The 70,815-nt window shown below is 48.6% G+C and overlaps 1 protein-coding gene across 2 annotated transcripts; it reads left to right on the top strand.

Moving 5' to 3' along the window:
* Window positions 1-22,046: 22,046 nt before the first annotated feature.
* Window positions 22,047-64,773, top strand: SFRP1 (secreted frizzled related protein 1). 2 transcript variants are annotated; one of them, XM_036299944.1, is made up of 3 exons: window positions 22,047-22,868; window positions 27,896-27,973; window positions 43,207-43,495. In XM_036299944.1, the coding sequence occupies exons 1-3, from the start codon at window positions 22,325-22,327 to the stop codon at window positions 43,383-43,385; spliced, it is 801 nt and encodes a 266-aa protein (XP_036155837.1). In that variant the 5' UTR covers window positions 22,047-22,324; the 3' UTR covers window positions 43,386-43,495. The 2 variants fall into 2 exon arrangements, with proteins under 2 accessions (XP_036155837.1, XP_036155836.1); XM_036299943.1 differs by lacking the exon at window positions 43,207-43,495 and adding an exon at window positions 61,233-64,773 and having other exon boundaries at window positions 22,051-22,868.
* The last annotated feature ends 6,042 nt before the right edge of the window (window positions 64,774-70,815 follow it).

Below are 70,815 nucleotides of genomic sequence, written 5' to 3'. Positions count from 1 at the left end.
TGCAGCACATGGCATTCTGGTTAACGGCAGCGTCATTGTCGAATGTGGCTTTTCTTGTCGTTCGGCTTTGGCTTTTGTGTGTCTGTGCGTCATGGAGAATTTGTCACCGAGAGTGACAACCAGTGACTCGCTGGCTGAGGGGATCGTGTGTGTCTCCTGCTGTGTGTGGTCACAGTTAGCTTCCGGGGTGTCGGGGCCGTGGGATAAAGGGGCCCAGCAGGTTGGTCTGCCCCTCAGTGATTTCCTGTGGGGGCAGTGGCCCTTGAAGAAGAGGATTTCACGGGGCAGGGCCACCCCTGCTCTGCAAATTTCTTCCTCAATGAGCCCAGGCCTGTGTGATGAATGCAGCTCAAGGGAGGCTCCAGGCGGGGGGGGGGGGGGGGGGGGGGGGGGAGCAGGAGGAAGCCATTCAGAGGAGGCCTCCACTTTTCCCATCCCATCTCCACTGAGCCAGGCTCTTCAGCGCTAACTAGGATGCTGGTAGATCCCCAGGGCAAAGAGCCTTTTGTTTATTCACTCATTTACATTTCTTCCTTCCTTCTTCCCACCTTCCTACCCTCTCCTCCCTCCCTCTCTTCCTCCTCCATCCATCCATCCATCCATCCATCCATTCATGTATGAAATTGTACACAAGTTGGGGGGGAAATATACAAGACTAGGTCCCTGCCCTTTAGGAACCTTCCATCTAGGAACATGGATGAGACCAATACACACATAAAGCAGGGCATGTAGCAGAGTATAAATTGCCACGAGCGTTCAGAGACAAGATCTTGCCAATGTGGGTCAGGAAGGGAGGGACAGGTGAGGGGCTTTGAAATAATGAAGGAAACAGGGTGAGCCTTTCGAGATACAGAAACAGCAGGGTAAAAGGTGGAAGGCGGAAGCCTGTGGCTATTCAGGGCAAGGTGGGCTGTTTGGTTTGGCCACGGAGTGGGAGTGAGTGGGAGGGATGGCCCTGGAGTTAAGCTTTGCTGCAGGAGGAGTCAGGATCCACCCCAGGCTTCTGGGTAGGCATGTGGCATGTCCAGAGCTGTGCTTTGGGATGACAAAGCTGGCAGAGACAACGGCATCACGAGGGCGTCTTCATGGCTCTTCTCAGATGCCCCGTGGGTGAGTCCACACCCACTCTCACTCCTTGAGCCTCGAGGGGTCCTTGCTGGAGCCCTTGTGGCCAGGCTAGGCCAGCCAGCCCTTCCCCTGCCAGCTGGCATCCTGCTCTTCCTGTCCCATATCTCTTGGCAGTGGCCAATCCATGCTACACACATTAAGGTGGAAAACCAGCGAGAAAGTACTGCCCGGTGTGGCCATAGGACTAAGGATGGGTAAGCCTTTATAGGAGAAAAACATTGGCCAGGAGAACTTCTCAAAGTCTCTGGGAAGCAGAGTTTGAGGCAATTAAACTTTGTCAGTGACAATGAGAGGGACCACTTGGTGGGTATAAATGTCCCAGTCAGGACAGTCCTTTTTTAAAAAAATATATTTTTATTGATTTTAGAGAGGAAGGGAGAGGGGAAGAGAGATAGAAACATCAATGATGAGAGAGAATCATTGATTGGCTGCCTCCTGCAAGCCCCCTACTGGGGATCAAGCCTGCAACTCGGGCATGTGCCCTTGACCATAACCAAACCCAGGACCCTTCAGTCTGATGCTAGTGGGGAGGCTGATGCTCTATCCACTGAGCCAGACTGGCTAGGGCAGGACTGTCCTTTTTAATGAAAGGTCAGCTTACTTCTTATGGTACTAAAATGAGCTTTGAAAGGAATTTTGTCCACAATAATTATCCCTCCCCCTTCGGTGCCTTAAGTGGGCACCATTAAGCATTCTTTTGGTTTAAGGAATATAAACTCCCAGCATGTAAATCCCGTCTCCAGGAAGAGTAACACATTGAGAACTGTTGAGTCCCTAACACCTCAGTTCAAATAGACTCCTTAGGTTAGCAAATCCTGAGGCTACTAGCTTCTGAGAGATCAGCGCCCAGCACTAGATGGATACAGAGCATTTTTTAACAGCAAGCATCTATTGTGTGCAAAGGTCTAAGCTGGAGCTGGGGCTGGGGGAATAAAGATAAATACATCCTAGTCACTGTGCTGTAGGCACTGAAAGGGTCCTGCCACCCAGCAAAGAAGAAAAAGCATTGCTACCATTTTGCAGGTGATGAGGGCCGAGTATTACTTGGCAGACATTGGTATGCTTTTAAATGCATTATGCCATTTAAAGGCATTAATACACCCTTATAAGATAGTTACTAGGATTATCACTACTTTAGGCCGAGGAAACATGCTCAGAAACATATGTAAATAGTGTTAAAAATCAAAAGAGGGGGCCTATGGGGACACACGGGGGTTGGAGAGGGGCCGAGTGCAGTGTTTATATCGTAACTGTGCAGTGTTTATATCGTATCTATGCAGTTAGGAAGTGGAAAGGCCATTCTAAACTGCTTCCTTGGTAGTGAGATCAGTAGGAGAAAAGCCAATCAGACTCTGAGGCAGTAGAGCCAAGCAGATGGGAATCAGGGCAGACCTGAGGGGGTCCTGGCAGGGTGGCTAGCCAGGGGAGGGGCTGTGCATTGTTCACCCCCGAAGCCCCACACCAGCGTAGTGCTTGGCCCATGGGAGGCACTGAGACAGTGCTCACTGGGTTTGCTCTTCTTTTCTCATGAGTGGATTCGGAGAGCAGGACCCAAAGCAGCAGTTGTGGAGGCCTGTTAAATCTGTGGGGTTAACTCACACTGAGCCCAGGTCGCCTCCCAGATGGGGCCTGCCAGCCCTCACATATAAGAGAGGATCGACCTCGTTCCTTCTCTCGGATGCCATGCTACATTGTGAAGCAGCCCTAAAACCAGGTTGAGAATAAAAGCCTCCCCTGGTGGATCCTGGGAGGATGTGTATGCACATGTGTGTATATGTGTGTGCAGGTGAGCATGTGTGCATGCAGCCAAGCTCTCTTGGTCCCATGCAAACATGGGGGCTTTCTTTCCTTGGAGGGCCGGTGACAGCCCAGCCTCCCATTCCCAGGTTGGAGAAAGAGCATTAATCTTCTTGGCCTGGCACTGGTGGGGGAGGGGGACTGGGGACTGGTGACTGGGGACTGGGACCTTTCAAACCGGGTTGTCCCTGTGAGCAGAGATCCTTGTGTTCTTTGGCTGTTTGAATAAGCTTTAGCTCACAAGCCCAGGGCATAAAAATGTCAGGGAGGACTTGGAAGAAGGGTTACTTGAAGAAAATCAAGTAGTACTATAAAAAAGCAAATCTCATCTCTCCTTTTCCTTCTTGCTTTCTCTGCAGGTGAGGCAGTGGTGGGGTGTGGGGGGACTCTGAACCCGTGGAGGAACCTTGAAGTATTTTCTGAGAACAAACACCCATGTTCTCACTAGGAGGGTGCGAGGGTGGGGGTGGGGGGCTCCTGCAGCAGAGAGGGCGGGCCTAGTGAAGTCTAAACTTGCGAGCAGAACATAATTTATACAGCCAATGGCTTTAGGAAACTTCTGGCAAGCTGGTGGGGCCTCCACCGCTCTCTATGGAGTCCTCCTTGATCTTTTTTTTTTTTTTTAAATATATTTTATTGACTTTTTACAGAGAGGAAGGGAGAGGGATAGAGAGTTAGAAACATCGATGAGAGAGAAACATCGATCAGCTGCCTCCTGCACACCCCTACTGGGGATGTGCCCGCAACCAAAGTACATGCCCTTGACCAGAGTCGAACCTGGGACCTTTCAGTTCACAGGCCGATGCTCTATCCACTGAGCCAAACCGGTCAGGGCCCTCCTTGATCTTGATGGTCTTACTTAGGTTATTCCTCCCCTTTAACCCAGCCTCTGCAGCCACAGTGTGGGGCTAGCCAAGAAGAGCTCGGACCCAGAGACCAGGCAGGCCCACATGGGTCCTTCCTCCAGGACGAGGCCCCATTCACCTGGAATGAGAAAGGCAGTATTGGAGTGAGGAGAGGGGTCAGTGGTCAAGAACCCAGACACATTAGGTAGAGAGACTAGGGCAAAGAGGCAGTGGCTTCCATTGCCCTAGGAGTTTTATCGGTGAAGATATTGCTATGACATATGCTTGATATTTTGCTGCCAGTGAGTTCCTCTACGATTTTTAAGGTTTCCCATTGGATGTTTAACTCCTTTTTTCATTTTGAGTTTATTTTTGTGTATGCTATAATGTGGAGGTCTAGCATGTATCTGTCCAATTTTCCCAACACCATTTATTGAAGAGACTGCCTCGACTCCATTGTATGCTCTTGCCTCCTTTGTCAAATATTCATTGAATATAGTGGTTTGGGTTGATTTCTGGTTTCTCTATTCTATTCTATTGGTCTATATGTCTGTTCTTGTGCCAGTACCAGACAGTTTTGAGAACAGTGGCTTTGTAATACAGCTTGATATCAGGTATTGAGATCCCACCTGCTTTGTTCTTCTTTCTCAGGATTGCTGCAGCTATTCAGGGTCTTTTTTAAAAAATTTCAGATGAATTTTTGGAGAGTTCATTCTAGGTCTGTGAAATATGCCGTTGGTATTTTAATAGGGAGTGCATTGAATCTATAGATTGCTTTGGGTAGTGTGGACATTTTAATGATGTTGATTTTACCAATCCATGAACACAGTATGTTCTTCCATCTGTTTATGTCTTCCTCTATCTCTTTTTTCAGTGTCCTGTAGTTTTCTGAGTTAGGGCAATGAAAACTAAAGAGAAAATAAAGAAATGGGTCTACATCAAAATAAAAAGCTTCTGCACAGCAAAAGAAACCATCAACAAAATAAGAAAGCCCACTGCACGGGAGAACATATTTATCAGTGTTATCTCTGCTCAGTGTTTAATCTCCAACATTTACAGGGAATTCATACAACTTAACAAAAGGAAGATAAACAACCCAATCAAAAAATGGGCAACGGACCTAAACAGATACTTTTCGAAAGAGGACACACAGAAGAAAGAGACATATGAAAACATGCTCAAAGTCACTAATCATCTGAGAGATGCAAATCAAAACGACAATAAGGTACCATCTCACACCTGTCAGAATGGCTATCATCAACAAATCAACAAACGACAAGTGCTGGAGAGGATGTGGAGAAAAAGGAACCCTTGTGCACTGCTGGTAGGAATGCAGACTGGTGCAGCCACTGTGAACAGTATGGAATTTCCTCAAAAAAACTAAAATTGGAACTTCCATTTGACCCAGTAATCCCACTTCTAGGAATATATTCCAAGAAACTAGAAACACCAATCAGAAAGGATATATGCACCCCTATGTTCATAGCAGCACAATTTACCATAGCTAAGATTTGGAAACTGCCTAAGTGCCCATCAGCAGATAAGTGGATTAGAAAACTGTGGTACATCTACACAATGGAATACTATGCTGCTGTAAAAAGGAAGGAACTCCTACCATTTGCAACAGCATGGATGGACCTAGAGAGCATTATGCTAAACAAAATCAGTCAGAGAAAGATAAATATCACATGATCCCATTCATTTGTGGAATATAATGAACAACATAAACTGATGAACAAAAATAGATCCAGAGACAGAGAAGCATCGATCAGATGGTCAAACCTCAGAGAGAAGGCAGGGGAGGGTGGGGGGAAGGAAGAGAGATCAACCAAAGGACTTGTATGCATGCATATACTAGTAAGCATAAACAATGGACACAGACACTAGGGGGGTGAGGGCATGAGTGGGGAGTGTGGGAGGCAATGGGAGGATAAGGACACATATGTAATACCTTAATCAATAAAGAAAAAAAAGAGGCAGTGGCTTCACACACCCTAGCTGCTCCCCTCACTGGCTCAAGAGCAGGCCACATCCTTTCTGCTTCTTGCCCCAGCTCTAGCTTTCCCCAACCTGGAGTACCAGGCAGCCTCTTCTCCAGCTAACCCAGATGTCACAATACTTGGGCTCTGCCTTCTTCCTGAAACCTCCAGCTAAGTGTTCCTTAATTGTTTCTCTGATGGCCGTCCTGGCCCCTGAGTGCCTTGCCCTCTTGGGAGTTGCCACTGTCCTACACAATTCAGGTCTCAAGGGAAATGCCACTTCTTCACAGTCCTTCCCTGATCTAAGCCCTCAGATAGAAGCGTTCTGTTTGATTTTTGTCTGTAGCACTTCCTACGTTACTAACACCTGTTTGTTTTTTCTTATCTCTCTCCATTAGAAAGTAAGGCAAGAAGGGAACATGCCTGCCTGTTCCCTATGGTGGCTCTGAGCCTGGAACAGTGCCTGGCACATTGTAGACCCTCAAAAAATGTGTTGAATAAACTGATGAATGAATGAATCCTCCTTCCCAGGAGCATAGTAACCAATGCATGTTTGCTGGTGGGTTAGAAAAAGCGAACGGCAGCACCCAGCACCATGAGGAGAGAAAAGGATGGAGCAGTGCAGAGAGGGCTAGGGGCAGGCCCAGGATTAGGGTTTGGATTCCTAACTCCACCTGGTGGGTGACTCCGGGCAGGTGGGCCAGTCTCCCTGTGGCTGTATAACACTCCAGGCGCTTCCTCCTAGGATTCTAGAGCTCTGGAGATGGGAGCATTTGGGACTCCCTGGCTTGGCCAATGGACCTGCCTTGGCAGCCGGTGCCCTGTGTGCAGAAAGGTGTTCCAGCATGCCCTGGGGGCTGCACGCCTCTTTATGGAGCCAGTGGAACAGGCATCGTTAGGAGAGGAAAGGGGAACAAAGAGCAACCTTCCCAATTATTAATAAGGCAGCAGCCCCATCCATCTTAATGAGACAAGGCGGAAAAAACCCAGCCGCCAGGCAGCCACACACAATAGGATACAATAGAGACCTTGCTTGCTTTTTCAAAAGGAGGAAAGAAAGAGAGACACACAGAAAAGAAAAAGCCACACAGATTGGAAAGTGGTTCCAAACCGTCCATCTCTGCCCCTTGAGGAAGGTGTCACCCTGCTCTGCAAACCACAGCTGTTTGAGAAATGCCCAGGGTGCGTGGTCCTCTGCTGGGCCCCACAGTGGGGTGGGGGTGGGGGGGGGGGGCGGGAGCCTTGGGGCAACTTTTATGGCAAGTGGTGGGGGAAGTGGCACCCATCCTAGCAAGAGATTGAGTCCTGGGTGCAGTGTGGCACAGTGCGAACATGAAGATCTCTACAGCTTAGTTTAATTCTAGCTTAGTTAAATGGGGGCTCAAAATGATTTGTTAACTTTTCAATTAAAGCTCCTCTCCTCCACCCCCACCCCCACCCCACCTTTATGTTATGTTAAAATTTGTCTGAGCCCTGGGTCTGGGTTCTTCTATTTGTTAGCTGTGAGCAAATCCCTTAATGAGTTACCCTCAGTTTCTTCAGAACAAACTTACCTTCTAGAGTCGCTGATAAGATTATATTGTGCTAATCATGGATAAACAATCATCAAAGTGTCTGACACAGGAAGGCGTTCCGTAGTAAATCTTAGTTGAATCAGAGTCTGGACCTTATTTCAGCTGGACAGGCGATGAGGTCTTCTCCAGGAGGCGGGGTATCTTGACTGTCTGATGTTCACCTTGATCCCCCTGGTCCAGCACAGGGCCCAGTGCAGAGTAGCTGAACGAATGACTAAGAGGCCAGATGCTGATACAGTGGTGGAGGACAAGGCTCAGCACTCACAAGCTGATGCCCTCCGGGGGCCAAGCCTGGATCCCAATTAGAGCAAGGATTCCTGCCAGTGATCACTGCACTCTGCCAGGATCCTCATCAGTTTGGCGGGAAATCCTTGCAAGCTCTGCTGGATCCTGCACATGCCCAGACACACTGCCGGATGTCTGAACCACTAAGCTCTCTCAGGGATGACACAGCTTGTCCAGCATTTCCTCAGAGCCAACATCCCCAGGCCTGTGCAGGAACTCAGGTGCTCTCTGTGGCACTCAAGCAAGCATTTGCACCATCTCTCCAGTCCTGGGACAGGGTCCAGTCCATAGAGGAAAGGTGTGTTTTGTGTGGCAAGTTATTACAGGATGAATTCCTGCAGCCCTGAAAGAGCGTCTGCCGAGAACTCTCCTGGTACGACAGGTACATGACCTTACAAATTTCCCCTCTTGGCATGGCCACCTTATGGATGGATTACCTCAGGAGGCATTTGTCCTGTGCCCAATGTGGCCAGGAGGGTGGAGGGGTCAGAGGTCAGTGTGCTTTCAGGGTGTTAGGGGCCTGGTGTGCACCAATGACCTACAGTAGGACCTGGAGCAGGCTGTTCAACTTCTCTGCGTCTGTTTCAAACCCTCCTCTGCTCCTTGGTGGAAACAGCTCAGAATCTCTTCTCTTCGAAGAATCCAAAGGCAACAAAATCTCAGACATATGCCGAAGCAATTTCTTCACTGATACAGCTCCTAGGGCACTTGAAACTAAAGAGAAAATGAACAAATGGGACTACATCAAAATAAAAAGCTTCTGCACAGCAAAAGAAACCATCAACAAAACAACGAGAAAACCCACTGTGTGGGAAAACATATTTGCCAATGTCATATCCGATAAGGGCCTAATCTCCAAAATTTATAGGGAACTCATACAACTTAACAAAAGGAAGATAAACAATCCAATCAAAAAATGGGCAAAGGACCTAAATAGACACCTTTCAAAAGAGGACATTCAGAAAGCCAAGAGACATATGAAAACATGCTCAAAGTCACTAATCATCCGAGAGATGCAAATCAAAACAACAATGAGGTACCATCTCACACCTGTCAGACTGGCTATCATCAACAAATCAACAAACGACAAGTGCTGGAGAGGATGTGGAGAAAAAGGAACACTTGTGCACTGCTGGTGGGAATGCAGACTGGTGCAGCCACTATGGAAGACAGTATGGAGTTTCCTTAAAAAACTGAAAATGGAACTCCCATTTGACCCAGTGATCCCACTTCTAGGAATATATCCCAAGAAACCAGAAACACCAATCAGAAAGGATATATGCACCCCTATGTTCATAGCAGCACAATTCACCATAGCTAAGATCTGGAAACAGCCTAAGTGCCCATCAGTAGATGAATGGATTAGAAAACTGTGGTACATCTACACGATGGAATACTATGCTGCTCTAAAAAGGAAGGAACTCTTACCATTTGCAACGGCATGGATGGAACTGGAGAGCATTATGCTAAGTGAAATAAGCCAGTCAATGAAGGAAAAATACCACATGATCTCACTCATTCATGGATAATAGAGACCATTATAAACTTTTGAACAATAATAGATACAGAGGCAGAGCTGCCTCAAACAGATTGTCAAACTGCAGCAGGAAGGCCGGGGAGGGTTTCGGGGCAGGAGGTAGGGGGGTAAGAGATCAACTAAAGGACTTGTATGCATGCATAGAAGCATAACCAGTGGACATAAGACATTGAGGGATAGGGGAGGCTAGGGGACTGTCTAGGGCGGGGGGATAAAATGGACACATATGTAATACCCTTTGTAATACTTTAAGCAAAAAAAAAAAAAAAAAAAAAAAAAAAAGAATCTCTTCTCTTCGGGGGATGCATGATGTAATGTAATGAATAGATGCTTAGACTGGGCCTGTAATTCCCTAGAGAGGGCAGGAGGCCCAAACAAAGCACAGTGGGGTGGTGAGAGGTAACAGGGAGCGGCTGAGGAGGGCGTGTGTGTGAGGGAGAGCGAGGACACCCATCCTGTACAAAACCTTGCACGTAGTAGGAGCTCATTAAGTATTTGTTGACTGATTGCTGGCCTAAGAGCTCTCTCTCCATATTTCACTTCTGTGTGGTCTGGAAGGAAGATGTAGAACATGACTCCATAGGCAGCGTGACCTGGACAATGGGGGCAATTATCCAGAAAATGTGAGCCATCGCTCACCCCCCCTCCCACACTAAATCTTTTGCAATAATTACCTGACATTTCAAATGAAGCAGGATTTTTAAGAACCTAGGTAATTGAGGCGAATATTAGAGACTCACCCTGTTCCTTCTGCCTGAGAAAAACATTTATGCTGTTCCATTTGCCCATCTTCTTTCTTTAAAAATTAATAGTTATACTTTTATCTTTTTTTTTTTTTTTAATAAAAAGTGCTATATGGCCATTGTAAAAAATTTAGAAAATGAAGACGATACTAACAACCAGAGATACTTAACATCTCAGTGTACTTATTTGCAGATAATTTTTTAACCTTTTTCCTTCTTTCTTTCCCTCTCTCTCTCCTTTCTCCTTCTCTTCTTTCTCTGAAAGTTGAATCACATTGTATATGTTTGTATTCTGTTTCCTCCATATGCCACTCATTTGTTCATTCACTTATTCATTCAGCAAGCCTTTATTTATTGAGTGTTTGACAGGTACCCGGGCACTGTACTTTGAGGTATAGTTGTGAATAAAACTGATACAAATCTCTGCCTTTGGGAAAGTTAGTACATTTTGGTTGTGTTGGTGATAGGGTGACAGAAAGTAAAATGAATGAACAAATATGTAGTGTGTTAGGAGATCATAAGAAGTAGATAGGAAAATAAAGTAGACAGGGATAGCAAGTGGTGGAGAGGTCTGGGTACAGTTTTAACTAGGAAAGATCTCACCAACTAGGTCAGTGGTTCTCAACCTTCTGGCCCTTTAAATACAGTTCCTCATGTTGTGACCCAACCATGAAATTATTTTCGTTGCTACTTCATAACTGTAATGTTGCTACTGTTCTGAATCGTAATGTAAATATCTGATATGCAGGATGGTCTTAGGCGACCCCTGTGAAAGTGTCGTTTGACCGCCAAAGGGGTCGCAACCCACAGGTTGAGAACCGCTGAACTAGGTGCTGTCTGATCCCCAACTGGCCGGGCAATATTCTATCCTAAAATTCTTCACTTCCAATATCCAATCTTCAGGTGCTTGGGATGACTTTCTCAAGAGCACTTTCTGTAGGCAAATTCTTGTATCAGCCATATTAATAATGCAATAAATATGAAGAAAAATGCAAAGAAAAGTGCTGAAAGTTTATGACCAAGTCCTGGGTCTTTTATTCAGAGTGATCACAGTGTGTCCATGGCAGAACAGAGAATGAGTTGGGGGAAGGCAGGGTGGGTCGGAAGTGATACTGCAGGTACTTGCTCGTCACAGCTATTCCAATGTGCTAGCTCTCTCTTCTTTCCACTGTAACACACTGCATCATGGGAATAAAAAAATCCCATCAGAACAGCTCAATTTTACGTGTAGGCTTTGCTCTGTTCACACTGATCTTTGTCAAAGGTTATAATTATCAGTAACATTTGCATGGGGCTTTTCAATTTTCCAAATCCTGGTGTTTTTGGAGTTCTTGATACAGAATGAGGTGGTAAAGTAAAGGGTGGCCAGAGTTTCCTATTTATATAAAATTTCAAAGTTTGAAAGAGTCTAGAGCAGTGGTTCTCAAACTTCCTAATGCCGCGACCCTTTAATACAGTTCCTCATGTTGTGGTGACCCCCAACCATAACATTATTTTCGTTGCTACTTCATCACTGTAATGTTGCTACTGTTATGAATCGTAATGTAAATATCTGATATGCAGGATGTATTTTCATTGTTACAAATTGAACATAATGAAAGGATAGTGATTAATCACAAAAACAATATGTAATTATATATGTGTTTTCCGATGGTCATAGGCGACCCCTGTGAAAGGGTCGTTCGACCCCCAAAGGGGTCACGACTCACAGGATGAGAAACGCTGGTCTAGAGTCTATCTGGTCCAACTTCCTCACAGTTAAGGACTGAGGCTCAGAGAGGCAAAGAGATTGCGAATGCCACTCAGCTCAGCTTGGAAAACTAGACTCTAAGTCTAGTGCTCCATGCACAACAGCGGTGTCTCACACAGGTTGTAATTACAGCATCATTCCCTTCCAGCACCAACCTGGTTTTTCCCACATAAAATTCCAAACAATAAAAATAGTTCTGCAGTCAATTACTGGCACCAGATTTCTCAAATTAGTGACGACACCTGTCTTGCCTGTTTTCAGAGCAGTAACGTCTTCACCTGCCTCAGGATCTGTGTGGGCTCTGTCTAGGGATGGGCAGGTGGTTGGTGTCAGCCTCTTGGCGCTGCCATTCTTTGAGTGTGAGTTCCAGGAAGTAGCGTGGTGTTGGTACCTCTGTGCCCATTAGCCAGCCCCTCCTGAAGTTCTGAATATGGACTTTGTCTCAGGGGCTCCACTCTGCTCCGAGTGGACTAAAAGCAGTCATTTGGCAAAAATCAGCTCAGTTGCCACCATTGTTCTTAAAGAGGCAGAGCTGAATGGGCCTTGGGACTAATGTATTCTATTATGCCCCTCAGGCTGGCCTCTGAGTGTTGGGGAGAGGGCTGCATTCCACAGGCCTCCCTCCCCCATACTCCACTCTCGAGCCCTGCCCACTCTGGGCCCCAGAAAGGAGCTGTCCAGCCAGCCCAGGGGCCCAATGGGTGTCTCACCTCCCAGGAAGAGCCCTTGCAAATGAGCTGTGGAGAAGGCACCCCATCTGGAACCCTTGGGTGGGAAGATGGCGTTGAGAGTGGCTGAGGGTCCAGTGAGGGAGCCAGGATGGACATGGAGAGGCAGCCTTGGCTACTGGGAGGGGCAGGAATCTACGGGGATAGTCTGTGGACTTTGCTCCTGCCCTGCCCTGCCCCTCACACCTCCACATCTCCACTCTGCAGGGCGCATTCACCAATCATGCCATGTGTGTCTGCCGCCCCTTCCCCTCTGTGAGCTGTTTCCCACCAGGAACATGCCTCCCCCAGAGGACAAGAAGGGTCACGGGATGTGGTTTGAGCAGCCTACAGACCTCTGGCTGCAGGGTCAGCGGTGCCTGCACCAAGAGAAATATGATGTGTGAAAGATAAGGGGAGAGGGGCTTGGAGACAGAGCGCCTGGTCGCACACATTTATCAGACATGCCCTTTCAAGCACAAAGAAGGGGTTTGTGTGAGTCTTGGGTCACTACCTCTGATTCTTGTGTTTGACAAGCTAGACCTCCATCCAAAACTTCCCCTTATCTTGGAGCACCTAAGGGAAGCTCAGCCAGGGCAGGAAGGAGAGGAGGCAGTGTGTGGCCCGGGGCTTAGCTGTCTTCCCTAGCTAGACAGAGGTTTGGAAATGTGACTTCCCGGCCCCAGGGCTCGGTGAGCTATACTGCAGAGGTTTCTCTCCCTTTTGGACGTTATTAGTCCCTGTTGATTTTTTCTCCCCACCACCCCCTTTTATTGGTTAAAGTATACTTATTTTCTTTGACAGCTACACAACCTTTGGGAGAGATATCAGAAGGCTGAGAGCCTACTGCCTAGGATAGTTTGGGAGAGCCAGGGGTGGGCAAAGCGATAGGGAAACGGAGAGAGCTGTCCCTCAATCTGACAGAATTGTTTGACCTGAGGAAGATGGGGATGTCTGTGTGCCTGATGCCATGATGGGAGCGAGGTGGGTTTTGTGGGCTTGTTCTGGGGCGGTGTGCCTAGCATGTCTGGTGGTTTCGAAGAGTTGCTGGACAGCCGGGGGGAAGGGGGGGAGGGCGGCAGATGAATGCTTGAAGATGAATCACCTTGTCCTGACTAACTGTGACATCTCAGCCCAAGCCCTTCCCACATCCACTCTCCCCAACCATCCCCTCTGTGCACGCTGCCCCTCGGTCACCTTTGGTGTGCATCTTTCTTCTCCACCACTGGGATTTCAGGATTTTGGGAATCCGTCTTAGATATCCTCTCTTTCCCACATGACCCAGCCCAGACAAAGGTTATGTCAGGAGAAAAGAGAGGATAAAAGGAGACATGTAATACTCTTTGTAATACTTTAAGCAATAAAACAAAATTTTTTTTTTTTAAAAAAGAGAGGATAGAATGAAATTCCAATCTGAAATTCCCCCCTAATTGTGAGGAGGCCTTGTCCTTGGGGTGGGGATGGAAATAAAACAAAAAATCGGGGAACTTGGATGAGTTGAAATCATGCAGGATGTAGAGCATTTTATCCTCCAGAAAGAATATTTTCTTCTTCTGTCAAGGTGCCAAGGATATTGGTAATAAAAGAAGACGTAAATGATGGCGGTAAGGATTATATGGCCATTTAGGAAGCAGCCGGTTACATATTTATGGACCGAGATGGCTGCAAACCCCTTCACACGAGGAGTTAATGCAGAACTTGGAAAGCGCTCTTAGGCCGAGTGGCTGTACTCGGGAAGCTGTTATTTATGGAGCTTTATACTGTGTACTAAGCAATTTGGTGGTCTAGACTCCAGTTAAAAATAAAGAAAGAACAAAAGGGTTTGATAGACAAATTATGCTTTCATTGGGGTGGGGGAGGCTTGTAACACTCTAAGTGTTAGAAGGATTTGAGAAAAGGCAATGTTTGTACGATGGCAGATATTAAATATGATAGGGTGTGAAACTGCTGGAAGATTACAGAAGCCTCCAGATCTACATACAGTTGCTTAGGTTACAGCCCGTGTGGAAGAAAGCGGGGTCTGTGGGCTCCTGACTGCGCAGTCAGCCTCCAAGGGGCCAAGGGGCCAAGGGGCCAAGGGGCGGGGCTTCTTTGCTGCCTACCCTTTGGCTGTGTGACACTGCCCATTCCTTGTAACACTCCCCAGCATTGCTTCCTTAAGAGTTGCCTGTCCACCCTTTCTGCCTGAGACCTTGATTTCATTGCTAAAGGATTGTCTGAATGCCCTGAACATGGGATACCCGAGGAACCTCTGACTCAGTTTCCTCTTCTGAAAAGTGGGGGTTCATAAGACCCTTCCAGTGGGATGCTCAGTCGGGTGATACGGAGCAATGCAGGTGCATGTGTGTGGCAAATCTACTGACACTTAGAAATAGGGTGTTTCACAGCCATAGGACTCGAAACCGAAGGCAGACAGACACACTTCTAGGCCCGTGGAAGAGCTTCTTAGAATGTTGCTTCTTGGTCCGCAATATGCAAAGGATTTGCCTTGGAACCTGGTTAACATGCAAATTGATCTGGGGTGGGACCTGGGATTGTGCATTCTGACAAGTTCCCGGGAGACACTGATGCTGCTGCCTGGGGATCGCGCTTTAAACAGTGCCAGGAGACGGTCACAATCAGAACTTTCAACCTTTGAGTTTCTTTTCTGCCGCGAGAGTCCCTACACTATAGACCTGCATCAGTTAGGTTTGTTTCTAGCTGCTTGAAAGAGAAAACTCAAATCACTTTGGATTTAAGCAAACGAGGGAGAGAGATGGTAGTTCTCACCTAACAAGAATTCCAGGGTAGGCCGCTCAGCTCATTCCTCAAGACCCAAGGTTCTTTCTATTTCTCTGTTCCGCCACCCTCGTTCACGGGCATTTACCCTCATGCTGTGGTCTCATAGTTGCAAGAAAGTGCCTCTTGGTATCACGTCTGAATTCCAGACAGGAAGAAGAGGGGAGGGACCTTTAAGGATGTCTGTGCCCCACTTACCAACCTGTACTTACTTCTCACTGCTCAGAGCTGGGTCATAGGACAATCTTATTCACTGACCCCATGTGTGTGTACTTACTATGTGGCAGGCACTGGGCTAAGCACTAGAGATACAAGGACCAAAATAGTTTTGGTCCTCAAGAAGCTTCTGGAAGAGCTCTAGACGTACAAAGAAGCGAATAGTGAGGAGAGGTGCTCAGATAGCTGTGGTGCATGGGGCAGACAGAAGACTGACTGTGCTGGCCACTTCCAGCTAGGAGACACGGGGGAATGGCCAGCCTGGAGGAGGTGGAGAGCTGAGTCTTGGAAAAGGGCTGGGAGGACAGCTGGGCCTGTGGGGGCAGCATGAGCTCAGCACAGAGGCTGGAGACAGCCTGGTGCCTCCTGGGAACTGCATATCCACTCACAACTCTGTTGGCACTGCCCTAAGGCCGGGATCCAGCGCTCACACCCCTGTAGATCAGCACAGGTGCTTTTCCTCTGTCATATGATCTGATTGGTCGTGCTGTACAGGTCTTAAATATTGTTAATATCACTCCTCAAAAGACCATGGAAGTCTCAACATGTCCAGATCCTAGAGAGGATCGTGACTAGCCCTCCTGCCTTACACCCTGGACCAATTCTTGTACAGTCCTCTTGCTCCCTCTCTCCTGGGTGTGGAGCGAGCCCTCCCTCTTTGCGTGGCTCTCAGTGTTTTCTCCCTAGAAGGTTTCTTCTGGGCATCCATGTGATGGCAGCTCAGCGACACATGGTTTTTTGGCAGTTGCCAGCACAGAGTACTGTGGTCACCTCTGCAACCCAGGCCCGGCACCCCTCAGGCACTCCCGACTTCCTGCTACTCTTGTTCCCTCCCAGGACCCCACAGGAAGACCCCTCATGCACCGCCAGGACCTTCAGACCTCTCTCTCCATCCTCTTCCTCTTTCAGAACTGTCTTCTCCTTCTAGCTGACCTGTGGGAAGAGTTAATGACAGCCAAAGCCTCTCTGGGTTTCTCTCCCGGGGCCTAGCATTTAACAAAGACAGCTAGGCCTAGTGCAGAGTCCACAGGACTGGAATCCGAAGCTCGGTGTTCTTGGCTGAGTGTGTCCCGCCCCAGAGCACTGTTATGGCCGGACTGTGCCCCACCACTCTGAGCCTCCGTGTCTTCTCCTGTGAAATGGGAATAACAAACGTTGCTGCCAGCTCTGAGGCAGCGAGGCCCCGGTGTGGTAATGCACATGGCGTGCAAACTGCAAAAGGCTGCGGGAAGGTGGCTTCCCCTTCCACGGGGCCCTGTGCCTCAGCCCCGCTGAGCAGGGCCTTTCGGATGGGGACTGTGTTATGCGGGCGGAGGGAGACTGGGCCCAGATGGAGACCAGGGGGTGAGCGCTTTCACAGCCCAGGGTGAGGTCACCAGACCCAGAGGGGGAAGGAAAGGCTCTCCTGAAGGGCTCAGGAGTGTGATGATGGGCCCTCTCGCACTCCTCCTCCCAACACCTCATTTATATCCGAGTTGTTCTCAGCTCCAACCCTTGAGGAAGGCGGCGGAGCCGTCTGGCGCGCCTGCCATGAAGGGTTAGGTAAATAAGCACATGGCTCCTGGGGGAATGTGTCTGCTGCCACCGGCCCCCACCCCCCTTCCCGCGCAGCAATCTCAGCAGATTTATGGGCCTCCTGTCACCGAAGCATGTGCAACTTCACCTTCACTCCCGGATCACCAGGGTGAGGTCTCCTGCTCTGTGGCATCCCAGCGAAGCCTCAAGCTCTGAAACCAGGACATGGCACCAGGTATTACAGCCTTGTAGCTTCTCCGGCCCCCACTTCAATCCCAGGTGCTGTCAGAGGCTCCCAGAACCCCCAGCTTCTAGCCCCCAGCCCCTGTTTTTTACATAGGATTGCATCAGAGTCTGGGGTCAGTGTCATGTATGATTTATAGGAAGTTAAGTTCTCCTTTCGGAATTGGCCACTACATTCCGCAACCCATTCTTCACTGAGCAGTCTACTGGTGCCGGCCCTGGGGAGACAGGGAGTTGGATGTGGCATCTGCCCACAGGTGGCTCTGGGATGGGAGGAGAGCCAATACAAAAGTCTCAGACGCCGTCTTTGTAAAAGGCTCCAATCATCAGCTCTCCTAGGAGTCAGATCTAGGTGGGATTTTCCTTCCCTGCAGACAAAGAGAACTATGTGAGTGCTTCATGCTTACTTATTGCCTTGCTTCTCAGGAAACTAGTGCAAAATCAATGTTCAAGTGGTGTCTCTCTTAGCCCGGATATTTCACACATCTCCTCCCTCTACTGCATGTTTATGCATTTTTTGGGGGAGGGGGTGGAGGGCCCTATTGAGCACCCACTGTATGCCTAGCACCATGCTAGATGCTGGGATGCAGGGATAAACGAGACAAGACAAGATGCTGGCTCTCCAGGAGCTCACAGTCATGTAGTAGATGCCCCAAAGCAAGCAGTTTTAAAAGGTCGAGGCAAGTGCTGTAATGAAGGTGCTCTGGGTGCCAAATCAACTTTGAATTTTTATGAATCGTCCTAGACATTCCCAAACCCCAGACAGCAGGTCAGGACAGTTCTTGAGTCAGGGGAGGTCGGGATCAATAAGGCGGGCATGATATTTGCACCTCCACAGAGGCTGCATGGAAAGAAGCTAGTCCAAGCAAGTACATTCGTGTGCTTCATGATGTCATATATGGAATATCACTTTAAACATTTCACAGTTTACCAAAAGCCTATGTGCCTCACTGACACTAGCTATTGATAATTCACGTATTTTATTACATGAGGTAGCAGGGCAGGCATTACATCTCTAATTTACAGATGAGAACTCTAAGGCCAGAGGGATGAAGTGCGAGTCACCTAGCGTGTAAGCAGAGCCGAGGCCACACTTCCTATTTGCTGACCTGGGCCAGGATGCTTTTATTTGCATTGCACCAAAGCCACCACCACCCAGCCACAGGCAGGAGGCCTCTCTGTACAACTCCTGATGGAGCGGATTCTGAGTACATCTGTGGAGAGTGCCATAAAATCAGTGATGATGTGGTAATGGAACAGACTAAGAGGAACAGGGTGGAAAGGCTCCTCCTTCCCCCCTAGTTTTTCTAGGAGAGGGCAGGAAGGAGCTCTGTGGGTGGGAAGAGGCCACCAGGTAGGCACCTGGGAGGCCCTTCAGTGACCCTGCCTGGCCTGATAGTCAGCTTTGGGTGGCAGGGAGAATGAGGAATGTCTCCTTGAGCTGATGCTATGAAGCAACAGGCAACACACATATACGGGCATCTGGCCGTGTGGGAAAATCAGAACCTTTTTGCAATGAAAAACACAAGTTGAAAGTTGTATTTTGCCCCTGTTCTCATATTCAAGCACCCTGGTTTCTAGGCGCTCTGTCACATCAAAGCATGTTTAAAGAACCAGTGCCCTAGAATTTTCTCCTCTATACACACATATTTTTGCCATTAGAAAAAAGGAGACTGAGCTTTGATGTGCAAAGTTTTGACAGTATGAAAAAGGACCCCCCCCCCCAAAAAAAAAACAACACACCACCAACAACAACAAAACACAAAACTCTATGCAGTGCTAAAATACAAAATCTTCACCCGGCCGACGTGGCTCAGTGGCTGAGCGTCGACCTATGACCCAGGAGGTCACAATTTGATTCCCAGTCAGGGCATATGCCCAGGTTGCAGGCTTAATTCCAAGTGTGGGGTGTGCAGGAGGTAGCTGATCAATGATTCTCTCTCATCATTGATGTTTCTATCTCTCTCTCCTCCCTTCCTCTCTGAAATCAATCAAAATATATTTTTAAAAAATACAAAATTTTCAGGCCCTTCTGCCTGGTGCCTTTGCACAGTATGTGAACTGACTGGTAATCACCCTCCAAAAGTCCAGGTGTGCGATAAAGTCTGCCAGTGAGACTGAGACCAAGTCCTTCCTTTCCAGCTGGGCCTTGGAAGGAGCCAGAAACTGGGTTTAGGGTTCTGGGGTCTTATTTACACCCACACCCCCTGTTTGTCCTTGAGACAGTTGTGTCACCAGCATGGCCTACCAGGCTTCTAAGGCAGTAAGACCATGTGGGCATGGGGTGGGGAGTTGGGGATTGTGGGTGATCATGTTATAATGTACCCCGCGAATCACAGAAGGATGCCTCAAGAGGTCGAATTAAAGAGTCACATTTATTGCAATCCGGGACTCCAAGGGGGCATTTCACTCTCCCAAATCTTGAAGTGATAAGATGGCCACAACACCAGATTTATATAGGCAAAAATCACAAAGGTATTGATTACATCCCAGGGTTTGGAATGAGGAACCTGGTTTGCAAAAAAGCAGTTTACAGAAGCAGAATTAAGCATGTTAATTATAGTTTTGGGTCTCCAGATCACTGAGTTGACAGGAACACATTATCTGGGACCACTGAGTTGACAGAAACACATTATCTAGAGCCCTCAGGTCTTGGGACCACTGAGTTACCAGGAACACATTATCTAGATTCTAGCCATCGAGGCAATTTAGAGTAATTGCGCTGTCCTGGTTCCCAGGTACAGAAGAATGTGCTTGGATAACCAGTAAGATCACAATCAATGGGCTATTCACATTACAGTCAATGAGGCATTCAATTGAATGGGATGATTTATATAATTCAGAAAATCAAAATAACTTTTCTATTGTTAAGCCAAACAGCAGGGTTAGAGTTAAACTACAGTTTCTACCTGAGATGATTGCTACCATACTTTAATCAAAGTCAGTGGGGGTCAACCAGACATAGGGCCTCCCATGGGTGGGTTTGTGAGATTTACTCCTGACCTGAGACTCCAGGGCTGGTGGAGGTGCAGTCGCCTGGATGGATTTCAGAATTGTAATGGTGGACAGACTCAAGTCCTCACACCATTTGGGGAAACTGCAAACATGAGAGGTCAGCCAAGCCTGGATGCAGAGGTGAGAGGATGTTATTTACACACACAACTCTTTCCAAGGAGGGAGTAAACAGACACATTTGGCATGGGACTGAGGGTCTGGCTGGAGCAGAGGGAAGGACCCCCTACCCAACAGCATTTTTCTCTAAATGCCCCTTGAGTTGAAACACAGTTGCCTGGTCTCCTGCAGTCTGTTCTCTGTGAGGAATGTCTTTCCCAGCTTCTCTGCTGAGCTCTACCAATTGTTTTAGGGATTAACCCTTTGCCATCCAAACTATTGCTTTATCTCTCTCCATCTCTGTCCCTCCATCTGCAACTCTGGGCTTTGGTGCACCTTTCATTAGCCTAGAAATGATGAGAGAAGTGGAATCTGCAGACGCGTTTTGCATGCACAGTGGAATCACAATCTCCGTATGGGCATGAGTGCTTTAAGAAAATAGTCTCGCTTCTTCACAAACTCAAGTAGCTTTACTTGGAATCTGTCCATCCAAAAATTTGGTCTGCAGAGTCCAAAGCCAGCTTCCCTGGAGCCTTACAAACAAGCTGGCTGGCAAGGCAGCGCCTCCTACAGTGTCTGCCTTAAGCAATAGGATCTGCGGCCCATTTGCCCCTCAGATGCAGGGTTTTCAGCATCCGTTGCCTCCTTTCACCCACACATCAGGGCACACGCAGTTCAGACCTGTGAACTTCCTAAACTGCTTGCTGATGTCTCCTGTCCCTGGGGTCAGTCACAGTCACACTGCCAACTCTCCCAATGTTTGAAACATACAAAGAATTCCCAGGAACTCTGAGGTGGAGGGTGGCAAGGAGACTTCTGTTCCTGGGGGGCCAGGTGAGAAGGCCCAGCTGTGTTTCTGCTAATACTCTCCCCTTGCTGTCTGCTGTAATGGGGACTCTTGGTTTTGACTTGAGGTTCGTTCCTGGGCCAACTCTGAATGTAGCATGTGTGCCTGAGTGATGGATTTGATATTTACACACGCCACCCTGATAAGTGCACATGTGTTTTTAATGTTTTGGCTTTCTACACCACAAACATGTCAATGTGGATATGCCTGCACACACAGACATGCTGTCGGGCTAGGACTTGAGTAGTTTTTTTCTCTCTCTTTTTTTCTTTTCCTTTTTTTTTTTTTTAACTGCCCTCCCAAAGCTAACACCTTTGCAAACAATATTTCCCACCACACTGAACAACATTTACTTAATGCCTCCGGTGTTGTTGGAGGGCCACCCTCCGGTTATCCTGCCCGGAAAAGTCCTGCATTTTAAAACCAGCAAACAGCCCCCACCACGCACCTTTCTCTGGTCTTTGCGGGAGCCCAGCTGGGCCCGCTGGGGACTTAAAAGCAGACCTCCGTGGCTTCTGCCTTCCTGAGCCCCGGTTTGTCCGGGAAACGACTTGTCTTTGAATCGCAGCTACAGAGAACGAAACCGAAGAGGTGAGCTGCTTGTCTGGTAGGCTGTTGTTTGAAATGAGGAAAAGGTGTAAAAAAAAAAAAAAAAGTCTTCATTATCTCATGGATTTGCAAGTACAGTTAAATTCCTCGCTTCTCTCCGACCCGACGCAAGTTTAACTACAGCGTTAAACATTGTCTTCATGCACCCTACACTTCTATTGCCCCGTCCTTTTATTTTCCCTTTTTCCTCTCTTTGTTTCCCTTCTTTTATTTACTTATTTCTTATTTTGTGTCTTAAGGGGTGTTGACCTGTGTTTAGTTCTAGCAAACCGAACCCTGTTGCAAGCGAAGCGATTGGCTAATTGCGCGGGTGACTGACGTGCTAAATGAGTGCGGCTCGCCGCAGCCCCGAGCTGATTGGCTGCGCGGGAGGCTCAGAGGGCTTTGCCACGGGAGCACCGGGCACTCGAGTCCTGCAGCCTCGGGAGTAGGTGCCGCGCTCCCGGGAGCCCGGGCAGCACTCAGGCCGCGCGCTCCCTCCCCGCAGCAGGCCGAGGGCCGCCACCCGCCAGGGACTGGGCAGGAGCGCGCCGCGGAGCCCGGTCGGGGCGGGGACGGCGCCCTTTGTCGCCGGAGACTCCTGGAAGTTTGCGGCGGGACGCGCGCGGGGAGGCGGCCGAGGCAGCCCCGACGTCGCGGGAGCGAGTGCGCGGAGCCAGCATGGGCAGCGGGCGCGGCGCGGGGGGCCGGCGCGGGGCCGCCGGGGGCGTGCTGCTGGCGCTGGCGGCCGGGCTGCTGGCCGCGGGTTCGGCCAGCGAGTACGACTACGTGAGCTTCCAGTCGGACATCGGCTCGTACCAGAACGGGCGCTTCTACACCAAGGCGCCGCAGTGCGTGGACATCCCGGCGGACTTGCGGCTGTGCCACAACGTGGGCTACAAGAAGATGGTGCTGCCCAACCTGCTGGAGCACGAGACCATGGCCGAGGTGAAACAGCAGGCCAGCAGCTGGGTGCCCCTGCTCAACAAGAACTGCCACATCGGCACCCAAGTCTTCCTCTGCTCGCTCTTCGCGCCCGTCTGCCTGGACCGGCCCATCTTCCCGTGCCGCTGGCTCTGCGAGGCCGTGCGGGACTCCTGCGAGCCGGTCATGCAGTTCTTCGGCTTCTACTGGCCCGAGATGCTCAAGTGTGACAAGTTCCCCGAGGGGGACGTCTGCATCGCCATGACCCCACCCAATGCCACCGAAGCCTCCAAACCTCAAGGTAAGCCCTCCCCGTTCCGATGCCCGGGGCGTCTTGGGACCCCGGGATTCGCCCGGCTGCAGCGGAGGCTGCGGGGAAGCTCCTGCCGACCCCGCGGCTGCCGCTCCACCCCGGAGTTCGGACGTGCTCCCTAGAGATTGCTCTTAAGCTGTGCAGAATGATTTTTCACAGCTTGCAGTCCGTCCCAGGTGTTGCCTAGCGCCCCTCCCGATCCAGGTGCAAGGACCTCGGGGCTCGCCCGGCAGCGACGGCTGAGCCTCCCCCCTTTCTTAAACGGGGTCCCGCTTCTGGAGCCACTCTTCCTGGGGTCCAGTCTCTCTTTTCCACACCTGAAACAAAGCCTAAAGCTCCAAATAAAAGGGGAGCCCGTTTCTCCTCTGGGAGAGAACCGAGTCCCCATCGCAGCGCTTAACACCCCAGACAGGATGCGCCAGGAGGGAAAAACCAATACCGGCCGGGAACAGGCTAAGGAGCAGCTTTATTTTCAGAGGTTCCATGAGGGTTTAAACAAACAAACAAACAACTTTTCCCTTAACTAGTCATTCAGCCCAGGAGGGCAAGCTGCAGTTCTGGCTGAGGAAGAAAGTTTAGAAACCGGGGATTTCTGTTTCTCCACCCCTTTCAGGTAACAGTTTGGGGAGCGTTGGGGGGTGGAAAGTCTCTTCTTTCTCGTTCTTGCATACCCCCTGCTTCTCTCATTTACACAAATCCCCAGGTAATTAGAAAGATAAAAATGTAATTAGTTCATTGTTCGTCTCTCCTTGGGGAGTGGGATTTCTGATACTTTTTTAACTGTCTCAGGGACCACCCGAGGTTCCTCAAAGTCCCTGCCGCTTTCAAGGGCAGTTCTTGAGTGGGGGGCGAGGGGGGGAAATCTCGGAGAGGCAACACAACCAAACCAGCAAAACCCCCACCTTGATGGCCTGACTTTTATAGGAGTGAATGCAACCCTGAATTCTTTGGAAGCAGAGCTGAGATTTAAGGATGTGGAGATAGTCTGAGATGGGGAGCCATACCCAGTGTGCTTAGCACAGGGGCGGGTGTCGGGAGGGCTTTTCGGGTGTGGGGCTGGCTGCTTGCTGACTTCGCCCATCCTCTGGTGATGCCAAAAAGGGATGCCCACCGAAGGGCGTGTTCCCTCAGAGTGAGGGTGGGGGTAGGTATGGGGCAAGGGGCACCCTGAACTTTGAATGCACTTACTTATTCTAGGAAGGGAGAGGATCAGTCTGATGGAGTTGATGTTGGGTGGCGTGGGTCCCGGCCGGTTGGAAAGGCAGCAGCCTGCCTGCAGGGGCGAAGTCCGGGCACCTCTTGCTCTCCGCTTCCTGGGTGTCTTCACAGGGTTAATCTTTGGGAAGTGCAACCCTGAGAGCTGAGCAATTACCTGGAGCAAACAAAGCACTTTGTGTTCGGTGTGGAGCCATCCCCTGCAGCCCACAGCATTTTCCTCCTTCCCTTCCCCCGCCGAGGGCCACTGGGGGATTAGCCCAGCCCAGCCCTGCTCCGCGAGGCTGTGGCCAGCTCTTTCTGGGACAGCTAGTTGGTGGACATGGAGATCTTTGGGGGAATACTTTCTGGGGAAAGATGGGAAGACTGGCTGGGGAGCCTACTGAGGAAGAGGAAAGAATCCTCCCAGCTGAACTCCAAAGTCTGGGTGTCTTCGTGAAGCCGTTTACTCTTTGGCTGCTGTTCCACTTGTCTGCTTCCCCTTGCCTGGGCCTTTTTGTACATCCTCCTCTCTCCTTCCTCTGTCCAAGCAGTCACCTTCCCAAGACCAGCTGCTGAACAGAGAGAGGCTGTGAGAGGTCCAGTCAGGTGTGGGACCAGGGAACTGGCTCTCCCTTGGCATTTTTGGTGAGAGGCTCTGCTTTGAGAAGGAATCTTCCTCCCCAGCACTACAGCCACTCAGTGGGAGCCCCACAGGACTTCCTCTGAGGCAGGATGGCCACTGGAGGTGGAAAGGCTGTGTGTGTGTGTGTGTGTGTGTGTGTGTGTGTGTGTGTGTGTGTTGGGACAGGCTGAGATGACTGCACTACTGGTCATTATAACCTTATGGCTGGTAGCTCCCGAATAAGAACTGGTACTTTTGGATGGCAATAAGTACACATGCACTATTTTTATTGTTTTATTCTTAAAAATGAAAAAACAGTTTTCAAAGCAGCATCAGATCTCTGCATGATTTAGCTGATTTCTGTTTACATACTTGGGGGTATTGGGCCTCCCTTTGTGGCCATGTGTTATTAAAGATAAACTTAGTTATGAGAAATGAGGCAAAAGACCCCCCCCCCCCCCCAAAAAAAGGGCCATGGCCTGAGCTGCATCAAGCATCTGTTATGGGAGAGGCGATGGTTCTTTCCCCAGGAAAGTTATTTCTAAGTCTTGCACTTACATTAGACCTGTGCACTCTGATAAGTTGTTCCCCCTCCCTGCCAGGTTTTACTGATTGAAGTTGTTTGAACAAGCAAATACTTTTAGTTTAGTTTTGTTGTTGTTTACGCATGTTGTGCATTAAATCAGCCTGGCTGTTGTAGTCACAGATCGCAGAGGCCGCATGTGATCATTATGACCAAGAGCCTTCCACAGAATCCCTTCTCCATGTATCCAGGAGATGGCTGGGGAAGACCTGCTGTGTGTGCCTGTGTGTGTGCATGTGTGCGTGTTGCGCGTGTGTGTGTGTGTGTGTGTGTGTGTGTGAGAGAGAGAGAGAGAGAGAGAGAGAGAGAGAGAGGGAGAGGGAGGGGGGGGGATGTGCTGTGTTTGAGAGGGGGGCAGAGAATGTGTGAGGTACTTGTGTGTGCATTGATTTTAAAAAATTCACTTAATCCTGATTCCACTATGGGACTTTCTCTTCTACCTCCCTTTAAATATTAATAAAACACAAAAACGTTTTAGGTTTTGGTTCCTTTGCTTTAAACATTATTTTAAATACACTTTCAAAGAGGTTTTGTTCTACCTCTCAGACAGATGACTGGGTGGATTTCTCCTGCTGAGGCAGCCTGTGGGGCCCCAAGGACAATCGGAGGGGCACAGATTAATATTGCATTACACATTCCTCCCTTCTCTGGATCCAGCTGCTGCTGCTCCAGAGTCAGCTATAAGGAAAGCAAGATGGGGGGAAGCCACGTTGAGCTCACCTCAGCAAGATCCTGCAGCCCTGAGAGGCACTGACGGCCAAAGGTCATGGGTGGCACTGCGGGAAGTGCCCCTGTGGGGAGCTCAGTGTGTCTACACCACATGATGTGAGTGTGTGGAGCAGATGGAGACCTGGTGTTTACATGCTGATGGCCCTGGTCCCACTACTTGTTTAGTCAAGATTGTATTCATAGAACCTTGCAATATGATAGCTTCCACTTTTTAAAAAATAAGGAAACAAGGAAAATCCCACAGCAAAGTTGATGCTCCCTCTATAAGTAACAACGTCCTTCCCATATTGCGGGACTTCCTTTCCCTGTTTTTCTCCCCAGGGAAGCAAGAACCATATGTAAAACTCTGGCTAAGTTTTTCCCTTTGTTAGAAACACTACCAATTTCAAATTTGATTTTGTGTGAAAAGCAAATTTCCCACATCTGGGCCAAAAGACAGCCAGACAGTCTTCTGCTTGGAGTGTGGCTATGGTTCCTGCTGCACTGAGAATCTGGACGGTGTTTGGCTCTGGGTACAAAGACTAAGGCATGTGGTCTCTGCTAGGTCATGTAGGGACCCTGCTGGGAAGTGGGGGGTGGGTGGCCAGCCCTGGGCCAGTTATGTCCTGGGAACAGCATTGATCTGGGAGGGCTGTGCAGCTCCCTACCTAACCCCCATCTTGGGAGGCTTTGCTCATTTCACTGAGCCATAGGGGAGCTCGCTGAGGAGGACTGCTCTCCCAGAAGCCATGGAGAGGGAAGGGAGGGAGCAGGATGAAGAGCCTTATATTTGAGCAAAGGTCACTCAGTACACATCCTTCCTTGGGGTGACTTTCCTTTGCTCCTTAGCTCCAGCCTGGCATGGCCTCTAATGCTGTGCCAAGGATGGAGTACCCTTGGAACATGCTAATGCTTTCTTCCTAGATCATGGATAAAACTCCAGGTGGTTTCAGAGATGGTGATAGTGATGATGGTGGTAGTGGTGGTGGTGGTGATGGTGGTGGTGAGGATGGTGGTGGTGAGGATGGTGGTGGTGAGGATGGTGGTGGTGAGGATGGTGATGGTGATGATAAGCCACTATGCCCTTTTGGGGATTCCACTGTACCACTTTCTCCCTGCCCTTCCACAGAGACAGTTTATCTCCCCAGGATCCCTCTAGCACCAGCAGCATCTTATCTTAGAGGAGGCCTCTAGCCCTGGCCTCAGATGCCTCTTCCCCTGGAGCTTAGCCACCTATCAGTGGCCCTCAGGTCAGCCATGCACACATCTCTTCAAAGCACTTCACAGCGCTGTGAAAATGCCTCCAGAAAGTCTCTCCCACCCAGCTCTCTCCTCCCATTTGGCAGCTCTTGCTAGCAATTGCCCTTTTGGAGAGGGGTGTTCTGGGCCTGGGGTTAGAGTTCATGAGTTGGCTGAGTTTTATTTATTGGCTCCTGAAGAGCCGGGTCAGATTGACCTGCTGTCTTGTTGGGAGTTTGGGAATGGGAAGGGGGTGGGAATTGGATGGGGGATATTTAAAAGAGAGGGGGGAAAGAACAGGAAACCAACTGGAATAGATGTGTTTGGTTTATAAGTCAACTTTCCCCTGAAACCCATCATACCCCATTAAGCCGCAAGTTACAGGACTGCTTCCACCCAGCCCGATATTGTTGCTTTAAATAGGTGTGCCATATTCAACAGCTCTAGCCCCGAAATTTTCAAGAAGCCGTATGTCTGCTTATAGCTTTAGGTTGTGGGCTTTAGGCGTCTTCTTTTTGATTTTCAGGTTGCCCTTCAGAAATTCCAGAAGACCTTTAACTACTTTCTTTCTGGTCGTGGGTTGATGTCTTTCCCAGGGAAGGCTTCTCTCTGCACCCATTAACCCCATAACTCACAGCTCCTTTTTCTCCTCCTCTCCCTTCCTAGGCACAACTGTGTGTCCTCCATGTGACAACGAGTTGAAATCTGAAGCGATAATTGAGCATCTCTGTGCGAGCGAGTTTGGTAAGAAAGCATCCCTGGCTGCCTTGGGGAGGTTTGGCATTCCCAGGTTCCTCCTGGCCCATATCCCGCTGAACAGAGCCTGTGGATGCGTCTTTTTGGGGCGCTATGTTCTCTACTTCCAGCCTCCCTTGTGGCTACTTTTCTCAGGCAGATGGAAGACTAAACAGGGTGGGGATCCGGGCGGTTGTTATTAAAGTCAAACTTTGCTTTTGTCCTTCTGTGTGGGAGGTCCCTGGAAAGGATTTTGGCGACCCTCTCTAGGAGTGAGGGAGGTAGACTTGGGGACAGGTGGACAGGAACTAGGGGGAAACACCACTCCTTGGAAACTACCAGGAGGCACAGCGTTCAGCTAGGGCTGGTCTTCTCTCCGCACCGGCTCTTTCTCCATCCACCCCTAGGTGTCAGCACCACTCTACCCAGGATCTAAAATGGCTGGAGGCTGGGTGCCTTCCTAGGGAGGTGAGTCTACTGTTAGGACACTCAGAGAAGGGGCCTCTATCAGGTCCTTCCAGGCAAAGAAAATTGACACCCCCACAGGATTGAGATTTAGCTTCCTTTTCCCCAAATCACTGTGGGTTAAAGGGGAATTTCGAATCAGCACTTAGAGCCCAGGAGAAGGGCTTGATGTGTCCCGGGGAGCTGATCTCAGGTGGCCTTTCAGGGATGGTCCCTGGTGGGGATGTGGTGGAAGACCCGTGCTCCAGACACCGTGGGCGTCTCTCCTCTGGGAGAAATAAATGTTCACTGCATCCATTTGAACAGCTGACTCCCTTGTGCCTGCCTCTATTCTATGGTCTCGGCCAGGCCTGCTTTGCTGAAGGACAGGTTCAGCCTGACGCAAACAGGGGTTTTCTCATGATGCCTGCACCGTGTTCCTGAGGCTGGATTTTGTACAGAATTCTTACCAGGAAAAGCAGAACGGTAGGTAATGTGAGTGTGCCCTTTCAGAACCACCACCACATATCACCAAGTACACGAAAAGGCCTCGTACTGGCAAAGTGCCACGTCTGAATGAGCTGCACGCGTATGTGTGCACACATGCAAGTTAAAGGACATTGTACATATGACAGATGTGCTCTCAGGGTATTTGCCATTGTGACTGAAGACACGTTGGGGAATTGAGACCCTTTGCCATGGAGAGCTTCTTGAGGAGGGATGTGTTTTGCGTGCTTCATTTCTTTCTTTTTTTTTAAAAAAAGTATATTTTTATTGATTTCAGAGAGGAAGGGAGAGGGAGAGAGAGATAGAAACATTAATGATGAGAGAGAATCATCGATTGGCTGCCTACTGTACGCCCCACACTGGGGATTGAGCCCACAACCTGGGCATGTGCCCTTGACCAGGATCGAACCTGGTATCCTTCAGTCCATAGGCCAATGCTTTATCCACTGAGCCAAACTGGCCAAGGCTGCATGCTTCATTTCTACACTAGGTGTCTCCATCTGCCTCCTTTATCCTTGGGGAAGACAGCAGTACCTCAAAGATTTGGTCTGTTCTGCATTTTGCTGCTTGTGTTTGTCACACACTTTTCCTTGTTGTCATCTTAAATGAACTCAAATGAAATTGTTATAGAGAGCTCTGATTACCCTGCCATCTGGCCGTAGTGGCATTTGCTTCTTGATGGTCACACTCTTGCTTCGTCAGAAGGTGTTCAATGCCAGGCTGAACCTGGTGGGTCTCCTGTGAGTAAGCCTGTGGGTGCGCAGCCTCTCACTGCCTTAGCAACAAGCTTTACATCCACACATGGGATTGGGATATTTTTTTCCCTAAGAAATGGAGAAAAAGAACATAAAATATCTCAGAAATCCTGATGGGAAGCCTTTTGCTGCGGGGCTGGAGCAGGAAGAATCTGCTCACGTATGGCTGTGTTCCTGAAGGATCCTTAGGAGGGATGACTAAGGGGCCACTCTTGTAGATTTCATTGATCCTCTTCCGCTATTGTAAATCACCACACTTACTTTCAGAAATTGGCCCCCTGGCAGTTCATCAAATCCAGGGAATTATATTAAACTCTGAAAGGTAATACATTAGCTGATGTGAATGCTCATGTGACTTCTATCAGGCTCAGCTCCTGAGGGAAGAGTGATGGGAAAACCCTGGAACTGAGTGTGGAGGTGACTGGCAGGGGGTGTCTTCCTGGTATGGAGCTCAAATCCAGTGCATCTGATTATTCATTGATTCACATGTCTATTCATTCAATGTTTCTTGAGTGCAAAGCCCTGTGCTAGAGGCCATATAAAAAAATACTTACCTAGGATAAATTGAAATTTAACTTTAAGAAATTTAAAATCCTGACCAAACACTAATCAATGATTTTTTAGACACTATGGAGTCATTTTATAACTTACCAGCTGAAGAGAGGGGCTGTGGGGACTCAAGGCCAAAGTTAATTAATGCCAAGGAGGTGTGAGAAGAGAATCCATGCTTACGCCCCGATTGTAGTCTGGAACATACCAACCTGAACTTGTCATCAGGTCTCCTCTAATCTCCCCCAATTACCTACCAAAATTCTGGTAACTAGGGGCTTTGCGGCAACTAGTGACCCTGGAGACATTCCCTAGAGGGGAGCTGAAGAGTCAAGCCTTGGGAAATAATTTGAATGTGAAAGGCTGACCTTTTGGTGCAGGGTAAGAGTCTGGTGCTCAGGTAACTCACCTGGGGATGGACATCTTTCCCCTTAAAAAGTAGGTGCCTACTAAGTGCGCAAGCACCTGCTCACGGCTTCCAGGAGAGAGGGCTCTATCTTATTTTAATAACCATTATCAGGTCTTGGTGAATCTGAGTGACTGTTTGGGACTGTTCTTTTAGCTCTGAGATTATTTTCTTCTTGGGTTCATAGAACTTTTGACTTCCTCCCGGAACGTACAGGTCATCTTATCAAGTTCACTTATTTCGTAAATAAGGAATCTGACTTTCCCAACTGGAGTTCTTTGACTCTCTGTCACGTGCCTTCCTCTTTAAGAGAAGACGAACGGCCATCGGACTTTGCCGTAGAGACGTTTATCTCTCCAGCATGGGTGTGGTATATGGGAGGCCTCTTTGATTTGGATGATTTGGATGCAGAGAGACTTTTAGTTTTTTTATTTGTAATGCTCTTCTAAGACAATAAGTAGGGCTCCTCTCTACAGGGGCTGAGCCTAGCTCTGCCCTGCTGAGCACCCTGAAGAATGCAGCCTTGTGGGGAACTTGTTCTGAGCTGCGTTCATTTCAAGTACGTGAGGCAGTTAGCTTACACTGATGGGATTCAATTAGGAAACAAAGACATTCGGCAATGTAAGATGACACACAACAGAAAAGAAAAAGAACATTTTACTCCCTACTCCAGGGATCAAACTTTGCAGTAAGTGGCCCTGACATCCCGGATGGGAAGACATCAGGTTGTTGGAAGGCTCTCTGTGAGCTCCAGGAACAAGGGGTGCATTCCTTCTGGGTCAGCACGCACACTTGCCCTCCTGCCAACTCCTCTTCGGACTCCCGCATGGCCTACCATCCCTCCTCCTCGGGCGGTGCACGCTTAACTCTGCCTGGTGTGCTTGGCCACCAGCCTCTCCACCCCTGCGCCGGACCCCCTCGGTTCAGAACACATTTTTTCCTCCAACAGGGAAAAGCATCAGTAGAAACACCTGTGTGCAGATGCTCAGGCATGCAGTCGGATCCGCCTGGATGAAGCACCAGATGGGGTAGCCAGAAGTTAGGTGGTGCAGTTTCTGAATTCAAGTTGGTGGCCAGCCTGCGTGCAGTGCTCAATTTAAGACGTGCCGATCTGCTTTTTGTCCTCTCTGGTTTTCCTGCTACGTGACAACAGGCTGCTGCTCTCATCTCTTACGCAGGCCAATGTAGCATTGCAAGTGGCCACACTAATGATCCTGCTGTTAGTAACCCAGTGCCATGGCCGTGTTCAGGTCAGCTTGTCCCAGGGATGTGAGGGTCTGATTTATAATTGCTGCCAGGTTAGAACCCCACCTCTGGCCACTCACTCTAGCTTCTCCAGTATTTGCAAACACCCTTAAGTGTTTCTGCTGGAAATGTGCATGATGATGAGATAGTTCAGAGCTTTCTTTTACCGGCTTCCACAGTTTTCTTGAGCTTGAGAGTTCAGTTGACAACTTCTTTAGTCCGGTATTTTCTCACTGTGGAAAAAGATTTCTTTGCTCCCAGAAATTTTCCTTGCTTTCTGGAAGGATTCCCCCCCCCCCCCCCCCCATTTATATGTTTCCTCATAAAGAGTAAAAACATACTTTTGCAACACTAAAAATGAATCAAATAGGAAAGCAAAAAATCAGCTCTCACAGTTAAGTGTTTGGGAGTATTTCCTACAAGAAGGATGTTTGAAGATTCCTGCACCTTCACAAATCTGTTCTCACTCCTTTTCCAAGGTGTCTTGGCTGTGCTGCTGTTCGGAGACACAGTGTTTTACGCTGAAGGGCTGTTTGATCTCTTGCAAAGAGTAGGTCCAGCCTTTCCAAACTAAGCCCCGAGTTTCCTCCCACAGAGGAGGAACACTGGCTGCCAGCAAAATAATTGCAACATCTGTAAGCTGCTTGAGAGCAGGGTCTGTATCTTGTACCGTATTTTACTTAATATAAGATGCCCATTAATTGTGAGATGCACTATTGGTTTGGTACCACTAACAAAGAAAACATAGTTTGTGTTCAAATGTAACGATAATCTGTGTCTTAGAATGAACAGAACAAGGTCTGCTTGTACTTAGAGCCTCTGGCACGGTGTCTTAGACATGGAGGCACAATTAAATGTTTGTCAGATGAGAATATAAGTGACACAGGATGGCAGGGATTTGGGAACTGGACTTCCTTTTTTAATAAAAGGACGAAGGCTCCTTTCCAAGTGAATATGTGCCACTTGTTTATTAAGTCCAAGGAAAACCACATGCCCTGGTTGGGGTGACTGAGTGTATATGTAAAAGAAAAAGAAGCCCTAGCATTCAGAAATCTAGTTCAGTCAAAGTAAAATTAAATAGACATGAGAGAAGGGAAACAAAGGCTTAAGGGTGTTTGCAGATACTGGAGAAGCCAGAGAGAGAGACTGGAGGCAGGGGGAAGGGCAATAGACAATCTCTAAAATACATAACCCATCCCCAGCTCTGTCTATAGTCAGAAGGAGTTGTGGCATCTCATGTGAGAGAAGAGGCAGGGTTGAGCACTTTAAGTGCCCTGGAAGTGTAATGCCCAGCTCACGGCCAGAGACCAGTTTATTCTTCACAGGCACAAGGAGGGTTGGACAGTGCACAGACCTCGCTGAACCAGGAGCCTTCCAAGCCTTCGAGTTGGCTGGGTGCGTTGTGATGTCATTCCTGGCTCACCCACTGTCTCAGATAGGAGAGTTCCTGAATAGATGCCAGACCTGGGGTCCTGGCCAGACGAAGCAGGTCTTGAGCAGTTTGGATTGAGGTCAGATCGGGAGCACCTCGCACTCGGAAGTCACGTTGAGGAACGGAGGAAAAGCTGGGGAAAGAGCCCTAGTTCCCCCACTGGTGAGGGTGGTGCATCCCATCTCCTCTCAGTCCTTCTTGTCTATACCTGTCATGAGAGGACATTAGATAAAGCAAATTTCAATGAGAAGCACTTCTCTTTAGCATCTTTGAACCTGTGAAAGCATATTTAAGTGTGAGAAAGTACACAGAAACCCAGGATCCATGGGTGGGCATGGCGTTCTCTGGGACTGAGTTCAGCCCTCCCTCTACCACTATATGGATACTCTGCAACACTGGGCAAATCTCTCAACCCCTCCAGCCCTCAGTTTCCCTCTAAGAAATGACAACTGATAGCCAGGTATAGGTTTTGGCAAGGAGCAGATGAGCTGGTGGGTAAGGAACCCAGTCCTGGGCCCCGCAAACAGGCTGGACTCACTGCACATTCGTTTTGGGGCTGTCTGCAGGAACAGCAGTAGCCCAGCGACTGTCCCTGGCACTGGAGGCCTCCCTTTGTGACTCTCACCAGAGAAGTGAACTCTGCTCTCGCCTTATTTGTCGAAATCTTTCCTGAACTGAATTCTGGTTTCAGCTCTCCCGCCTCCTTGCACCGTGCTGGAATGGTGGCTTTTCTTTGTACTAAGACATGGTATGGACTAGGTATGGACTTGGTTGGTTCAGGATTGGCTGACACGTGACTTCCCCCTCTTTGTGGTGAAGTCCAGGTCTGACCTGGGGATGGTCAGTTGCCAAACGGTGATGTACTCTCCAACCTGTGATTCTATAATTCTCTGGGTGTGAGTAGCCCTCACCTTTAAAAAAATTTAATGTGGTAAAATGTACATAATATAAAGTTTACCATTTTTAAGTATACAGTTTCGTGGCGTGGAGTACATTCCCATTGTTGTCAGTCATCACCCCCATTCGTCTTTGGTTATTTTTCATCACCCCAAATTGAAACTCTACCCAAACACTAACTCCCCATTCTTCTCTCCCCTCACTCCCAGAAACCACCATTCTACTTTCTGTCTCTATGACTTTGACTATTCTAGGTACCGAATATAAGTGGAATCCTACAGTATTTATCCTTTTGTGTCTGGCTTATTTCACTTAACAAATGTCCTCTTTATCATCTGATGTATACACAAACTATCCTGGAGAAGAGGGGAAGGAGGATTTGCCCTCCAATTCACCCCTGCTATCTGAAGCCTCTCAGAGACTGGCTGGAGGAAGAGGGGTAAAGGATGAGCTTGGATAGAGGGGCTGTTTGTAACCCACACAAGTGGCCCATTTCTTAGAGCGTTGTCTTGCTCATCTGTACCCCATTGTCATTAGATCTGCTGAGCATGATGGGGCCTCAAGATCAGCCAGTCCAGGGCTTTTATCCTAAAGGCTGAGGAAAAGAAGGCTCAGATAGAGGAGTTAGCCAGTTGATTGCCCAAGGCCACTCCGCCTGGCATCCCTTACAGGTTTTGTTTCCACCAGCACGTACCTGGGTAGCCAGTCCAGATTCCATACCCTTCCTCCTTCATGTTCTCTCACGCCCATCACATTTCCGTCCTGCCAGGAACGGTAGAGGAAGCTCCCTGGGAAGGGGGGCACAGGGTGTTCCTTCACTACTTCAGAGTTTGTGGGATATAAATGGGCTGATGTCTGTGCCTAACACCTAGAAAGGGCTCAGCAGTCGCTGATTTCTTTCTTTGTGGAGAGAAGCAGGTAGTATAGTAGGATATAAAGAACATATGCCTCTGGCCAGACGGGCTTGGATTAAATCCCAACCCGATAAACTGAGCAACCTTGAGGAAGTCTCTCAACCTCCCCGAGCCTGTCTCCTCACTTGTAAAATGTGGACGGCGATTCCTGTGTCACTGTGGGGAGAATTGAATTAATCAAGTGTGTATAGTTCTTGGAATATGGTGGCTGCTCCATCCCTCGCCATGTTCTCTTCTTATTCAAAAAGATTGTGTCCGGATGGAAATCAGCCCAGGTAAGAAGAGCCTGGCACGAATGAAATCTGGTTTGCCAAAAATAAAAAAATAAAAAAAATGTTAGGACATGGAATGGAATGTCCCGATTAATTCTCTGGTTAAAAGAGGATTATGCTGAAGAAGCCTTTTAAAAAGCCCAGAAACTCCAGTCTGTATTTGGAAAAGCTTTAAAAGTTTTATGCAACTTCAAGGTGCTGTAGTTAAAAAACCAAACCCAAACCCAAACCAAACCAAAGCAGATAAAATAAAACACACAAACCCTACCTACTAGCAGTTTTAGTTAGATGCCACCCTTACGTCATCGTAAGGCTGGATGTCATCAGACAGCCAAGCCTGCAGAACACAGGGAGCTTGGGCTGAGTGTAGACCAAGTCTAGGACATGCTGACCCACGCTTTTTCTTTGTGTTTTTGTGTGTTACTTAGAAATCATATTCCTTATATGAGCTTTTCTGCTCATAATTCATTGGGCCTGTTTAAGAGGGACTTAGACCTTGTGTGTTGAACTTCCCTCCATCCTCCCCTTTTCTCAAGCAGTATCTGCAGGGCAGTTTTTAATTCCTTTTCCAACAACTGCCTTGTTGATGTTTGATAGGTGCTCCTTTGGACCGAAACACAGGCTGTTGAGAAGCAATCGAACATTTAAATATTGGTAAATTTTGTCCAATTTTGCAGAAATGAGCCAGGAACTCCAGTCTGTATTTTTTTTTTTTTTTTTAAAGGAGAACAAATGGCCACAGAAATGTCAGGCCCTTGCCCTGCCTCAGCCTGCTTAGAGCGGCCAATTAAACATGCATTAGCTTTGAAAGGCTTCTCAAAGGCCTATAGATTGCACTCGAAATCTTTGTTTAGTCTTTCAGGAACACTGTCACATGGATGATTTATCAAAGAAAGTTGTTTATCTGGCAGTAAAATAAACTCTGGGCCTGTTCAGGCTAAGGTTTCCCGTGAATTTCTACCAAGGTAAACACTGCTAACTGGCAGGTTGCAGATTCCGTGTGAAAGCCAGACACATACAATAAATATTTGAGCTACAGCTTTGCCGTGTAAGAGGACGGGCCTGTCACTAGCGCTGTCACTCTCTCTGTGCCGGGAGGACCTGGCGCTGCAGCCTGGCCGCTGGGCCGCTAGGAGCGAGAACTGGCAGCGCCTGTGTGCGCAGAGGCCGCCCCTACTGCGCGGGCCTCCCTGGGCTTGAGTGCCACTTAATGCTGGCACTGGGGACTTCCTGACTCAGAGGGGGACCAGCCTCAGACGGCTTCCCTCAGCATCGCATACACAGCCGGTGATGAGTTATGAGGGACGTGAACCAGAAGCGGCCGGCTTAGGTTTCTTTGAAAATAGACATTTGTTGAACCAAATTGGCAGGGCGCTGGGGCGTGTTGAGTGATTTGGGAGCTGGGGCCAGGGCGCGGTGGGAGGGGAGAGCATTGTGAATTCTGCTGAGTTGGAATTCTAGTGCCAGAAGGGCCGAGGTGCTTCCCCGGGGTCCCCAGCTTTGCTCACTGGTGGTGGTCGCGAGAGATCCCCTTGGGAGTAAAGAGGGCGCGTCCTGCTCTGTGGGTGCTACAGCGAGTACCCAGGACCATCTGAGTGATGAGTGAATGAACAAACAAAAGGAGATGATGGAGAAGAGAGGAAATAAGCCTTCTCCATCTTGAATGGAAGCTATGGTGGTCATTGTTCATTGTGGCTTTCTAGGGAGTGACTGCTGAGTTATAAACCGCTGCTTCTCAGTCCCAGAGGCTGGAGCTTCCAGACCACCGTGCTTGGTCAGGACTGAGTTTCACTTAGAGCAGGACCGAGTTTCATGGTGTCTGCGGGTACCTCCCATAACTTAGGTGCCACCCTGGGCCCCTGCCATGCCAGCCTCCGTGCTGGGTCAGGGAGAGGAACCAGGACCCTGGAGAACAGGTGACGCCTGTGTCTGTTTATGAGGACTTTTCAGGTTGGGCTCGTGTGCGGGGCATCTGTGCTCAGGGTTGAGTCCCGAGAATAAACGGCCTTTCCAGGTTGGGGTTGCGAGGCCAGGCTGCCTGGCAGCGCTTAGAGATTGATGTGCAGGTAACAGATGCTTCCTGGCTTGCAGATATTTAGGGGGATAAAGGAGTGCTTTCTGCAGGGCAGGCATAGGGAAATCATTTACAAATTCTGAAAGGCTGTCTGTGAGTTGTACAGAGATGCCCAAATGTGCTTTGGCAGTGGGAGGCACTTGGGGACAGCTCCCTGAGCTGTGTTCTGGCTCCGTCTGGCAGGATTCTGAGCAGGGTTTTGCCTTCCTTGTTTTTTCTAGCCCTTCCTTCAGCGTCTACCCAGGACACTTCCTCTACCTCCGATGTGTTCTCCTCTGTGTGAGCCCTTTGAAACTGAGTTCACACTGGTGTGTCTTCCACAACAGACCCATTCAGCTCCTGGGAATGGCTTTGGGGCTGCAGGTGACCCCGAACTCTGAGTCTGGCAGCAGAGCTAGGAACGGGGGTTTGGAATAAGCACTTTAGACCCTCAGAACAGCTGGCACCCCGGAGAGTCCTCTCACGTGCACTCCACGTGGGGCAGCGGTTCCAGCTGCCATGAACTCATGGGCCTTGGATGCAGGCACTTGGGTCTGTGGCTGAGGTGGCCCCACTTCCAGGCTTCCTGAGTTCTCATCTCTGAGAGGAGGGACCTGTCCTCCAAGAATTTAAGAATCCGGTGGATGAGGCCTTCCTTGGCAGTGCTTGTTTGTCTCTGTTACTGGTGATTTCAGATGCTCTAGTGCAGTGGTCGCCAACCGGTGGTCTGTGGACCACTGGTGGTCCGTGAAAGGTTGGCGACTGCTGCTTTAGTGCATGGTCCCAGCTCCCCGGCCTGAAGAAGGAAGGGTTTTTTTCCTTTTCCTTTTGGAGGCTGGAGAAATTCAGACAAGTTTCCTCGAGGAGAAAAGTAACCTAACTCAGGCTCAAGATTAATGGAGAAAGTAAAGAAGGCATTCCTGGTGTCAGGAGACGGGGGCTAGAAAAGGGCGTGAAGATTCACAACAGATAATAATTCTTAAAGTGACCAAACTTAACGCAGCTAAATGAATGCAGGCAAAGAAAGTCACATGTCCTTTCTGACTACCAACTCAGCATCCTGTGCAAGGGCTAGTCCCAGCCAGAAATGTGGGGTCTCGAAGGCTGACTGGAGGTGTGAAGAGGGAAAGTGGGCCCTCTGACCCACACCATTGCCTGTGTACCCTGCTGGCAGGGAGGCAGGGCCCCAGTGGCACCGGGACCATTTCCTATGAATGGGCAGCAGTTGGAATGAGCAGGTGTGGCTACCCATTTACTGTGACCGTGGGCCTGAGTCAGAGACACCTGCTGGTGGGGCAGGGCTACAGGAGGGAAGGAGGTCCATCAGTAAGAATTGTCTGTTTTGGGCAAGGTGCTGGGAAGTGGAAAAGCGACACTGGGCCAATGAGGGCAGCCTCTAACCTCCAGAGAACCCGCAGCCCCCTCCACCCACAGGGGGCAGGGCTAACTGGAGAGTTACAGTCTTTGTTCTGAGATTCAGAGGTGCAAGATGCCAAATGCCAGCCACCCAGCCTCTCGGGTTACAGCTTCTTCACTCTAAGCACGTATTCATTTATACATAGGTGTATGATATGTGTGTGTGTGTGTGTGTGTGTGTGTGTGTGTACACATGCATTTTCTGTTGCAAAGCTATCTGCAGGAGGTGCTCATTTTTGCACAGATTTAATTCAACAGATGATTGTGGGGCTTCTACTGGGTACATGGCCCTGCTTATACTTTATACTTCATAGGCTGACTTTGTGATCAACACCCAAAGAGCTGTCAGTTGTGTGGACGGGAATGTTTGTATCCTTCTCCCCAGGTCTAGGAAGAGGGCCATCCCTAGTCAAAGCCAGAGAGCCACCGCTTCCTCCCTCTAGGTGGTGCTCTGAACCCTGAGTTGAGCCCTTGGCAAGGAAGGTAAGACCTTAGTTGGCCAGAAGATGGGTCTTATCTGTATACAATTATCCTCACCCTCACCCTCAACCAAACATCTCTCCTGTTCCAAACATCTCACCCTGAAGCCTGAGGTTTTGCTGTTAGCACATCATTGCCGGATGAATGAGGACCTTCTCTTTCAGGTGTCCTCCTGCTCCCCACCCAAGGGCTTCTTTTAAGAGGCTGTGGCTACAACATAGGACACGGGGGAGAGAGGAGGCCCTCAAGTCACATCCCTGAAGGGCTCAGGGCAGTGCTTGGCCAGGGGTGGGCCAGCGCTGGCCACCCACTTGAAGGAGCTCCTGAAAGCGGGCCTGATGAGGTCAGCACACGGCCAGGGAAGGGGCCCATCTGCTGTGGTCAGGGCCCCCGAGAAACCTTTGTTCTGGGCGTGTGGAGCAGGAGCCAGAGCTTGTAATCAACTCCGAGTTGGGTCACCGCAGAGCTGGTCATTACCAAGAGCAGTTGTCATTAGGGGCCGTCATAAACGGCCCTGACTTTTCTCCCCAGACCTTGTTAGTGGGTCAGGCAGGCAGCAAGCACAGCGCTTCTGGAGCCAGCCCTGTAATCGCTGGCCTGGTAATGGCATTAGTCAGGGCCCGAGGGGCTGGATCAGCTCAGGTGTCTGGGGTTTTCTGGAGGAGGGAGCCAAAAGAGGCTGTGGCTACAATATAGGACGAGGGGAGAGGCCTCAGTGGTTTGTGTGTGTGTTTATGTCTGTGTAATGGGGAGGTCTGAGCTGTGGGTGTAGCCGTGTGATTGTCTGTGTGCTCACAGCACATCCGCCTGGTAAGCACAACCATGGCAGCCAGCTGCTTGCACAGCGAATGGGAGAGCGCCTCTTACAGCTGGCCTGGCCTCGCAGGTGCTAAGTCTCCACGGGTGAGGTCAGAGGCTTGCTCCTTCCCCCATCGTTTCAGAGAGAGGCCCTCAGGACACGGCCCCGATTTCCCCGGGCTCAGGAAGGCTTAGAGAAGCCCATAAATATTTCTTTGCAGCACGTCTTTATGCAAAACCATCTCGTAAGTCTGGGGACACTGCTACAGCCTTGGTGCCTTGTTTATTACTCTAAAGACCAGCGTGGCCTATTTTGTTTGGTGTTTGCAGCAAGTCCATTTAGAACTGCTGGTTCTCTGGGCAGGAGCCACTTCCTTAGCAGATTCCAGTGGTCGCGGGGATTGTCATAAAGGGCATGCTGTAATCCCATGGATTTGTAAAGTAGAGGGGAAAGAACAGGCATGGCTCAGGAGTCACACGGACCTAAAGTCAAGGCCTGGTTCGACCATGTGCTGTGTCAGCTCAGGCAAGCCACTTACCCTCTCCATGACTCAGTTACCCACCTGTCACAAAACAAAGGTAAAATCTCCTGTGCAAGGAGATGTGATGGACAATAACACAGATTCTGTAGTCCCGGGATCCGATTTCAGCACTGCCACTAAACGGCTTTGTGACTCGGGCCAGTGTTAACGTCTCCGAGCCTGTTTCCTTAAGCACATTGAAGGGGTCACCCGAGGGCAGCGGTTCTCAACCTGTGGGTCGCGACCCCTTTGGCGGTCAAATGACCCTTTCACAGGGGTCGCCTAAGACCAGCCTGCATATCAGATATTTACATTACGATTCATAACAGTAGCAACATTACAGTTTTGAAGTAGCAACGAAAATAATTTTATGGTTGGGTCACAACGTGAGGAACTGTATTTAAAGGGTCAGAAGGTTGAGAACCACTGCCCTAGGGGGACTCTAAAGCTCCTTCCAGCCCTGAAGTATATGGTTTTGTTCTGCAAAAACTCTGTGATGTGGTTTCTTGGTAGGATATCTTCGTGGGCCCCTCCCTGCTCCCCGGAAGTGTTCACTGGGAACCTCTGGCCTTTGTCGCAGGCACCTGTGGAGAAGTCAGTGTCTCAGAGTGGGTAGCTGAGGGCAGGGGAGTTTGGTGGAGTTGGGGTGCATTGCTAAATGCGATTGTAGATGAGTATTCGCCTACAGTGCCTGGGGGGCTGGACATCTTGGACAACCATCGTTCCTAGAACTCAGCTTCTTGGACTGGTCCCACATTTGGGGTCCCTCTCCTGACCTTGTCGCAGGTTCCAGCTCTTCCTGCGTTTACTGAGAAACCCAGGGCTGGAGGGCATAGGCCCTTCTTTGCCTGCATGGGGAAGGCATGGCCTGATGGGAAAGCAGTTTGGAAGCATGGAGCAAGTGACTTCTGAGGAGCACTCTCTAAACCTCACAGTCACGTTTTAATTCCAGCTCCACAATTTACCAACCATGAGAGTTTGGCCAAGTTCAGTTCTCTGAGCCTCAGTTTTCTCACCTGCCAAATAGGGATCATTGTGCATACTTCCCAGAACTGGGGTGTAGACCCCACCACGAGATCCTATCGAAGTGTTCTGGAAATGACAAAGTGCAAATGCACATCTAACAAGTCACCCTGTGGCAGCCGGTCATAGGTGCCACCTTCCAGCTTTGCTTGGCATTTTCAGGAATGGCTTTCTGTGCAAGCAGAGGCTGCCAGCATGCCCAGCAGGGCCACATCCCCCTAACGCATTTATAGCATAAGCACACACTTATATTTCCTTAAAAAGGAAAAATAAAAGTTTTACAGATATACTAAATCTGAACCAGGGTAGTAAGAGTGATGCTTCTCTCAGAGGAGCTCACAAAGAGTTTCATAGAGGGGATAAATGGTGATGGGAAAAATAAAATAAAGAAAAAAAGTTTTTTGTTTTTTTTATATTTCTTTATTGGTTTCAGAGAGGAAGGGAGAAGGAGAGAGAGATAGAAACATCAATGATGAGAGAGAGTCATTGATCGGCTGTCTCCTGCACAACCCCACTTGGGATTGAGCCCGCAACCCAAGCATGTGCCCTTGGCCGGAATCGAACCTGGGACCCTTCAGTCCGCAGGCCGACGCTCTACCCACTGAGCCAAGCCGGCTAGGGCAGAAAAAAGTTTTAAAGGTTATTCAAATATAGGCTGATCTAACCCCTAAGCATCTCCAGGCTCACAGGGAGCACATATTACCTGAAGACTGAGGTCCAAAACCATGGGGCAGGAGAGGCCTGCATCTTTGTGCCAGCCTGGTCCCCAAAGAAGGGACAGTGGCCATGGCAGGCCCAGGTACAGGCGTGTCACACCTGGGAGTGACCTGCTGCTTCCGCTGCCACTGGTACCAGTGGTAAAATGAGTGTTCAGCCTCCCTTTGGCCCACGGTGGCCAATGACAGGTATTTTGTGTACAGGAGCTGTGAGGTGTCAGAAACTGAGCTGCCAACCATCGTTCCTAGACCTACATGTTGCACAGTCGGGTTGAATGTTTCCCACTTTCCAAGGGGCCTGGCGATTCTCCCATGTCTTCCCTCAAATGGATAATGTGTGTCTGAAGCTGTCTGCCTCCCAGGACTACACGTGTTGGGAGGACAGTAGTCGAGAGAGCTGAGACTGTCTAGTCCAGCAAAGGGAAGGCTTGTTCTGCTTGGCTCTGGTAGAACCTGGCTTGCTGAGGAAACGAAACCTTGAGCAACAAAGTAGTAGGGTCCCCACCACAGGAGCTATTCAAAGGCTGGATGGGCTCTTGCCTGCCATACCTGAAAGGCCTAGAAATCATGGGCCCGTGGTCCTTTCCAACCCTGCAGATTCCATGGTGCAGTGATTTATGGAGCACCTGCCGTCTGCTTTCCACCGGGGAGGTGGCTGTGTTAGTGGGTGAACCTTCCTTCTCACGAGGATATCGGAGTATTTTCCCGAGGAAGGTCGAGGAATAATCTGGGGCCCCCAGCTCACTAGATCACCCGGCAGCATGGAATGCCACCTTTGAAATGTGTTTCTATTCACTTCCAATCTCACTTGTAGACCCACTCTTCAGCCAAGAAAGGGCCAGTTCCTGGGTGTGCAACAACAGAACCTCGAACGCATTCCTAATTGCATGTCTTCGCGATGAAGACCACATGGCTCGGAGCATTCTGGTGGGCATGACTCTTGGGGAGTGGTCCTCCAGTTGCCAGAGAGGAGGTCCCACGGTCATGGAATGAGGTGCAGGCCACAGGCTGGGCCTCTTTCTCCTGCTTCCCTGTCCTGCCTTTTCCTTCATACAAGCAAGAGCATCTGGTCTACCCCCCACTCCCTGGTATCAGTTTTCTTGGTGACTTAAAAAAACCCTTTTTGCCTTCACGGTTGTATAACTATGTGTGATGGGGGAGGGCGGTGAGAATGTTGAATATGAAGCTGCTGCTTCACTGGAAAAGGAGAAGAATCAATAGATTGTGCTGATTTTTCTACATGACTGACAGCTCTTCGCCTGCAGCCTTCTTTTCTTACAGACTTAATGTGTCTCCTGGCAGGTTTCCTTGTTTGAATGATTCCTCAAGTGAGGAACAGTCATGCCCAGCAAAGAGCTCAGCACTTGTCCTTTCTTTCGTGCATCGTCCCATCAGGTCCCCTGTCCTGATGCTCTTCGGGAGCTGGTCTGTGAGCTGAATCTGGTCCGAGCCAGCGGAAAACTCTGTGCTCCTGCCTTGCCTTCTGGGTTCCTGAGAAAGAGAACCAGGTTGGAGTTGGGGAGCTGCTTGTTCTTTTCATGGAGACCTCAGCAAGGGGGCTTCTGGGGGATCCACACCCCAAGACACTCCAGCAGAAGTGGTCTGGGGTGATCATGGTCACTCCCTAGGTCTGATTGTCTGGTGGTGTGAGGTCTGAGAGCCCATTTCTCAGGCTGCTCTCTAATGAGTGAGCTCATAGGAGCACATCCATCTGTCCTAGTTCCTGCCTCACCCCAAATGCTCCTCAGAGGAAGGTAGGTCGGGGACTCACCTGCACAGGCCCCAGGCTGCTCAGTAAGTTTCCTGAATCGGGGATTGAGCGTGGGGCTGCAGCCCGCTGTTTTATTTGTTCTGTGGTCCTGGGCTGGAGCCAGGGACCAGGGGCCGGGCAGCACCTCCCAGGTTCTCTGTGAAGGGGCTGGGGGCTGGCAGAGGGACCTCTGGTCCCAGGGACTTATGGGATAGTGAGCTGGGGTTGTACTTCTTCAGCCTGGATGGGGCTTAGTTTCCTCATTTTTGGTATTTTGTCCTGGTGTTGGAATAGGGAGGGGGTTGCCTGCATTGGAGAAGGAAGAAGGGAGCACATGGGGCTGGAGCCTTGGAGGCTGGGTGTCAGCTCTCTGAGTGTGTATGTGTGAAGTACAAGAACACGAGGGAACACTGGCCATGGGGACTTGGGGGTCCAAGATCCACCCCTGTATCAGCTGCTGATAGCTGAAACCATGGTCCTCATCTTCTCTGAAATGAGACTTTGGCTAGACGGTCTCTTAAACCACTTCCCACTCTAAGAATCTGTGCTGCTGTGTCCTAACTTACTGATCTGTAAACACACACCTGCTCAGAACCTTTCTTCAAAGAAAATTTACCCCAAACTCAATTATAGGAATCTGGGGTTGGAAGAAGCGGGGACCTGGAGCTGGGTTGGCCTGGGGTACATCAGCCACTCTTGTAAATTACAGGGTATGTGACCTCAGGCAAGATGGGCTGGATTATCCATCCTTCCTAAATGGAACATTGGGGCCTTTACCAAATGTCCCATGGCCTGGCCACCTGTGGGTACAAACGATGCCATTTCCATCCAAACTGTGCTAGCCAAGTAGCCCGCCTTTGTTGGAGTTCTTCCCTGCCCACCCCAGGCTTGGTGGCAGTCACTGCAGAAGGCTACTTGGGCTGGGCTCCCAGTGCTCAGAGGCCCACAGGAGTGCCCTGGGGGAGGGCCCTACACAAGGGTACTGGGTCTTGAAGCGTTACAGCCTCCAGTGAAGCAGCGGACTCTTTTCTGGAGAGAGGTATGGGACTGATTCTTCCAATTAAATATATTTTTATTGATTTCAGAGAGGAAGGGAAAGGGAGGGAGAGATAGTGACTTCAGTGATCAGAGAGAATCATGGATTGGCTGCCCCCTGCACGCCTACTACTGGGGATTGAGCTAGCAACCTAGGCACGAGCCCTGACCGGGAATCGAACTGTGACCTCCTGGTTCATAGGTCGATGCTCAACCACTGAGCCACAGTGGCCAGGCTGACATAGCTCTTGACTGTCTTTCCACAGCACATGTTCTCTCCAGCGTGGCTGGTCCGTGCAGTAGCCACTGTGTTGCACCCGGAGCCATGATTCCCTCCTTCCCTCGGGTCCTGCTTCCGAGTCTGGGCTGATGAGCTGACTCTCATTCCTCCTGGTGTCTCCCTGGCTTCATGTCCTCTCAGTGATGTGGCTCTCAGCAGTTCCTCCAGGTGTTCCTGCGTATGCATGGATCCCACTCACTGTAACCTTAGGGTTCTAGCTTTTCCAGAGAGTTCCTCCATGCTCATGCTAACAGGTAATCCTGGTGGTGCTGGAGGTCAGGTGGGTGCTGCTACCAGTTGTGCTGTGGCCCCACTAGGACACCTGTGTCCAGGGATAGGCAGGGCAGAGCAGTCAGTCTGAACAAAAGAACAAATGCTCATCCACTCTATAAACTATTTGAACCAATCAATAGAAAGAAAATTGGAGTAATGATTTCTTTTCCTTTCTAGAAAGATAGTGTTGACCTGGGAGGTTTTTACAAGCTCAGCTGCTGATTTTGGTCTGACCTTCTGATCCCTCCATTGGATTGCCTTTGAGTAAATCTTGAGAACAGCCGAGAAAGCCACCTGGTGCCTGCTCGCTGTCCTTCCAAGGACGATTTCACCGGGTTTCCTGTCCACCACCAGGTCTGTCTGACATGGGGGACTTGCTATATTTCTAGGAAAAAGGCCATTCCATTCTCATTTTACAGGGAGAACCCACAAAAGTTGACGGGGGCCAGGAAGAGGAGATACAGGCAATTGCCACCCAGTAGTCTAATTCTAACACATGTCCGAGAAACATACTTTTTGTTAGAGCAAAGGAAAGAAGCAAAGATGTGGCTGTGTCCTGAAGCTCAAGAAATAAAGGTATTGAAATCTAAATGCAGAAGGAGAGGGAGAAGTGGCAGGGAGCACGGAGTTAAAGGTCACATAATGCAAAGCATGGGTTGAAATTCAGCAGTGCTCTTCACTGTGAAATAGTTGGCACCTTCACTCTTTAGGGAGTAGGATGAAGAATAATGAGATCGTACATAGGTAGTCACAGAGAGTTTCTGGAAAGACCATGGGGAAATGAACCAACGTTCTAAAGCTAGAGTTATTTCAACCAATGGACATAAGACACTGGGGGATAGGGGAGGCTAGGGGACTGTCTAGGGCGGGGGGTGGGGGGGGGTGGGGGGAATAAAGCTAGAGTTATTTAGCCTAAACACAGTAGGAAACTATTTGTACTTTGGTACTTCTCCTGAAGGCAGAGGGGTCCTTAAAAATCGGGCAGAAGTTTAGGTGAATAAAATAAATGAATCCATGAATAAAGAGTAAATAAAAACACAAATGTGTACATATATGTTTACTTAATTTAGTTTTGAATATGTAATTTAGTTTTGAAAAGGCAGTATATTCACATGGTGTAAAATTTTAAAAAGTACTAAACAGTAGAGATTTAAAAGTAAGAGTAAGTTTGCCATTTGCAAAATGCTTTTCCATACATGAGTTTATTTTTATACTGAGCCTGCCAATGACCCTGTGAGGTGTGGAAAGTATTATTACCCTCCTTTTTAGGTTGAGGAAAGTGAAGCTCAGAGAGGACAAGCGACTTGCCCAAGGTCACACAGCAGAGCTGGGAGTCGGACCCAGGGCAGCGTGGGCAGGCCTCCAGAATCAGACATTCCAGCCAACCCTTCATCTTCCTCGTAGTTGACTGGCTACATCTGTGGAGAGACAATAACACAGTGGGGTTGAGTTTGGCGAGTGTTAGTTTCCTAGGGCCGCCATAACAAGTGACCGCACACCAGTTGGCTTATACAACAGAAGTTTAGTGTCTGACAGTTCAGGAGGGCCAGGAGTACAAAACTTTGTTCCTCCTGGAGGCTCTGAGGGACAATCAGTCCCATACCTCTTTCCAGAAAAGAGTCCTCTCCCCTCAAAGTGATTCTGGGTCCTGAGGCTGCCTCTACCCTGAAGGCACACATACATGAAATGCTTCAGACCGGAGATGCACCAGTTTGCTCCGAACATTGCACACAGCCCCGCAGGCTACCCGTTGCAGTAAGCCACGATGTGCATGCTGTACTAGGGGTGGTTTCCCAGCAAACCCTCCATTTATGACAAATCGGCACCATGGCTGTTCTTCGTCTGGTGCCTCTCTATGAACATCTGTCTACGAAAGACCTGAACTGGTACCAGTGCTTGTACAACACGTGCCCGTTGACAGGATGCCTCCCTGCTTACCAGCTTTTCTGAAACCCTCAGATGGTAGCCATGAGCTCAAGCATTTGGTGTTCTGAAGTGACTGTGCTGCTGCTCTAGCTATGGTCAAGGTGACATTTGTCTTCCACCGTCCTCTGTCTGTGGCTGTCACATCAACCCTCCTAGGCTGAGACAGTGAGGGATGCTGGGACTCCATGTCTTTTAGCAAACCCAGGAAGGACCTGCCCAGCCCCTGGGACTTCTCCAGGTTGGTATGAGGGTGAAGCTTGCTGGTGAGGCTTGTGTGGGGGTGTGTGATGAGTGCCCTCAGGCAATACCTGAGGTGTTGGAGGTGGGCTGCAGGAGGAGGGACACCCCTCGCTCCCTGAGTGGGGCAGAAACCCATGCACAAGGTGTAGGAGCCCTTGCCAGGTGGCACTGGGGAAAGGAACTGGGGAGATGTGAGAAATGGACACACCCGCTGGGGAGCTGGGCACTGACAGGACTGTCCCATTGGAGCTCCAAGCCATTGCCCGGGATTGTGATTCCAGGGATTGTGACTGTCTTTAGTAGGAATGGGGCTCCAAGGAGACCTGCCAGCTCTGGAGTCAGGAGCTGGGGAAACACACAGAAAGCATTTGTCACCTGAATGGTAGGAGTTGGGGGCAGGACCCCAGCATGTGGCTTGGACACCTGCTTTCTGCTAAGGTCTGTCTTGGTGGTACCCCGAGTCTTGTTCATCCATCAGACTTGATGTGGCTCCCTCTGGGCCTGGGGCTGTTTGTTCCTCCTCTGGGGCCACCATGGCCTCCAGAGCCATGCGGAAGTTGGTTTGTTCATTCACTAATGTTTGTTTTTGTCTCTCCTTTTTTTTAAAAATATATTTTATTGATTTTTTACAGAGAGGAAGGGAGAGAGAGAGTTAGAAACATCGATGAGAGAGGAACATCGATCAGCTGCCTCCTGCACATCTCCTACTGGGGATGTGCCCGCAACCCAGGTAGATGCCCTTGACCGGAATCGAACCTGGGACCTTTCAGTCCGCAGGCCGACGCTCTATCCACTGAGCCAAACCGGTTTCGGCTTTTATCTCTTCTTAATAAGTGACTTTCCTGAGAAGGAGGAGCACAGAGTGGGAGCGTGTGTGTTCGCATTGCCTTTATTTCCCTTGTACCCACTGTCCCCTTAGGTCCCGGGACCTCTGCCTGTTACTTGTGTGTGAGGCTCCAAATGGGTGGAGAGAAAGACAAGGTCAGTGAAGGTCAGAGGACCTGGAAGCAGGAGTTGGGACATCCAGCCCTAGGCTGATGCTTCCCAGCACCCCGAGCGGCCACCCTGGGCATGTGCCTGCTGAGCTCGGCAGAGGTGCAGACCCCAAGAAATCGAAAGGAGCCAGCTCAGAGTTAGGACTGGGGACTGACTTCCATTCACTGTTTAGATTTTTGGCTTCAACCAAACCTACCTCAGGCCAAGACAGTCACCGTCGGGAGACCAGCCTCCCCTCCACCCTGTTTGGTGTCTGTTGTAATCCAACCGGATGCAGATCTGTTCCAGCAGGGCTTGGCGGGTGGGAGATAGGAGAACCGGATGTGCTCTGTCGTCCCTTCCTTGGGACTTTGTAATCAAGCCGGGCACTGCCCCATGTCCTGGAGGCGGCGGGTGTTTGTTGCGGTCCAGGTTCCCACTGGACCTCAGTACCTGCCAAGCGCCAGAGACGGGCAGGCTGCCAGGGCGACTGGGTCTTCTGAGTCTCCCTGCTGTTTACACAAAGCCTAGAAAGGCTGAAAAATGAAACAGAAAATGAAAATGCAGAAAGGTAGGTAGATATGTAGGGTCGGAAACATGGATCAGTAGGAAGAACCTTAATGTCAGGGGTGGGGTGGGCCAAGGCCTATGGTGAAACCTGTTTCTGCTGCAGAGAGAATCCTGCCATGGGTGGAATGAAGGATTTGGGACATAGGCTTCTTTTTTGTGTCCTTAGCTTGGTACTTTCCAGGAGTCCGTGATGACTCAGAGAGGCGAGACCCTCTCTGAATCCTGTTATACCAGATTGCCCTTTTCCCTGCCCATCGCGGGACCGGGCAGGGGAGGTTCCAAGGAGAAAGAAGATGGTCTGTGGCTTGTTGGAAGGATGGGTAGGAAAAGTATAAATTTAGTCGGAATGTACCTTCTGCTTTCAGAAGGATCAACTAAGACATAAAAAAGGGAGAAGAGCCATGGCCAGTGTTGTCCCACTCCAGCCAAGGGGTCAGCGCTCACCCCAGGCCTCTTCTCCCATCTGTCCATTGGGAACACACCTGACACTCCATCGTGCTTGGAGTGTGTCGCATGCTTTTCGGGGCCTGTCTTTGAGTTTAGACAGCTTCACAGCCAGGACTCGACTCCTGTACCATTGTGTTCACTCTAGTCCTGGGCTGTGCTCCACGTAAGCAAGGTTCCCGGGCGGTGTGAGAAGACCGGGGTAGCAGTTACCACCTGGGGTGGGGGGTGCTTTTCCCTTGTGTGAATTTCAAGACAGAAAGGAAATATGAAGATTTAGAAAGGTTGCCAGTGCTGGGATGGAAATTGAGATTAAGTGGTCCAAATGGCTACACAGAGACCCAGGGAAGTAAAACGATTTACCCTGGTTTGCACACAAAGGCCCAATTCTGCTGACTCTGGACTTAGGGTCCTTTCCTCTGAAATGTGCATCTCTTTGCTGCCAAAGCTTTTGTTTTCCCAACTTTGCGAATTCACCACTGAGGTTTAGGGGCCCACAGACCTGCAATTCTGAAAACACTGCTAAGAGGCTCGCTTGAAGTCCGCTGGGCCTTGGACATGCCCATGTTGGCCTTGCTCAACTCAAACTGAGTTTCTGTGAGGTTGGAGGGCTGTCCTGGCCGCCAGCATGCTCAAACACCATCCAACAGAGTCCTCACACTGGACCACTGTGAATAGCCACGGTGACAGATCAGAAAGCCCACCTTATCCCCACCCCTCAAACTCCGAGCCAGTGGTTCTCAAGTGTGGTCCCCAGATCAGCTGCATCAGTATCACTTGGGAACTTGGTAGAAATGCTAATTCCTGGGCCCCATCCCATTGCTACCAATCAGAGCTCTGGGGGTTGCTTGTCCTGTAACAAGTGTCACCGGCAACAAGTCCTCTGGGTGATTCTGATGACACTGAAGTCTGAGGACCCCTCCCAACAGTGAGCATCTCTCAGAGCCAGGGGGTAGCTCATGCTTTTCCTGTTCATTGGTTGCAAAGCCCCCTCCCCACGTTTTTTCTTCCAAGAGGCCATCATTCCACACTGCAGCTTGCCATTTGTGTGAACAGTAGGGGGTGGAATGGAGAGGAATGGAAAACAGTGACCCTGCGGCAGGAAAAGCTGTTTGCCTTGGCAGGTTGGCCCAGTCTTGGAGCCAAGATTCAATCAATCCTAGTGATTGACTTTATTTAAGCGATTCTCCCATTCTCCTCTGCCTCCTGCTTGGGAGGGGGGTAGGGGAGGGATACAGAGCTTACGGGCAAGAGGGGCCCAAAGCTCTTCTTTGTCCCACTCCGAGGCCCAGGCCCCTGCTGCCAGAGCTGCCAATGCACACGTCTTCCCAAATAAAACCACTCCGGGAGCTCTTTGCTCTTAAAGTGGGGTTTTCGTTTTGCACCATTAGCTTAAACCAGTGGGGACTTAACACAGTCCATGAAATCATGCAATGAGGCAGCGGCATCCTGGCTGGCTGACCTCAGTGCCGCTGTGTTGAGTGTGTGTGTGTTGGGGAGGAGCCTGCAAAGTTGCAAATTCCACTTTCCTGCCCCCCCCCCCCCCACACACACACACCTCCCCAAGATGTTGGGGGTCCAGAAAACAGAACAACATCAATTAATTTGCCCCAAGTAAGTACCCAAGGAGCATTTTTTACATCTGCTGTTTTAGTAAATGAGAGAAAAAGTAAGCTGCTTTCAGTCTTTTGGGGTTGGGGTGGGGTTTGTTTTTGCTTTCTTTTCTTTTTTTTTTTTTTGGTAACGCATGTCCTGCAGTCAGTAAATGCATGTAAGTATGCAGCGTGTGGTTTGTGGTCAGGGGAGAGGCTGAGTTATTGTGACCAAGTGCGAGCTCCTTTCTTTGCTAAAGGAGTTAATGGTGCCAAACACTGGCTCCTGCTGGGCACAGAGAGGTCTGTTAAGCCTCCCTTGCGGGGCCTTTGTCAGTAAGACTCATTTGGCCCTAATGCCTCAAAGCCAGCGCGCCACTGTGCCCAGACCCTCTGCTGAGAGTTGGAAGGAGGTTGAGTTTTCTCACAGCCCAGCCCTTCCCCAGCGCTGTTACCCAATCTCATATGCTCAGTTGGGTTTGGGGTCGATGGTGCTTTCTGCCTCGGGGACGCCCACCCAGGAGATTTGTGAAAATGGACCAGGAAGCAGAAAATCAGGCCCTCTCTGTTTTTAAGGCTCAGCAAGGTCTTGTTATCTGAACAGGCTTTTTCATCTGGAGGCTCTGTGGGATGAGGGGCGCGGGCCAAGGCCCCAGAACTGATGCCCATGTGCCCATCTGTGGGCTTCTCCTGATCCAAGCGGCCGGTAACAGGCCACTCTGTACAGAGTTTGCCAGTCTCACCCGCCTGCTTCTCAAATCGTCTATTTGGGAACGTCAGCCCTCTCTGCAAGAGAAGGCAATTGAGGAAAAAAGCAAGTCACCAGGAATCCGGGTGTGTGCGGTTATCTGCTGTGGGATGGCTTTTCATGAGCAGCCATTAGAGAAAATGGATCCACCTGCCTGTCCAGGTGTCCCCAGGATCCTCCTGGACTCATTCATCCCCTCTCGCTTTTCTGCTTGGAGGAACTATGGAATAAAGGGATGAGCTCTGCTGGAGAGGCCGGGGAGCAGGTTCTCACAGAGCTATGGGAACCTCTATCTGTATGATCTTGGGAAAGTTACTTTGAGCATCAGTTGAACTAGGTTTCACACCCCTCCCAGTTCAAAGGAAATAATTCAGATTCTAACATAATAGTTTTTTAAAAAATATTTTTTATTGATTTCAGAGAGGAAGGGAGAGGGAGAGATAGAAACATCAATGATGAGAGAGAACCACTGATTGGCTGCCTCCTGCACGCTCTCCCCCCCCTCCCGCCCCCCATGGGAATGGAGCCCGCAACTCAGGCATATGCCCTTGACTGGAATCGAACCTGGGACCCTTCGTCCGCAGGCTGACACTCTATCCACTGAGCCAAACCAGCTAGGGTTTTTTATCTGAAAAATGATGGGGTTGGTTAGATTGATTAGGGCCAACCCCTTCCCCCCAAAAGCACTAGAAAAAGCAGAATTACCACTCAAACATAAGCCTTAAAGAAGCTCTAGTAGCTACTGCCAAGCTTCTCTAGTTGAAGGGACAGTGGAGGACCTGGAAATGTAATCTTTGTGTTTCTTTTAAGATCTCACATTTTATGATTCATGTATATTTTAAGTTATTTAGAGACTATACACTGTTTTACAATTTTAAGTTTTTTGCTTTACAATAAATACAGTTAAAAAAATCAAATAGTAATAAAAAAAAACCCTGCAGAACCTTGCCCCAGGCCTTCCTACCACTAATTCCCACAACCTACAGGTAAAATTTTAGTAATTTTTGTGTGATATTTAACATCGTTTTTCTTAATTTGATTTCTTAATTTTAATTTTTAGACATTATTTATTTCCTGTTATTGAAGATAAACATGTATCTGTTTTATAGTGTCTCCCCACTTCTCCTGAATATAGTTATATTATATTGTTGGTTAAGTTCACATTCAATGTTTACTTCATTCTAATTATGTGAATATTACCTGCAGCTGAGCCATGTAGCATACTGCATTTATATGTCCTGCACACCTTTGTGTTTTCCCTTGAGTTGCTAACTGCCTCATTTCATTTTCCCAGTTCTAATGTTTGTACTATGAATCTAGCTTCACACTTTTCTGCAAATAATCTGCAGGTCTCTTTCCTCCTGTTTCAGTCTGGACTGGCTGAGCTTTAGGCCTGCCACACAGCTGTTCTGGAAAAACCATTCTGTCTTCCATTGCTTTTATTTTAAGTTATATCTTTGGTTTTTTGAATTCTGTGTCTTCTTGTTCTGCATTTTCTATAGACTACATCAGGGAGTGGTTTCCTGAGAGAAGACATGTGGGAGATAATTTTTCTTTAATCATTGAATGTCTGAAGATGTCTTTATTCTACTCTTACATGCTGATTGATAGGCTCCATATCTAATGTGGGGATTTTAAAGACATTGATCCATTATCTTCTAGCTTCTAGTGTTGCTATTGATAAATCCAATGCCATTCTGATGCCTGCTCCTTTGTATTCGAGGTACACTCTCTTTTTCTCTAGAGGATTTTAAAAGTTCTTTTTATCCCTGGTGTTCCCAGATGTTGTGATTCATTGAGCTGGGGACTGTTTAATCTGAGAGCTCATGTTCCTCATTTCTGGGAAATTTTCTTGTATTATTTCTTTTTTCTTTTTAAAAATTTCTTTATTGATTAAGTTATTACATATGTGTCCTTATTCCCACATTACCTCCCATCCCCCCCACTCATGCCCTCACCCCCCTGTTGTCTGTGTTCATTGGTTAGGCCTATATGCTTGCATATAAGTCCTTTGGTTGATCTCTCCCCCTTACCCCCACCCTCCCCTACCTTCCCTCTGAGGTTTGACGGTCTGATAGATGCTTCTCTGTCTCTGGATCTGTTTTTGTTCATCAGTTTATGTTGTTCACTATATTCCATAAATGAGTGAGATCATGTGATATTTATCTTTCTCTGTCTGGCTTATTTCACTTAGCATAATGCTCTCCAGTTCCATCCATGCTGTTGCAAATGGTAAGAATTCCTTCTTTTTTACCACAACATAGTATTCCATTGTGTATATGTAACACAGTTTTTTAATCCATTCATCTACTGATGGGCACTTAGGCTGTTTCCAAATCTTAGCTATGGTGAATTGTGCTACTATGAACATAGGGATACATATCCTTTCTAATTGGTGTTTCGAGTTTCTTGGGATATATTCCTAGAAGTGGGATCAATGGGTCAAATGGAAGTTACATTTTTAATTTTTTGAGGAAACTCCATACTGTTCTCCACAGTGGCTGCACCAGTCTGCATTCCCACCAGCAGTGCACGAGGGTTCCTTTTTCTCCACATCCTCGCCAGCACTTGTCATTTGTTGATTTGTTGAAGATGGCCATTCTGACAGGTGTGAGATGGTACCACATTGTCATTTTGATTTGCATCTCTGGGATGATTAGTGACTTTGAGCATGTTTTCATATGTCTTTTGGCGTTTCTTCTGTCTTCTTTTGAAAAGTATCTAGGTCCGTTGCCCATTTTTTGATTGGGTTGTTTATCTTCCTTTTGTTAAGTTGTATGAGTTCCCTGTAAATGTTGGAGATTAAACATTTGCAAATATGTTCTCCCATGCAGTGGGCTTTTGTTGTTTTGTTGATGGTTTCCTTTGCTGTGCAGAAGCTTTTTATTTTGATGTAGTCCCATTTGTTTATTATATTATTTCTTTGATATTTTTTCCCATTCATTATCTTGGTTCTCTCTATAATGCCTTCTATTCAGATGTTAACTCCTGGATTGACCTTCTATCTTATTTTTCTTCTTTTCCCATCTCTGTGTCATTTTCTTTAGCTTTCTAGGGAATTTTTTCAGCCTTACCTTAAAGGACCTGTATTGCATTCTTTACTTCTGCCCTTAGATTTTAAATTTCCAAGCGCTCTTTCTGTTCTCTAAACATGTCTTTTAATAGCTTTCTGTTTTGGTTTTATGACTACACTATCTTATCTAATATCTTTGTACAAGTTTTTTATTTTATTTTATGCTCCCTACATTGTCTCTGTTATCTCTGATTTATTTATTTTTCCTGATTTGTTTTGTATGTCTTGGTCTCCATAGTTCACATTGAGAGGCTTCCTTCAATGTCCGCGGATCCTTGGCTGGCCATTTGAATTTTAGAGTGAAGCGCTAAGTTGGAAGCTCTTTGTGTAAATGCCTGTGATTTGTGGGGCCTCATTTTAGTTTCCCGTGGGAGCTCTAGGTCTTTCCTTGTGGGCTTCTAGCTTCTTTAGATGGAAACCCTTCAGGTCCCTGACTGGGGGATATAAACGCAGTGTTCTAAGATCTAAGGGTCTCACTACTCCTCATGCAGCACCTCACTACCCTGTCCTCCTGTCTGGTGTCTCCATGCCCACTGTCTTCTGGTTCAAACTTTCTGGAGAGAATCAAGCTCTTGGCTGCTGCTGGTGAAGGCCAGTCACCTGGCTTTATGGCCCAGACCAATAGATCTGAGTGTCCTTACACAGACTTTTTACCAGTTCCTGTTCAATACAGCCTCTGTAATGGGGTGCAGAAGCACCCAGTGGCCCCGGTTCCTAAGCGTTTCTGGGTCCTGCAGTGAGGATCGACTTGTTTCTGACTGGCAGCTAGGTTTCAGCTTTCCCTCTCCCTGTCAAGCCAGGTTCCACCATGCATTTGCTTTCTATTACGCTAAATGTTGATATGTTCTTGCTTCCTTTACCGTTTTCCTCCATGTGTTTATAACTTTTTTTCCTATACTTTTAAACTGACTTCGGAAAGGAGTGGAAATGATTGCGTGTGCTCGGTCTGATATGTTTGGCTAGAAGTGGCCAGTGGTAAATCCACACAAACATTCCAGAAGCTTGGTGGTTGTCAGTGTGGCATACCTTTCCTTTCCACTTCCCACTGCTGCTTAGCTGTCTGGAATTCACTCTTGCCCCTTGGGATCCTGGCCTCCCACAGGTCTTCAGGGACCGCCTGATTGCCAAGGCGAGGCATCAAGTCTCACACTCATTCTTAAACTCTGCAGCCTTTGGGTCAAGGAGCATTTTCTCCCTTCAAAACACCTTCCCCTGGTGCTTTCTGAGACACTGGGCTGCCTGGTTTTCCATCTGCCTGCGAGGACTTTTGTAATAACCCTTCTTTCTCTCCCCCTGTGAAGATGCTCCCAGGGGTCCTCCGTTCTCTTCTCTGTCCTTTACTCTTCATTGTAACTACTGTCTGTAACCAGATGCATCACAAATCTGATTCCTAACTCAGCCCCATCCCCACCTTTCCCATCAGATTTTCCTTATATTCCGGCAGCAATTCCACGTCAGTGGTTGTGTAAACGACTAGCCCTTGGCTAAAAGTTGCCCTACATCCAAGTGCCCTGTCTAGGTAGTTGGAAGAATGGCGGCACCATTAGTATAAGCAGGTCAGGAGGAAGAGATGGTTTTGAAGATGGGCTTGCCTAGAGTGTGATGAGTTTGCTATTCTCATTTCAGCCTCAGAAATATGGCCAAGCCTCATGGGAAGTATTCCAAGGAAGTGTAATTTGGGAGAAAAAAAAAAATATGGCTTGGGTGACTGAAGTGGAATGAAGCTTTAAGAGCCTACCTGAATATAAAGGATTATTTGTTTTAAAATTTCTGAGAAAGCCCCTAATTGTAGCCTTAAATTTGGGGTTTTCTCAGTTTCTAGGTCTCTGGATTCTTGCTCGCAGTGACTGGTGAGCTGAACGGTGGAGTCATATTCTACTCTTGAAGGATGCTAAGTTGTTGCTACAAATAAACAACAAAAACCCCAGAGAAGTGTTTTGTTTTGTTTTAGTTTGGAGTCCAGCTGATACAGGGAGCTGAGGTCATGGGCCTGAGGCCCTTATAGCATTCTCCCCCAGGTGAGTGGGCTCACCAGGAGGGCGGAGAAGAAAGAGCAGTGTGGGGATGCTGGAGATGAGCTCCCCCCCCCCCCCCCCCCCCGCTGCCTTCCTCCCGTCCCTCCAGTATGCCCAGCATGGTGCCTCTGGATGGTAGTGCTGCTAGGCCTGCAGACTTCACTCTATGCTTTGTAGATGGAGAACAGACCCTCAGAAAGCCCAAAACCAGATTTTTGTGGTCACACAGTTAGAACCCAGGACCCAGGACTCCATCACACCAGCTGCTGCCTCCTGGGCATCTCCTCCCTGCCCACCACCACCAGGTGCATTGCAAACTGAGAACCCAGTCCAGGGGCGTAGCCCCTGTGGGCCAGGCACTGTCAGCATTGGGGGCCTGGGAGGGGAGGAAGACGGGATCAGTCCCAGACTGCTCCTGGGCCAGCATCCACCCTTGTCCCAGCAGTCCCTGGATGGGGCATGGTGGGGGGTTGCCCACGTAACCACAGGCACAGGGAAATCAACCGCGGACGGCTAATCGCCTATCCAAACATTGCTGGTAATCTGCATCCCTAAAATAAACCCTTGAAAGATGGAAAGATGTTAGTAATTTCTGGCCAGATGTGCCTCCTCCTTCCCTACTTTCCCCACCTCAAAAAAAGAAAGTGAGCCAAATGGCAAGGAATAAAGAGCCTAATGCAGAACACATTTCCATCATTTGATTTCCCCTCTCCCCGTGCCGTCCCCCCACTTATGTAAACTAAATTCCTTTACACGGTCATGGCAAAGGACCATTAATTTTTGATTTGAGTTGTGATTAAAGGCAATACAGTCAAAAGAGTGAGATAATTTCCACTGAAGCAATGCCATTTGAAACCCAGTCATGGTATAGTAGGAAAGAGCGGGGGTCTTTGGGGTTAGGCTGGATTCTACTTCTGATTCTCTCTCTTACAAATGGAGGCCACGTGTTTTATTACTTAACCCGAGTCCTCTCCCTGATTGTAAAAAATAATAATGCAGATTCTATGCATGGATGCTGTGAGCACTAAGTCAGGAGCCACACCAACAGCAGCTGTCCTGTGCTCATAGGGCGGCATGTGGTGAGAACTTAAAGGATGGCTCATGTCTGTGTAGCAGAGAGGGCATGCATTGTCAGCGGTGCATGCATTCACTTCTCCTGGTGATGGGATTGATCACTCACTCCGATGGCAACGCTTGGTTCCCAGCCTTCGACACTGGGAAGTAGCTTGAGACTCCTCTAACGCATGGGGCCACCTTTTGGAGGGCCTTGTGAAAGGAGAATAGTTCCGACTGCCTTGCTTCCCTGCAGTATTCTTGGCTGCCTTTCTGTGTGGTTTCTCCTAGTCCCATTTACTCTGTTTGACTTAGCCTGGGCCTGAGTAGTATGTCTCCTCTGGCTGGTTCCTCACTCAACCCCTCTGAGAACCTTTCTGATTTAGCCAGCCACAGACTAGAACAGTCGAGGTCTTTTCTCAAGTGAACCCCCGGTACAAGGGCTGTAAGTCTACAAGAGAAGCTTAGCCAGGTGTGGGCCTGTTCGGGCCTGTCTGGGGTGAGGTCCTGGAGGGAGGGTTTCTGCTGCTTTCTGTTCTGAACTCCCCCCTGCTGGTCCCACTACACTGTCCGTGGTGCGGGTGGGCGTCACACATAATCAGTGGTCCTGGGCAATGGCTGGTTCAGGCTGAGGGGAGAGCTAAAGGAAGGAACTCCCTCCCATGTGTGTGGGGAAGCCTGGACCAGCCTGTGAGGTCGATGCTAATCCTCAGTGAGACAGCATTCTGCTGCCGGGTGCCCAGTTCCTGAACCTTCTGCCACCCTTGGGAGTGAGGCATTTCATAAGCGACACCAGGTCTAGGGTATTGTATGGGGTTGAGTAGGCTGCAAGGTCTGGAACCCTTTTGTAAGAAAAAGAAAGCAGTGGGGCCATGTTTAATTTACTGACTTTGACTCATTCATTAAAGATTGTTCCTAGGACAGTTTCTTCTCTCCTCCTTATTCTTGGGTTAGGCCAAGGGCGTGCTTTCTAATCAACTAAATATTAACTTATAAAGCTGCCACGAATGCAGTGTTTCCTTTGCCACAACAGTCTCTTCCAACCGGGAGGAACCCTTACCATTTCTTAAGTAGGTCATTTTGAAATGTGGGTGAAACTGGGAAAGGAGTCTGAGTTGCTCCCCCTTATTTTCTTGGCCCATTTAATCAGTATCTAAGTTTGGGGTTCATTATGAAGAATTTTGCAACCATAGAGCCAGCATGGGCAGCACAGTGATTAAAAGTGCACCTTCAGACATGGATTTCAATCTAGGATTAGTGACGGTGGGCAAGGTAACGCCTTATGCCTCATTTTTTCTCATCTGTTAGTCGGGGGAAATAATGGCACCTTCCTCATGGAGTTGTTAGGTTTAATTGAGGAAATGCACGGAAATGCTCAGCACACTCGTAGGCATGCCATATGCTTTCATAATTGTTAGCTATTGTTATTTAGTTCAGATTCAAGTCATTCCTCATGGCTTGTGGGTGGGAGCTTTGTGTTATTAAAAGGAGGGGGCTGAGTAATTTTGAACTCAGAAGAATTCAGAGGATGTACAAATTGTCTGGTGACTAGCATCTAGAAAATGATTTCCAGCTCCTGTGGGAATACCAGGGCTGGCTGGCCTCCGAGGGGAGTGGACTGTAACAGCCATGCTGTGTTATCGCACTGACCGCTTAGAGCAGTGATGGCAAACCTTTTGAGCTCGGCGTGTCAGCATTTGGAAAAACCCTAACTTAACTCTGGTGCCGTGTCACATATACAAATTTTTTGATATTTGCAACCATAGTAAAACAAAGACTTATATTTTTGATATTTATTTTATATATTTAAATGCCATTTAACAAAGAAAAATCAACCAAAAAAATGAGTTCGCGTGTCACCTCTGACATGTGTGTCATAGGTTCGCCATCACTGGCTTAGAGAATGCCATCACACTGATTGGTCTTCATCCAGAGACCCTGTGCAGCCATCACTAAAGTATCTGGTCCACACGTTAGCATTAACATAATGTTAACTCAGGGTCTATAATGACAAAGAAGAGAGAAGGCCAAGTTGATGGACTCTCCCTTGCTGCAGGGGGATGTGCTGAGAACAGAAGCAGCCCATGTAGCAGATTAGACTTGAGAGTATCATTACTTTGACTTACCTATCAGGACCCCACCAGGACTTGCTCTAATCTACCAGGTGTTTGGTTCTGTGTGGGTCTACTCAATGGATAGATGCTGGAAGCTGATTAGTGGTTGACAAAACCTCAGCGGTACCTGCTGTCAAAACTTCTTAAAAGGCACACTGGTGGGGGCCCTGATCTCCCCAGTGCTGAAGTTGGACATTGATGTTGAAGGTACTTGAGCTTGACAGGTTGAAGCACTTTTCCTTGTTGGTTGTGCACACATAGATTCTATCTGTCTTATTCAGAGGACACAACTTTTGAGGAATTTTATTACCCATGGATGTTAAAAAAAACTAAATCAATAGCATAAAAACAACAACACAACCTCAGGGTTTCTCTTTAACTCCAGAGTCTAAAGCATTAGATTATATGGATTATATTGGATTACATGATCCCCCCCTCTTTCTCAAAGCATTGTGTGATATTCTGAGTCACCGAGTTTTTAAAAAGAGAAATGTGTTTTGGTTTTGAAAATGTATTTGAGATTCATAACACCTTGCAGCAACTGGTAGGCACCACAAAACTAGGGGGACAGAATCAGTTCACTGAGCCGTTGGTACTTACTTATAAAACTGTCTCCTTCTGCCTGCTATTTGCCTTTCATTCCACCCTCCTCTTCAGCCATAGGTGTAGGTTATTGTTGTACATGAAAAGCTGTGTTCTAAAATTCTCTCTCCCCTTCTCTCCTCCCCCCTCCCTGCCCTCACCCACTCTAGCACTGAGGATGAAAATAAAAGAAGTAAAGAAAGAAAATGGTGACAAAAAAATCATCCCCAAGAAGAAGAAGCCCCTGAAGTTGGGACCCATCAAGAAGAAGGAGCTGAAGAAGCTTGTCCTGTACCTGAAGAACGGGGCCGACTGCCCCTGCCACCAGCTGGACAACCTGAGCCACCACTTCCTCATCATGGGCCGCAAGGTGAAGAGCCAGTACCTGCTGACGGCCATCCACAAGTGGGACAAGAAAAACAAGGAATTCAAAAACTTCATGAAGAAAATGAAAAATCACGAGTGTCCCACTTTCCAGTCGGTCTTTAAGTGAAGCTCATGGGCAGGGTGGGTTGGGGAGGGAGCCCTGGGTTGGGGTGAGGGATGGGGCTGAGCAGACAACGCTGAAACTCACTGCTTCTGTGGGTAGAGAACGTTGTAATCCCGTTGGCTTTCCTCTTGCAGCATCCCTACTCTTCCCTCCACACCCCCCTCCAGCCCCAGTATAGCCAGTATTTAAAGCCGCACGCCCAGGTAGGGAAACCCTGTTAGATTAGGAAGTCTTGTCTGATCTCCAGTCTGGAGCTGCATGTCACTGAGTATAAGGAGGTGCAAAACCATTCAACCAGAGACACAGTCCACCAGAGACAAACTCACTAAAAAATGAAAATTTTCCACACCACAAAAGAGATTAGGCAAAACCTAAGAGACAGCAGCAAGCATTAAGCCCCATGACTTTCTTTGTGTCATCACAAATCACTTGTGAGTCGATCAGCTAATCGATTCCTTTGGAACTAGGAAATTCTAACTATTGGGAAGACATGTTGCTTTCTGTTCCAGGGGAATTTCTCTTGCTGTCTGGTTTAGGCAGACATGGACACCCATCACACATACAACTTCAGATCAGTTCCAGGGAGCAGGAGGTGCAGGGAAGAGAAGCACAGTACAGTATGTAACAGTGAAAACAAAGGGAGGCCATGCCTGCCCTGCTTCCCTAAGGATTGCCTTTCGCTATGAATCAACCAGTCTCAGATGCCATGCGAGTGACAGCTGACATCCGCCTCAGTCAGGATCGAACCCTCACTCATGGGGAGGGCAGCACATGCCGGCCTTTGTGTGAGGAAGGGAAACACCGTGGCACCAGGCCCATGGCTGAGAGAGATGATGATTTTCAGACCCCAGAGGCCTTGGTTAGTGGTTTTTCAAAAGCATACTTAAGAAGAGAAAAATTTAGAACAGTCCAGCAAATTGTTGTCCCGGTGACTGTAATTGGGTGAAGAGGTTAGTATTCTAATGTCATCTATTTGTTCATTTCACATTTTCTTAAAGAAGAACAACTAGAAAAACCCCACTTTTCAAGGATTTTTTTTTTTTTAAGTCTACACTGAGCATTTGAAAGGTATGCTAAGACCAGGGTCTCTTGTGGCTACTTTCCTGAGGCTACTTTCCGGTGAAGCGGTGCTATGGCTCGGCATTTTGGGTGGGAGGTGGATGTAGCTGGTGCATAGCTGTGGGTCCTCCCTCCCGAGGAGTCCTGGATCGCTCTGGCCCCAACACAACGCTATTCAAAACTCACAGTGCTTCCCATTCCTTTCTTGCCTGTGAAGAAATGGATTCCTTTTAACAGGTCAAAGACACTCAGAACAGCCAGGCTGCCTGTGCTCCTACATTAACAAATTTTTATTTTTATTTCTGCAGAGGGAAAGTTAGGCCACACGTGTCTCCCCACTCAAGGAGAGAGTTTCAAAGGCAACATACCTCTGCAGTTTTTTTCTGACTCCCCTCGGTATTTCTCAGAGCCTTCTGTTTAATAAATGATGGACATAAACCTGTTCACTTAAGCAACTTCATTCCCCTTGTTCAGTGTATAGGAAGCAATTCTAAACAATCAACGCTAATTTCTTCCCCAAGCCCGATTCCTACTTCTCTGTAACACCTCGGGGACTTTAGCAATTGTCCCTCTGGGCGAGTGAGTGGTTACACCCAACGTGGGTGCTGCACAGAGGCCGGCAAGTGTGGCCCTCGCCACACAGGAACAGTGGAACATGCTCTTCACGTCCGAAGACTCCAGACTGAAAAATCTGCCTGCCACCTTCGTTACCTACCTGAGGGTTGTCCTGATGTAATTAACCTCTCACAATTAGGGATCCCGTCATTTTAATACCTTTTTTTGGTGGTCTCCAAACTTTAATCGTCAAGTGTTGGGGGGGGGGGCATCTTAAATGATTTGCTTGTAATTGTGCATAGTTTTAAAAAATGTGTGTATATATATTAGTTAATTAGAAATATTGTACTTTCCTATTGTCAACTGAAATTCAGAGCAATTTCATGAGTGCATGGATCTGGGTCTTAGATTTGGTTGATTAGCTCAAGAGTTCATTGAACGTATGTATCTGACGTATCTGCTCGTTCTGACAGAGCATCATAAAACAGGCCCCTCATTCCAAGGCAGCGGCCTTGGGAGAGGGGTCTGTGTGGGGTATTAGCAGTTACAGCAGAGAGATTATGGAAGAATAATAGATGTCCGTTCTGTGCAACCCTCTGGGAATTCTCAGGTAGAAGGTGATATTTTTAGAAAAAGTTCAAAGTACATTGGAAATATGAATTGCAGCTGGATTTACCCCGACCACAGTGTCCTAGGACTTTGAGGTTTACTGTGGATTTGAGACACCCAGCAGCTCTGTGTACAACAGCGATTTCAGGACGCAAAGGGAGGCTGTGGGCCCAGATCTGCATTGTTATCCCAAACCTTTGATTTGCTCAACAAAGGCCATAACAAAACCAATGTGCAGACTCATTGGCTTGGTCATCAGTTCCCAAAAGAGGAGGTGTGTGTGTGATTTGGTAATTATTGCTAATGCAAAGGTCCTGTTTTGTAAAGGTTTCAGATAATCATTCTGGGTAGAATCCTGTGAGGTCATTGGCAGAACTCAGCTCAATCTTTGGAAAATATTAGTAATTATCTTAGAGGATAGGAAGGGAGGTGAGAATTCCAGGAACATTTTGCTTTTAGAATATCGGGTAGGACACTTGGCTCTCAGTGCCACTGAATTAGCACCAAGGTGGAGTCCAATTAGAGCTCCGGTTTTCATCTGCATCTGTAAATTACAGAAGCACCTTTTCCCAAACCTAGGGGCCGCGTTTCTCCTCAGACTGCAGGTAACTGGTTGCCCTATTGTAACTGTCCAGGTGTGGTGGGCTCAGACGATCTGTTTAGAAGCACACCTTCGGAAACTCCCATGGAATAACGTACTGGCCGCCCCGACCTGTCACCTGCAGATACATAGGACACACAAAATTTGTTTCCTCTAGTTCCTTCCTGTAGCACTCCTTTTTTAGAGTCTAAATCTTTTACAAAAGCTTTGAATACTGTGAAAATGTTTTACATTCCATTTCATTTGTGTTGTGTTTTTTTTAAAACTGCATTTTTACCAGATGTTTTGATGTTATCACTTATGTTAATAGTAATTCCCGTATGTGTTCATTTTATTTTCATGCTTTTCCTGCCATGTATCAATATTCACTTGACTAAAATCACTCAATTATCAGTGATCATGTGAGTTGTGACTTTTTCCCCCCAATAGTACACCACTCACCCTCTTCCACTGCACACTTACCACTCCTGATTTTTTCAGCGATGTTTTCTGGCCTCAGTGTAATGACTTGCAAGGAGTAGCTGGGCATGGGTGGGCTGGAGAAGCTCCTGGGGGCACCGCAGGCCGCCCTCACCCCCGTTCCCCGTTTACCATCTGCTCCCATGAATAACTTCCAGGAGTGTTTCTCCTGGTTGTGTGTGTTTCAGATCAGAAAGAAGGTCAAATACTTGCTCTACTACAAGAATGTATTTTTCAGCCCTGCCTGAGTTTCTTTTTCTGGTTTCAGATGCTCTTGCCCCTCAGACCAATTCCCAATGTTAAAATTACCAACTAAAATTTGAAAACTCTGGTTATCTGGAATCTTAAGTGCAACTGAGACCTTAGAGCAGTGGTTCTCAACTTTCTGGCCCTTTAAATACAGTTCCTCATGTTGTGACCCAACCATAAAGTTATTTTCGTTGCTACTTCATAACTAATGTTGCTACTGTTATGAATCATAATGTAAATATCTGATATGCAGGATGGTCTTAGGCGACCCCTGTGAAAGTGTCGTTTGACTGCCAAAGGGGTTGCGACCCACAGGTTAAGAACTGTTGCCTTAGAGGGACGATTTTAATGTACAGATGGAGAAGCTAAGATGAGACATGGCTAGGATTCCCTAAGAGTTTGGGCGTTGCTAGAATTAGAATCCAGGGCTCCCAAGTCCTAGTCTTGTGGGAACAACACTTGACTTACCATTGAACTTCCCTTTGGACCCACAGTATGGCCCTGGCCTGGCCCATGCTGTTTCATATTAGGTTATATGCTTCTTGCGTAAGGAGTTGTTCAGTGCAACTTCTTATTCTGCAAGCAATTACAATGACAGCTTCAGTTGATGTCATCCCCTGATTAACAAGACACTTCCAAACCTCAGACAGCTGGCAATTTTACCTACAAGTGAGCAAATACTCCACACAAAACCACACCTAAACACAGAGACACCATTTCTGGGCATGGTATGGGGACTTGTAAAAATTCCACTAAAGTTAAGCTCCAGTATGGAAAGATTTTATCATCTAGTGTACCTGACTGGTGAACTAGTGATACGCTAGCCCAGCCAAGGCAAATACTGGCATTTCCTTTCAGTTCCCCTGTGGTTAATAAGGAAAATGTCTTTTAGGCTGGGTGTGTATGGCCCATGGTTTCCCATTGCTGCTTGCATTTTTTTTTTGTAAAACAAATCAGCAAAAGAGTGAAGTTGCCCAGGAGTTTGGGGTGTCCAAGAGGTGCTGGAACCTTGTGTCTAAGATGCTGGCCCCACCTAAACAACAGCCTTACCTTCAATCTCTATAGCACCTACATCTCTTCAAGGAATCACACCGGTGCTCTCCTACTTAGGGGCAGACAGAGGTGAAGGGCCAGTCACTATATTATCCAACTTAGGCTGGTCTCACTTCTAAAGCCATCTCCCCACCATGAATCCAGAGGTGCCAACATTTCATGTTTGTTCCTGAGAAAGGGAGATCCGTACCTATCATCCAATAGTAATCAAAGGACGTAGGGAGAATCATTCTTAAATCTTAGTATGTATCATCGAAGGGAACTTGCTAACATGCAATTTCTGGCTCCCACCCTCCAGATGTTCGGGTTTGAGGTTTGCCATGGGGCCCTGGACTCTGCACTTAGAACTAGCGCTCTAGGTTATCCACTTGCCTGAAGTCCACTGGATCTTACTTTGTAAAACATGCCAGTAGGACATAAGTGGCTGGGGATGAAAGATTTTTGGGGGGCATTTCCCTTTTCTTTATCAGCACACTTCATATTACTGCAGCCCATTCTGAAGTTTTCTGAGCTACTCTTACTAAGTATTAGTTAATAGAAATCAGATACACAAGGGAGAGATTGAGCCTAAATCCTTTATCGCTGGGTATGTCTGGCTCGCCAACGAGTGCTTTGCACACTTTAATATGCATGTGAGTCCTCTGGAGACCTGGTTACAATGCAGGTTCCCCTCCATAGGTCTGAGGTGGGGCTGGAGTTCTGCATTTCTTTCTTTTTTTAAAAAAATATTTTTAATTGATTTCAGAGAGGAAAGGAGAGAGAGTAAGAGAGAGATAGAAACATCAATGATGAGAAAAAAAATCATTGATCAGCTGCCTCCTGCACGCCCCCTACTGGGGATTGAGCCCACAACCCTGGCATGTGCCTTGATCGGGAATCGAACCACGACCTCAAACCGTGACATGCTCAAACACTGAGCCATGCCAGCCAGGCTGGAGTTCTGCATTTCAGACGGGCTCCTGCTGTGGGGAGAGGCTGACCCCACCAGGTTCATTCGAAGAGCACACTTTGAGTAGCAGTCTCTGAGGGGCAAGCAAGAAGGGCTGCCAAGGCTCAGTAGTGTCCTTGCTCCCTGTTGTAATGAAGCCATTTCCGGGGTGCCCACATAGGGCCCATCTCCTAGGGAGTCAAAATATTCACCATGTTTTGGGTTGGAAAGAAGATCAAACTGTGGAAGAGTTACTGGAGAGATAAGCCCTCGGTTCTTGTCTTCTTGAAGGAAATATTTCAATCAAGAGACAAAGTGCAGGAAAGTAAGCAAGAACTTATTGGACAACAAACATAGGAGAGTAAAACAAGGATGGGCTTAGCATAGAGGAAGCAACAGGCGAGCCTAGGCTGGGCAGCGTTGGCTCACGAGGAAGTCAGAGAAAAGAGGGCCTTGGAAGCAGGGTTAGCAGGTTAGCCTGGGACGAGCTGCCACTGCCCATTGCTTCCCTGGTTTCAAATCTCTTTGGGACCCTTCGATGGGAAAAGTGTGGAGAGGAAATGGCCCAGTGTGCTCCCGGGCAAGGAGAGCGTGCGCTGGATCCTTTGCTTTGAGGGTATTTCTCTCTCTCTTGCAGGCGGGACTTTTAGGGGTTGTTCTCAATAGAATACTCATCAGCTCTCCAGGTGCGTTCTTTCAGGGTCGTGGTCTCACTGATTGGTTAGAGCCAGGGCACGGGATTATTAGTCAACGCAGCTGGTCCTAAGGCAGCCACTGCGTCACTTGTCTGGTTTTGTTGCTTTTCTGGGCCAGGAGCTGCAATACAACGGAGGCCTAGATATTATCTTTAGGGAGGAAAAGGTCAGGATCCAAACTGCATGACCAGCGATATGAAAGGTAAGGAAATCGAAACCGCATAACCAGCGTTATGCTAGGGGAGGAAATGTTACCCTGGGAGCAACATCCTTATTTTTCCAGTTTTGCCCCTTGCTTGGCGCCCGGGGCTTTTGGCCTTGGTGAGCTTCTGCATTGGTCGTTGCTCTGCTCATGTGTCTCTAACTGCCCATTACAGAAGAGTCCTGGTTAGAAAGCCAAAGCTGGGGTTCATCTTCTCAACCCACCCATTAGCTTTAACTTTTGTCCACGGCCAGGAGGGTTGGTTCTTTTTCCTCCGTTTATGTTGGAAACTCACAGATCCCTTCCATTTAGAATCAGGCCTGTGCCCTTTACCGAACTCTCCCAGGCCCCTGTCCTGGACCACCAGGGGTCTTTGGTGTTAACCAACTGGTGGTTTTTACCTCGACCGTTAAAGTAATATCAGACTTTGACAAGAGAATTGGGACTTTTCATGTTCCATTTGTTCACATCTGGGCAGTTTCAAGCTCAGGTTATGGGAGAGGCCAAGACAAGGGGGGTGGGGAACTGAAGTATTTGGAGGGGAAATCCCACCTCTTTGATAAATTGAGGACAGCCTGCCAAGCAAGGCTGATTTACTGGGGGAACAGGCGTCAGGAATTTCTGTCAGCGAAGGTGGGGAAGGCTGCCTTTTGGAGGCTTGGAGAAGATGGGTACCAGAACCGGCTCCAACGAGGAGCAGAAAGCTCCTGTGTCTTTATACATCTGTGGACTATTTAGATAAGCAGGGGCTGTACTTAATCATGGAGGGAGTTGTTTGCTTAAATGAAGGGAGGGAAAGTTGCATGTGTGTGCTTAAGAGGAGAGAAAGAGGAGGCGGGAGGAAGGAGAAAGGATCCAGCCATTTTCCACAGCTGAAACCCCACTGCGTGGTTTTAATTAGGATGACTTTCCCATCACCTGGATACCAGAATTCGTGGGTGGGAGGTTGGGGGGGAAGGATTTGGAATTCTCATGGTTCTGTCTGTGGGGCTCAGCTTGGCTCTGCTGTGGGCATCCGTGAGCTCCAAGGAAAGGTTCCTACTGGTTCTTACTTCCCTTCCCTGGCGTGCCTGCGTCCTGGGCTCTTGGACCACGCGCATGCAGGCGGCCTGTTCCTTGGCTAGCCAGGTGGGGTCCTGGGCCAGTGCTCCTCTGAGATCCCATAGATGTTCAGACTTGAAGAAAAAGCAGTCGAAACCCAGAACTTCACATTAGATTTCCTAAAAAAAAAAAAAAAAAAAAAAGGACAAGGGTTCCCTGCTGAAATGTGTGGGACATGATCCCATCTCTGTGGCACTGCTCACTAATTTTTCACCAGAATCACCTGTCACTGTTTGGACCTGCAGATGGATTGGTGGTGGGAGATGGTTTAAGGGCCTCAGTTTCCACTTTCGCTGTCTAGTTCTCTGGAAAGTTCATGCAGAGCATGGCAATTTCGACTCTTTGCCTAGAAGACGAAGCCCATAATCGGAAGGAATAAAGGAATAACAGGCCGAAACCCAAGTGCCTATTTCACAATGTGGTCCCGGGACAGCCAGGGTGGGTTCCGCAGAATTAACTGGATTCCTCTGGGGTCAGCACTGCCTCCCAAGGCTGGCAGCTCGGGCCACCTGGAACCTGAATTTGGCTGCTGGTCTTGGCCAGTGAAGCAGTGACTTCCAGCAGCAGTATGTCCCTCCAGCATGGCCAAGCCGGTCCTGACCGGGGCCAGGCCTGAGCAAGGCCCCCGTGCCCCTGCAGAGGAGAGGGAGAAGAGGAAGTGGAGGAGGGGAAGGAGGGGGAGGAGGCAGCTTGTGGTTGGCTAGAGGAAAAATGAGCACCAGGCTGTAAACTGCAATTAATGTCTGCACGAATCCTTCCTAGCTCTGCTCCCGACTTGCCAACCAGCTCGTGTAAGCTCTGCGTCCTCTCACAGTTCTCTCCAGTTGCCTCCTCACTGCAGTGCCAGGACTGCCAGCTCCTGTGACATGGAGACTGGACTGGTGATGCAGGCATCCCAGGGTGGAGTCGAGGGAGGCACTGCTTAGATGTGCACCAGAACCCAGACTGGCATTAATTTTTATCCACGAGCTGGCAAGAAAGAGTCACCTTTAAAACCCTCGGAACTGGCTTGACCATGCTGTGCATCTTGACGATGGGAAAGGACAGCTGGTGTGTCCCGTTCAGTGTGGCTCCTAGCAAACGCCGCATCCGAGACCCTCCTCATTTCCATGCAAGCTCTCGTGCTGAGCTGGAGAGCACAGCAGCCCGCTGGGGACTGTTCTCTGTTCTCTCTGGGTCTGGACATTTCCCAGCAAGCTTCACACCGAGCCTTCAGCAGGCCTTGAGAAAATCCTCTCCTCTCTTCTGACTCACTGTTTCCTCCCCGCCTAGTGGATGGAAATGTGTTTGTTCAGGAGAAGTGGTTTCAACTGCAGGGGAAAGGGATCCAGCTTTCAATCAAGTCAAATGAAATTCATGTGTTTCATAAGGCACAGACACGCGTGTGCGTGCGTACACACAAGGTCACATTTGTGCCCAGGCAGGGTCACGGCTCTGCCCCAGGAGGACTCTTTTGAGCAGACTACTCACTCGGGGTCGGCACTGGTTGCTCTCGTCTTCACAATCACTGTTCTGTGTTCAGATGATTGTGAATGGCGTGGGGCATGTTTGTTCTCATGTAATTGCTTGTTTCCTACTGAAATTTCCATGTCAGACCCTCTCATTGTTCTCATTATCGCTTGTCTCATATCCCGCCTGCCAGGGAAGGCCCATCACAGAGCCTCTGGCACGGTTGGTATCGATTAGGGGGCCCAGGGCGGGTTCCCCTCGCAGGCAGGCCCTCGGGCGGCTGGACTGTCAGGAGCCCGCCGC

This window comes from Myotis myotis, unplaced genomic scaffold (assembly GCF_014108235.1).
Source record: "Myotis myotis isolate mMyoMyo1 unplaced genomic scaffold, mMyoMyo1.p scaffold_m19_p_3, whole genome shotgun sequence".
Taxonomy (NCBI): Eukaryota; Metazoa; Chordata; class Mammalia; order Chiroptera; family Vespertilionidae; genus Myotis; species Myotis myotis.
The sequence above is the reverse complement of the archived record's forward strand: the minus strand, read 5'-3'. Positions and strand labels throughout refer to the sequence as shown.

Excerpts from the sequence above, each read along its gene's own strand:
- SFRP1 (XM_036299943.1), top strand. The coding sequence starts at position 22,325 with ATGGGCAGCGGGCGCGGCGCGGGGGGCCGGCGCGGGGCCGCCGGGGGC. Across the intron at positions 22,869-27,895 it reads CGAAGCCTCCAAACCTCAAG|GCACAACTGTGTGTCCTCCA; the intron begins GTAAGCCCTCCC and ends CTCCCTTCCTAG. Across the intron at positions 27,974-61,232 it reads TCTCTGTGCGAGCGAGTTTG|CACTGAGGATGAAAATAAAA; the intron begins GTAAGAAAGCAT and ends CACCCACTCTAG.